This window comes from Rhea americana, unplaced genomic scaffold (assembly GCF_003343005.1).
Source record: "Rhea americana isolate MKP2758 unplaced genomic scaffold, rheAme1 scaffold_92, whole genome shotgun sequence".
Lineage (NCBI taxonomy): Eukaryota > Metazoa > Chordata > Aves > Rheiformes > Rheidae > Rhea > Rhea americana.
Genome location: NW_028187111.1, coordinates 1,011,349 through 1,075,599, shown reverse-complemented (window position 1 = coordinate 1,075,599; position 64,251 = coordinate 1,011,349). Strand labels below are relative to the sequence as shown.

The window sequence follows — 64,251 nt, the reverse complement described above, 5'->3', positions numbered from 1 at the left end:
GGCCCGTCCGTGCCTCGGCGGCCTCCAGCCGGGGCGGCCCCAGCCGCGGCCCGCGGCCCCGCCCCCTGCGGCTCTTACTATCCAGGTAGTGCTCCAGGTACATCCCGGCCGCCATCTTGGGCCCCGCGCACGCAGGCTCTTCCGGGGGCGGGGCGGAGGGGGTGGACACCTCCTGCCCGCCCCGGAAGAAGCCCTTCCCCCGTCGCGGAGTCCGCTTCCGCCCTTCTTTGTAGGCGCTTCCGCCTGGCTCTGGCCGCCATTTTGAGTGYTGCGAGGCGGCCTGTGTTCCGCGGCGTGGGGAGGAACCCGACGGTGAGGCCGCCGCTTCGTCGCAGGACGGCAGCCCGGCGGCGGCGACAGGCGTCTGCTGGGGCCCAGCGGTGCCGCCCTGGCGGCTGTAACGGAAGACGGGGGCCGGCCCACTGCGCTCTGGGGAGGGCAAGGGAGGGGATGAGGGRTTTAAATGCAGCCTGTTCTGTTCCTCTGCTCTGAAAGGGTAAATACCTGCTCCTTCAGCTCGCTGTTAGACGAAACAGGCCCTGTCTTTTGAAAGTGACAGAAATCTTCTAGCTTGGAATAATTTTCGAGAGCCTGACAGGACACTTCTGCTGGATAATCTGCGTGGAGAAGTTTGTTTCAGCACTGTATTTTTCCATTTACCTTATAATATGCCAGCTATCATCATCAGCTGCTGCTGCATTATAAACAGAGGCTGTCGTTGTAAAATGATTATGGTACAAATTTTAAAGTACCTTAACAACCAAAAAAACAAAAGTAACGTGAGCATGCCATTCTTTCTGCATCTTGCCATTACAACTTACATGACCATATACAAGGCACTCATAGATCAGTGATCTTAACTTCAGAAGTGCTTTCCCAAGTTGTCTTTTGTTAGTGGTTGCACATGTATGGAATAGTATTGTGTTACATAAAGAGAGGTCATTAACTGCAGTTACAAAAGAACTGAGATAACTTTTATCTTAATTCTTTTGGCCTTTAGGRGCTATAATGTTCAGGATTGTCACATGATGAGATTAAGGCTAGTTTAGCATGCTGAATGTATATGAGGCATTGAATTTACTTTTGGTCAATGTGAAATTTCATCTGCCATTCTCCTGTCCACTTGCCACCTGTGCTCTGTTTTTTTCTGAGTCTCCTGCTAGACTGTAAGAGTCATTGTACAGGGTACTCTGCTGCTAGACTCTGGCCATGTGGAAAACTGACCAGGCTTGTTTCTGCTCTTTTCTCCCAAAGATCTCCCCATGTGCCAGACCTTGTCTTGTGTAGACATACTGGGATTAAGCCTTTTAGCAGCCTGCAATGCCAGACTTGAAGAAACTATTAATTCAAACAGTTCAAGTTCATTTTTTCTACCATTTTGCTCTTTGGTTAATTAAGAGGTCCACTGTTTTAAAGATGCAATGTTCTTCAGGCCTATTCGTATGTCATTTAGGTTATTTATGATCTATTTTTAATTACTTAAAACACTTATTCCTGATTCTTTCCAGTTCCCTTATGAAGCAGTTGGTTTCAATTAAGCTGAACTTTATTATTAAGCCTCACTACACATTTTTTCTTAGGGTACTGCAAATTTTTTTAATAAATTGCCTTAAACTTATAATTAAGGGGAAGGATGTGGCTCTTGCATGACACCATCTGCTTCTTATACCCCTCCACAATACTAAACCAAAAACGCCCAGATGTATCCTGCTTGGAACTACCAGGTTAGATGAAGCTGATGTTAAGAACTAGGCATTCCTAGACACCACCTGTTTGGTTAAGAGACTACCTGGCGCTCCCATCTTAATGCTCTGAGCTACAGCTAGCTAGAGGGCAAAACAAGACTACTGAACTGGAATGAATAACTCCATCTGGTCTATAGCAAACTGTAGAAAAATGAACAAATATATCTTTAACCTCATTAACTGCCACTCTGAAACTGGAAACAAAAGGGGAGAGCGAGTTTAGCATACTGGCATGGTCTGGCAGCCAGTACAAATGCTACCAGTCCAGTAAAAACTAGTTTCTAAACTCTAAATCTGGAAAAGTTTGCTGTTTGTCTTTTAAAAAGCTGAAGCACTGATGTTCATGGAGAGGTACATCTCTCAGGATGCAAAAAGCATCTTGATCTGCAGCTGAAATGTTACTGCTGTACTTGAGGGGTGTGATTTTTTTTTTAGTGGAAATAGTTTTATGAGCTAGTTTTACTAGTATGGATACATGATTTCACAGGAGGATGTTACCCAAACTGGAATACGCTGTACAGCCATATGAGGCCAGTGCTATAGTATTAATACCTGGGTAACTATTTTAGTAGCAAAGCCATATACATTAACTCCAATGGTTATTACTCTTTTTTCACCCCGTAAGTGTATTGGGTTTTGCTACTTCAATTTTATCCTATAGTTAGAGCAGCAAACACCCCTGAGTTTGGATGAAGGCTTGATTGATGAGTGGGTGTGCTACTCAGTAGGCCTATGCATCTCAGGCAGGGAAACTAAACGGCCTACTAAAGTAATCTAGAAATGTGTTTCTCAGCCTTTATGGATCTACTGATGCATGTGTATTTTGCATGGAAATCTAAACATCCTTTTAACAAACTTAAGCCTCTAGCTTTTCATTTACCTTTCACAGACCTAAAGTAGTCCAAGGATTACAAGTGAAGGCCGCTACTTTAGAGGGATCTTTATGCATACCACAAAAAGAGGCCTACAAGGCAATAGCCTCTCCTTTGGTTCCCTTTTTGCTGTAGAGGTAGATATTCAATCCTTCTCACACTTTAACATTCTCAGTTCAGAGGTCCCTGCTCTGTAATTCTCTCTCTGCTGGAAAGACTAGTGTACCCACACTTCTTTCTGATAAACACAATTCATCTRGAGCATTTGCCCCAAGTTGGTTAATCAATTTTACATATGAAAAAGGACACAAATGGCCCCATATTGTAGCTGTGTCCAGACATTCCAAAAATATACCCTAATTCAGTAGCAAAACTAGGCAGAGACTCTAGTTCTTTGGAATCATCATTTCTTTTCTTCCAGTTCTTTTTTTTTTCTTTTTCATTCATTACATAGACACTCCATGAAATCAAAATGTTTGTTGGACAAGTCACTACATCTCTCTAATATTTGTAATGCAGGGGATGCTCTACTACACAGAAACAAGAAACCATGCATATAAATTTAGTCTGTGGTACCCAAAAAGCAGACTGAACAGGTACCTATCTTGTAGATAAGAAAATGTAGAACTAAGCAATTTCCTGCTGTGTTCTAAAAATGTACTAGTAAACTTGAGCAGCTCTCAGGTATATTATCTGCAAAATATTAGCTAGAAGAAAATCCTAGACATGACATATATCCTTTACTAGATGCAAAGATGATAAAATATTAGTAACAATGCAGAAAAGAGGCAGTAGCTCATAATTATATTCTGTATTAGGAAAGAAGTTGGATGCCATAGACAAATCTGAGAGAGAAGTAATGAAACATTATCTGTTGCCAATGAGACTGAGGAGAATGTTTAGTTCTACCTGTTAAATATAATATCCTAAAACTTGCATAGCTAGAAACTCACAACCAAGAATCTTAAAATTGTCTGGCAAGCAAATGGAAGCAATGGGCTTTCTTTTCAAAACAACTTTGGAGTTCTGAAAGTGTTCCAGAAAATCAGCAAATACTTTTATTTAAAAAGTATTTTAAAGGGAAATGGGATCATCCGGGTGGCTCTGAGCCAGTTAATTTAGCTCTGATTTGGCAAAATCACAGTGTAAGTGATACAGGATGCACTCTACTAAGAAAAAAATCCCATAATACTATTTAATTTAAAGTAGAAGATCTTATTAAAAGAACTACATATCCTTTTATGGCAATGTAAGTTCAGTGCTAAGAGATAACTGTTGGCCTAATATAGCATGACTTCTGTCTGAATAATATACAGCCTAGTCATTCATAAAGAAAAAAAGAAAGGCAACAGATAAGTACTACATGACAGAGTCGAACGTTATTGTGAGGCACCTAAAACAGCTCGATTTAACTTTGCTGTTTGGGAAGATGAATGGAGTGACTTGATCATGGTCTGTAAGTCATAAAAGAGAAAGATTTCTGATAGCAAAAGACTTTAATATATTGAACAAAGGCATAACAAGACCCTATGGATTAAAAATCAAAATAAAATAGAATGGCATTTTTAATGGCAATGATAACCAACCGAAAACCTTTAATAAGGGACATAGTTGAATAACCGTAAGGCTTTAAATTATTTAAGCCTTAAATCTTTCCTGAAGATTAATTGAATTATAGATCAACCTTACTATCATTAGTTATAGTTGAGATTCATTTACTGTTTTGTGGATGACTTTTCTAAATGACCTCAAACTTACATGGCGACTGTTTCCTTTAAAAGCAATGATCATTTCAAAATCCGGCTAAGAACAGACAACAGATTCAATAAAGGAGAAGTGCTACTGCCTTTCAGCAAGGATACAAGACTAATCTAAGACAGGACCTGAGTCACTGTCAAGGACATCGTGGGCACAGATTTACAAGAACAAATGGACTGGCATCTTGAAGAAAATACAAGGTTTAAGAATGCAGGTTGCTGAAGAGGAAAGTCCGTGTCATCTTCTTAGAGAGTATCCCAGTCTTGTGAGTGAAAGTTAAATAACTGAACTGGACAGTACAAAGCAAAACAACTGCAGACTGTGAAATTTTAGGCTTCATCCCAATAGGGAAGAGTTTTGTTTAGATGTTATATATTGCATCCTGCAGGTAGAAACTATTCTTTTTAAGTCACCTGAAGTGTTTTGAAGGTATTAAATTGAGCACAGGAATGCAAAGAAGAAAGCCTAATACAAACTCAAAATAAATAAATGACAGAAATAATGAAAGTAATATACTATTATTATACTAATAACAGGAGTCTGGGTAAAGAGAGAAGTAAATTACAACTGATGAGGAAAAAGATGTCCTGGAATAAAGTGGCATTTCTGAAACTTGGTAGGAAAGTCCCATTAATTACTATTGATGAGGAAAAAAATGTCCTGGAATAAAGTGGAATTTCTGAAACTTGGTGGGAAAGTCCCATTGTAAAAAAGTCATTAGTTTCTTCTTAGACAGTAAAAGCTATAGGAGGTGCAAACTGCACAAACACAGGCAGTAGCATCTGAAATTACTGGTAACACAGGGGCTGTGCAGCCTTAAGATACACATGGATCTTTATGCTAGGTCACAGAGTCCAAGAAGGAAAAGGATAGAAGACATTAGAAACCAACGTGTCAAACCAGGGACCAAGAAGGATGATTTCAAGCACCTGTAACACATAAAATGAAAAACCACTGCAAGGAGTTTTAATTTCTGAGATGTTCCCCAAAGTATTCAACCAATCAGCAAGTTTCCAACTTCTAAAATGGTAGTTTTCTTAATACAAGATACTGCACCCAAAACAAGTCAACTTTTTGGACTTCAGTATGATGCATAAAAGATAAGAATCACTTAAGTGGAAACTGGCAATTATGTCCAGCTCATATTGAATATGGACATGCAGGGGAAAGCCACAAGCAGTAATAAAGCTACACAGAGTCTGTGCTTCACATAGCTAATTTCCAAAAGTGAGCAAAACTGTAAACTAAGTTGTCTGTGGGGAAAAAAAAATAGTGAAAACTCTTCTTTAAGAAAAATTTATTGTATGGCCAAAAAAGCCCCAATTCCACAATCAAGAAAGAGGAACTTTGGGTGAAAGCTCATCCTGGGTTCAGTGAGGAAAGTCTGTGAGCAACTAGAAACTTTTTTTTTTTTTTTTTTTTTAAATAGGCCAAAATATAACACATGGAAAAGGATAAAGCTAGACAGCAAGCAATATAAATTAGGCATTATAAAGCAGAGAAAACTTACAAGGAAAGCTCTGTGGCTAGCAAAACTACAGAAAATAGGAAAAGGATTTGGGATCTTTCATTCCTTTTAAGTAAAAATGGAACAAAAGAAACCTTACCAATAGCACAGATCCATACTAGATAAAAACAGTGAAATTGCTAGTGACACGGAACAGGGAAAATCAGTCAACAAATACCTCTATTCCATATCCAGAAAGAAACAGGATGTGGTAGTAGTTTTAAAATAGCAATTTACCTCCATTACCTTTGTATCAAAGTAGGAGATTAGACAATATCTACTAAGGATATATATTTTTAAGTCAGCAAACAACGAGGAGTCCTAAAAGAGTTAACTAACAAGCTTTCTAGCCCATTGATTCTGATTTTAATTAATCTTGGGATATTAGAGAAATACCATTAAGACATTCACGACAGTATTCCCAAAAGGCAAATGAAATGACTCAATGTCATAAATTTGACAGTAGTCTGAGGCAAAATAATGGAAAAGCCGCTGAGATGAAGAATTAATGAATGAAAAATACAACCTATAATCCAAACTATCAACTTGGTTTTATGAAATAGAGATTTTGTTTAAAAAAAAAAAAAAAAAARMCAAACCCTAATTTCATTCTTTGATGACATTATCATACATTTGGTTCGACAAAGTGGACTGCATAGGTGCAACATACGTAAATTTTTGTAAGGCATTGACCTAGCACCATAAGTCAAAAAAATTTACTGTACATAATCAACAGAGCACATATTAAAAGGATTAAGAAATGCCTAGCCTGCAAGTCTCAAAAGAGGATAATAAAAGGTTGCACTGAATGATGCTTTTCAAGTTTGTCTAGGTCAGATGCAACACAGCATTTTCAACCTGGATCTGAAAGTAAAAAATAACAGTGACAAAACCGGCAAAGTAGTGAGCAATCTGGACCATCAGCGAGCTGGGTCGATTCAAACAAAACGATCTTCAGTACAGTCAAATGTAAGGTTTAAGTATCTAGGAAATAAGAACTCAGRTCACACCTGTAGAAAGGGGAAAACACTATCATGGAGAGCTGAGACTACAGATGATCTAGGAGTCACAGCAGACAAGCAGCTAACATGAGCTCCCAGATAATGCTGTGAGAAAGGGGCAAATGCAATCCTCTGCGAACTTAAGGCAAAGGGCAGGGGGACTTTGTCCATGGCACTGGGGCTTGAACACTGGGTTCCAAAATCAACTTTCACAAGATACTGAAAAATGCAACAAGATGTAGAGAGACATAAAAATAATTCATGGACTGGAGGAAATCCCTTACAGTGAAAGATTTAAGGAGCTCTATCTATTTAGCTTGTAAAAAGGAGACTGAGAAGTGACACTACAATGTTTAAATACCTAGCCAGGGGATAAACACCCACTGTGCTCTAAGGCTCTCTGAATCAATGGGATGGATACATCCAGAACTAGTAGCTGGAAGCTAAAGCCAAACAAATTCAGAGGAGGAGAAATCAGGTCCAACATTTAAACAGCGAGAACACTAAGCCCTTGAAACAGGCTACTAATGGAAGGGATAGATTCTCTGTATCCCAGTGCCTCCAAATCAAGCCAATGCATTTCACTAATACGTACCTCGAATACACATTAGTTACTGGGGCTCAATACAGGAGAAGTGAGTTGAAATGTCACCTGTGAAATGCAGGAAGTCAAATCAGACAGCTTCTTCTAGCCTAAACTATAAATCTACGAAACACTTCAACCATTTGCAGCCAAGCCTGGTGACTAAGCGCACAGAAACAGTTCTCTGCCACAGGCTACACGTGTGCAGAGTGCAAAGAGCAGAGTTCCTAGATTCCCTTGTCAGATCTACTAGGCTGCCCCAAGGCAGGGGTGCGCTATTCTTGCATTCACACAGCCGCTCAGGACTCACAGCAACAAGATGCTCATGCAGTGTTCTGGTGCATGGGGAAGGAACACACATCACAGTGGCAGAGTGCTCAAAGCAGCACCTCCACAAAGCCTTTTACACCAATTTATTTCTATACAAGGTGGTAAAAAAAAAAAAAAAAAAGCCCCTATTGGTTGCTCATACAGAAGTTTGAGATTCTGTACGCTTTGGGTGGATGATTGTTTTTAAATCCCAACAACACGTGCTTTTTCCCTTGTCTTYTCATTCTCTTCTGAGTCAGCCTCCATGATCCAAATAAACTAACAAGTGACACAAGACCAGTAGTCATGTGGACCAAAAAAAAAGGAAGGAGAATTGAAGACGAAGAGAGAGGGAAAAACAAACAAAGATTGAAAATAAAAATTCGCCAGGATTATGCGTTTTATAAACACAGAGATAGAAACAGTTACAGCAAGGACAGAGCGGGCTGGGCTGGGGAATAGATATTTATATATATATATATATATAAATTCAAGGAGCCTTCAGTTTATTCTTGTTGGCTCCCCCTTCTCATTAGATTGGTCTCTCTGTGGGGACTTCATCCCCTTCTCTCCACTGTCCACCTTTTGGGGATTCTCTCCCATGATCAGGGTCCAGAAGAGGCCACCACTGCCATGAGTCCAGCCCGTCTTGGCAAGAGGGAACCTGGGAGAGCATTCTGATGGGAGGTGAGCAGGAGAAGCTAGCCTTTCCCTGTCTCCTGCTGACTCCTTGAAAAGATTGGTCTATTCCTCCTCCTCCTTCCCTTTGGGAAACTGGGGGCAGGACAGGTGTGCCACAGTAAGAACTGCTGTTCTGCCTTTCAGGGAAGGGAGTAGAGAGAAGGGTGATGATTATTTTGGCAGTCTTTTACCCTCTCTCCAGTTGCTTTTTGGTTTGTTGTTGATGCTTGCAGGCTCTTTTGAGGAGGTGGGGGGAAGAAAAGAGGGAGAGGAAGAGGAGTACAGGCTGCTAGTACATCATCCACACTGGGCAGGAAGAGCAATGAGCAGGAACCCACACTCCCTACAGAGCCTTGGCCATCATGCTGCTCAGACAGCTGGGAGAGAGGAAGCAGCCAATTCAGAGAGACTCCTCTCTACTGCTCTCCATGAGGGGAGGAGAAAGAGTGCAATACTCCACACCCCTCAGACAGTTTAGGCACCTGTCAGATCCAAAGACACACCTTACGTCTCCCGCCCCCGTCTCACCTTCCACTGGGGAGAAGGAGGTTTCTCCCATCCAGTCCTCAGGGCAGGACAAGTGACCTCTCCTACCTTTCACAAGCAGGAGGGACAGGAATGGATATTTCTCTCTTAGACACTCAAGGAAATCCTCAAAAAACCCCATCCAGCTGTGAACTCTGCCACATTCTTCTATGGCCTGCAAAAAACATGTGTCCAAGCCCCTGTACATACAAGGACCCTCTCTCCATCCCATCCACCATGCATGCCTCAACAGGCACCCCCCCCCCTTCATACACATCCTACAGTGAGAGAAGGCAAAACAGGGGCCTTTCATTTGGGTTTGAAAGGAGGGGCTCTTGCATGAGGAAGTGATCCCAGCACAGGAAAGGGGCTCTTGCACAAGGAAGCATCCTCCTACCAGGCAGTCTGTTGCACAGAAGGAGCACCCCCTTGAGATAGGCTGTTCTTCAAGGGGCTGCCATGAACAGGGTTACACGGCCAGAAGAGGCTGTTGCAGTAGGAGAGGCCAGAGACTGTTGCACAAGGAGGGCTGCTGCACAAGCAGTGCCCCTGGGCACAGGCTATGCACAAGAGGCTTTCTGCTCCCTGGGTTGAGGTCTCTCTAGGAGCTGGAGAGGTGCTCCACTTGGATGGCGCTGGTGCTGACAGTGAGGCAGATGTCCTTGTGATGCTCTGAAGTCTTGTAAGGAGTCAGGTCAAAGGAACACTGAGGGGGAGCGTTGGGTTGGTTAGTGTCTCCAGAAGGACCCCCTGCTGCCCCACCCCCCTGGGGCTGGAAGTGCTGCTGCTGCTGCGAGGCTTGGGCTTGGGCCTGAACCACTTGCTGCTGCGGGTCGGGGATGTTGTGTTTCCGCATGTGCTTCATCAGGTATGTCTCCTGCAATGGGAAGAACAGCATGAGAGGAGTGGATGACTTTTACAAAGCCTACAGGGAGGCATGTGACAGCTCATGGGGCTGCTCCCATTGGACCTAGAGGATCTACTCCTTCCACCTGTGCTCTCCCACCCCACATAGTGCAAACACTCACCGAGGTGTAGGCCCGGCTGCAGATGGAGCAGGTATAGACCTTGGCATGTTTCACCGTGTGCGTAGCCAGGTGTACCTCCAACGAGGCAGCATCTGTGTACGCGCGGTGGCAGTTGTGGCACTTGAAAGGTTTGTCTTTGTTGTGCTGCCGTCTGTGGGACTGGGGTGACGGCAGCAGGGCAGGGGAAAGAGAAAGAAAAAGCAGCAAAGGAAGTGAACATTAATACTATAGGTAGGCTTTACTTCTCTCTCTCACAGCCCCTTCCAGAAGGCTCCAAGTTCCCTAGACGCCAGTATGCTGAATGATAAGACACCTGGCTCCTGGTGTAGGACACAGAGCTCTTGTCTCCAGCCCAAATCTTCTCCACAGATGCCATTTTTTCCTTGGGCATACTAGATGTTTGAAGAAGGGAGTATCCTGACTGTCCACAACCTCCCTCTTCACAGTCTTCACCCAACTCTCATTCTTTTCCTTCTTTTTCTCCTCTTCTACCTCACTCCACATTTACTCCTCATATCTGTCACTGCCCTTAAGGACAGAATCTGTTTTAAGTGTTTATGGGCATTTACAGCTCTGCCATTTGGCATCTCCTGCAGTTGCCTTCCTTCAGGATACTGTAACAGAGCACAACACCTGTTTCTCTAAATCCTTATTCTCACACCCCCTCATTTCATTGTAAAACAAAATACTATCAAATAGGAATAAAACCCCTCATGTTTTGCTCCACATTTCACATTTAGCAAAAGTCTTGTCCCAGCTGAGTCAGAGAACTCCACAGAACAGATTAGAGGGAGAGGAATCCAGCTTTACCAAAGTCTTGGCACTTTCAAGTCAAGCTTACGATTCTGCAGAACAGAACTCATTTTGTGACTTCTCGGGATCACCACCACCACAAGAGCCATGAATCATTCCCCCCAGTGCATCAACAGCTTTTCAGCACTTTTTTGCTTTCCTTTCAGTTGCCCCAATTCCTCCATCTCTTACATAATAGGGCAGAAGTTTCTCCTCCCGCCCCTGCTGGTGAAAAGGGGAAGCCCAGCTCCTTACCTGCAGGTTAGAAAGCTGGGTGAAAGCCTTTTCACACCCAGGGTGAGCGCATTTGTAGGGCCGGTCCCCAGTGTGGATACTGTCGAGGAGGAAGAGCACAAATGGGAGGGAGTGAGCAGCCAGACAGGGAAGACTGCCAGGCTTGATGCTGTGATAAAAATTTCAGAGCCACTCAGGAAAGCAGGGTAAGGGAAGATGTTGAATCCAGATGCTGTTCTAGCTGAACAAAGAGAGCTCTGCCTAGCCCCTGTGTCCAGCTAGATGTTAAAGATATGCAGTCAAGCAGAGTTCAGAGAATGGCAAGGAATGAGAAGCAAGAACTCATGAATGTGTGGCCAGCTTGGCACGTGAGCCACCTGAAAGTATGCTGGGAAGGGGTCTGGAGGCCCAGGCTCCTTGCTCCCAGTTCAGGTGTCCCATATGACCAAGGAAAATCTCTGCTCTAATTTCCCAAAAGGCCTTGAAAACAACTCTGTTCCTTCTCAGAATACACACTCAAATCACTTTCCTTCTCACATTATCAGGCTGAAATCTGCTACAGCATGTGTCTGTCCCTCCTGTCCCCCTGCAATACCAGGGGCTTCCACACACTCAGTCACAGAGCTCAACCCTCATGGTGCTGGGCTGGGTTCCCCTATGGCCAATGCCTCTCTCTCTATCGCTCTCTCTCTGTGCCCGCCACGGTGCAAGACCAAGGATCCCCAGGGCTAGCATGTGCCCACCTCTGCCCTGACGTGGTCAGTGTCTCCTGCGCAGCCTCCACTCCGTCCACTCTGGTGGGCCACCTCCTTCTGGGGGTGCAGCTGGCCGCATTCCCCGCCCGCCCCCCGCATGCTTGGCGCGCGTTCTCCACAGGTGCATGCCGGCAGCGCGGGGGGGCCAGGGCCAGGCCCCCAGCCTCCTCTGGCCCTTACCGTGTGTGCTGCTGCAGGTGGGAGAGCTGGCGGAAGGCCTTCTGGCAGTAGCGGCAGGTGTAGGGCTTGGCCCCCGAGTGGATGCGGAGGTGCTGGGCCAGGTAGGATGTGTTGGCGAAGCTCTTGGAGCAGTGAGGACACTTGTGTGGCTTGACAATCGCCGTGTGGAGCTTGGAGTGGATCCTGCCGAAGAGGAGGAGGAGCAGCAGCAGTTGGACACGACCACCATCTGGCTAGTGCTGATGGAATCAGGGCACAAAGGGGGTGGGACAGCACCAGGCTATCTGGCTACATGGAAGAACTTCAAACTGGGAACGAGCRTGTTTCGTGTCAAACCGTGCTCCCCTTGGATTCAAGAAACCATGGTCTGTCTGCACCGGGGGAGGATCCAGAGAGAGGAACAATAGAGTTTGGACTGAGGGGCATTGGCAAATCTGTGTGTGGGAAGCCTATGGCTGGAACCGCAGGGGGCTGCAAGTCTGGACTGAGGTGTCTGGCAGAACTACAGTGGGGTGAAAGGGAGCAGTCTTTCTATATCCACTCTACCCTGACATAAGAAGTCCTACCTTCTGTCAGAAATACCACTCCACTACAGACATCCATTAGAGTAAAACAGCACTAACCTCTGTACACACCCAGCCCCTCACAGCAAGCAAAAAGTCATGTGTAAGATACCACTACTGCCAATTTGTTGTGTATGAGAAGTGACCAGCCTGTGAAAAACAGCAAGGTCTCCCCAGGTAGTTGCCCACTGAGGGTGCTCACAGCATGCTGGGATGACAGCAACATGCAGTGTGGATGGCCCTCAGCCTCCTCTGGCCCTTACCGTGTGTGCTGCTGCAGGTGGGAGAGCTGGCGGAAGGCCTTCTGGCAGTAGCTGCACGTGTAGGGCTTGGCCCCTGAGTGGATTCGAATGTGCTGGGCCAGGTAGGAGCTGTTGGCGAAGCTCTTGGAGCAGTGAGGACACTTGTGTGGCTTTGTCTCCGTATGGGACTTGGAGTGGATCTGCATCTCCGACTTGGAGTAGAAGGTCAGCGAACACATCCGGCACCTGGGACCGGGGTGAGGGGAAGAGACAGTGTCACACGGGGGCAAGCCCCAATATGTATCAATTCTAAGTGGATGGGGTCTTCCATATTGGGTGAAGAAGGGATAGTTTCTTGCTATGTGGTTCTGGGGAGGTTTCACCTTGGATACTGTGCTTARCTGCGAGTCCTCCAGTCCCAGAGGGGCAAACTTAAGCTAGGAACTGGCAGAGGAGTCCAAATTACACCTTGCAGCAAGAAAAGTACAGGTCTTAGAGTTAAAGAGGTTAATTTATTAGGCTTAGAAGGGGAAGACGATGCAGCACTTCAGAAATTTTCCAATAGGAAAATGAAGAGGGCTAGAATAATAATTCCCAGACAAAAAAAAAAAAAAAAAAAAAAAAAAAAAAAAAAAAAAAAAAAAAAAAAAAAAAAAAAAAAAAAAAAAAAAAAAAAAAAAAAAAAAAAGGATTTATTTCAGTCAAAAAAGCTGGAAAGCCTAGAAATCCCAAGTTAAGGTTCAACTTCATGATAAAAGTTAATTCCATGTACTGCAACATCTGCAAAAGCAGTTATGACCAAAACCACTTAATTCTGCTCCTGTTTTTGGAGAAGACACTTGAGTAGTTGGAAGGCAATATCAAAAAACAAGAACAGTGCTGTTCTCCTAGTGAGTGGAAATCAAATGTGGTATTTCATTGGTCTCATGAACTTTCATCACTGATGTGATGCCTAACACCTTGTCTAGGAGTTCGGACTCCTTTGTTTCCACAATGAGGAGAAACATATTTGGTCACACACAGACTCTCTGAACAGAAAGAAGCAGTTGGTATTTATCTGCTATGGATACTGCTTTTAAAAACTGTTCCCCCCTCACAACAKAAGGCTGTTAAAAGAAGCTTGAATTGTTACACAGTTTAAGACAGTAAAAGATTTTGTGGTTGATAACGTGATAGAGAGATAGAAGCTGCATCCAAGGGACCTGACTTCTCTTTTTTCTTTTCTGCCCCTCTCTCTTTAATTGTGTGCCAATTGAGGGGCAAAGCTTTCTCCGAATTTACTTTTCACTTGCAGACTTGTTGATTAAAAAAGACAAAATGGAACCTGCACTTGAAACTTCCAGGTCACATCAGAGAGAAAAAGAARTATCACCCAGAAGAGGTCTGGCAAACATGACTTCAACCTTCATAGCAGGTTGATTATGTTTTTGTCTGGGAATTTCCTCATGTTTTACAAGTGTAAAGTGACAAGAGTCTGTGCAGGTGCTACAAGCCACAGAGTTGATCCTGCTCTTCCCCACGTTCATTTATTTGTTCTCCTCCCAGGATAATGCTTCACTACATCTATTATTGTGACTATTTGTTTTGGAGTCAGAAGCCTTTATGAAATGTTTAGTCTGATCAATGTATGTAATGTAGGCAATATTTACCCAGCACCTACCTTAACTTCCACATGCCCTTCCAAGCTACAGCTTGAATTCAAGCCACTTAACAGGAAGTCATGCCTCCCTAGTGAACACACTACTGTACACCTGCCATAACATTTTTTTTTTCTTCCCAATCACTGTTGCTTTACATCCATTATCATCCCTTAACAGTTGTTGCCACATTTCCTATCTTCATCTTTCTCTTATTCCACRTTAACTACAAACCCTAATACAATGCACAAATCAAAATGCATTTATGTATTACACCCATTGGCTAGATGCATCACTATTTCAAGAACATATCCTTATATATCCTCTCTCACACAAACACAAATCAATCCTTCCTGGAATCAAACAGAAATAATTTGGCCTGTTTATGCCTAGGTCCGTTAAAAATATGAGGAGTTGAAATGAACATCAGTCATCTTTTCTTTTCTTTTTTTTCCTAAAAAAGTAGTTTTTAGTTTATAAACCSAAGTATCTCCAAACATTTGTTCAATTTGCACCAAACTTTCAGAAACTGCTGAAGACTTGAGAGTATATGCACACTGGAGTTATCAAGTCATACTTACAAGATGAGCACTGTATCCTTGAAAGCAGTGAAGCTATAAAGAACTTCCAGTTGAACACTAAATTCAGAAAATCTGAGTAACCAACTCCAGTTCCCATAATTGCAAGYAATTACATCATAATTCCATGCATGAATTTATCTAGCTCCATCAGAGGACATTTATTTCCAGTATTCTCGATTGARGTCTGATCCAGAATCTCACTCCCTGATGAAAGTTGTTCAATTGAAAAATAAGCTCCCAATGCGATGTGCTAATATGGCTAACAGAAACACAAAGAGGAAGAGCAGGTATCACCTTTGTAAACAGGAACGGTATGATTGTTTTTGCAATAGTACGTCTAATTCTGTGGTCTATGTAATCAACAATTATTGAAAAACTTAGGCTAGATCCAATTATTGAAAAACTTAAGCAAGATCAGACAACTTAAAGAATGATGTCATGCATGGAAAAATCTGCCTCCTAGTAGAAATTCATTGAGTCCAGTCTATGTAGGTTTGGAGGAAAAGTTTAAAGATAACTTGGCCAATACCATAAAAATCATAAGAAAGCAGTATCACCCATTAATTCTACAATGCCATAAAGCCATCTATTTTATTGTCTGCTACTTCTGTGCACYTTTCCCTTTACCTACACTTCTGTTGGGTGTCTACCTTCAGCTCAGAAATTCTCTAAAACAAATTTTAATTTACAAAGACTGAATATGCTTTCAAAATTTCCAAATAAATTTATAAAGAAGGTATTTCATAACCTCTCCAGCACTTGCATTAGAATGAAAGATAAACCTGACCATAAGTGGGGGGAAAAGCCCAACAAAGTCCGCCTGAATTTATCAGTGGTAGACATTGTACTGTATTKTTTTTCAAAATCAACATTAAAAAAAAGTTTTGCAACAACTCATTTTCCAATAATCTAATTATCACCAGCCCTGAAAGGGCAAGAATATTATGTAGCATAAAGAAATTTATGACCTTTACGAATTAAAAAAAAAAAAAAAAAAGCCCTAGAATACAGCAGAAAGCTGTACTCCAGACAGTTTCATATTATGTGGTATCAGGTGTTTTCAAAGGAACAAATGATCTCTTTAATTAAGGGCTTCACATTTTGCATCAAACATTATCAAATATTAAAAAGGAGGATGCAATCAGCCCTCTAGTGGGCAAGTACGGATCCAGAATAATGTTAGGTCCGTACGGACAGCGAGATTACCATATCTGACACTTTAGTGGTGTTTATCAGTATTAGATTTCTCTAGAAATTCTCCTTTTTGGAGAAAGGAAAAACCACAAGTGCTGCTTGCTAAGCAAGAACATAATGATGTGTGAAATAGTCTTTTTTCTTTTTCTTTTTTTTTCCTGCTTAATGGCCATTTTTGATCTTTTTTCCTCAAGTTTCAAAGCATTTCACACTATGCCTTTAAAACAGTTACTTCCACTGTATTCTTTCTGAGAGCAAGGAGCAGACATGACTGCACTATTCCCAACACTGTTGATATAACTTCCTATCGACTGCTTGCCATACCATTCTGTACATATTCAGTGTTCTTGTTATGGCACTGGAAATTTAGACAGCCTAAGAGAACGTACTCTTAAAAACGCAAAGGTATATTTCTCCATATAAATAGCTAATTTAGTACCCAGCAATATGCCAAAGATCAAAAGTAATGCCTTCCAATATTTATCATTCTTTCTTTTTATAGAGAATCTATAGAAGTTAAACATTGAGATAATGTTCATGCTGCACAGAAACACCCTCAAAATCATGAAATGCCATTAAAAGCTGGATGTACAATTCTAATTCTGCTCCCAGATGAAATTTATCATGATGAGTCATAAGTGAAATTACACTTATAGCAACTAGACTACAATTCTGTGGCATGCAGTGCTGGATTTGCTCCACTATTCATGGAATGCTCTGCTTCATYCATTGGATGCTGTTATGAGACAAAATAACTGCTGAAAGAGCAATTCATAGCAAAATTTGCCTAACTGTCCAGTGCTTAATTAATTGATATCATAGTTGTAAACTCTGTAAGCTTTTACATCACTTTGAGAATTCAAACTCCTAATATCTGAGTTTGGTCTTAGTTGTTAATTAAGCCCTTGCTCCTTCTGTTGTACTACAAACACATTAATGGAATGAAATGTCTGAAGTCAGACTAGGTAATAAGTTTAGGCTGTCAAAGTCAGCAGTTCAATTAGCAAGGTGAATTTACTCCTTTTGTAATGCACAATTAATGAAATAACTAATGCAAACATGGCATAGTTCATGATGAATGCCAATTTAACCCCCTCTCCCCAATCTTTTAAAGCTGAAGTTAAACAGTTCCTTGCTAATATTTGTAAGACGTAAGGGAAAGGAGATAGTGTAACTATTTAATATAGAGAGTTAAAAAACTCAAATAAGACCTAAATAAAGCCAGAGAATATAAAATTGCCAAATGAAAGCATTTGATTACTGTAGCTCTGGCTTACCCATTTCCACACCCAGCATCATTTTGTCCCATTTTGTCCCAAGGAGGCAATGGGCAAAAATTGAAGCACAGGAAGTTCTGCCTGAACGCAAGGGGGAGTTTCTTCACTGTGAGAGTGACAGAGCACTGGCACAGGTTGCCCAGAGAGGTTGTGAAGTCTCCTTCTTGGGAGATCTTCAAGGCCTGCCTGGATGCAACCCTGTCTAACATGCTCTAGGTAACCCTGCCGAGCAGGGAGGCTGGACTAGATGATCTCCAGAGGTCCCTTCCAACCTTACTGATTCTATGATCATCCACGCCTATTCAAAAGTTAACATTATGCTTGCATTTACTAGTTGACACTATTGACATGCATACTATGAAAACTGCATCAGCTATACTCCAAGACTTTAGTTGACTTATTTCCAGTCCTTCAGTCACTTGGTAGCTTCATAAGCTGTGGTCATGAGGCCACAGAAAATAACATGCACCACTCTCCTGGCAAGGCAGTGAGTTTTTTAAATGCTCTCACTACGTATCACTTATCCAGTTCTTAGATTTCTGAGGACATTCCAGATTTTGTCCATTTTTCCAAGCCATCTTTTCAAAATATCAAGCCCAGACCTTTATGTGGTATTTCAGCATGCTTCACCAGTTATATCTCTTATTTTAATCACTCCAGCAATTACATTTACCTCCTCCTTCCTCAGCCTCGCACTGGGAGCTTACAAAATATCATTTTATTCCTAAAARTCTTCTTCATAGTCATTGCTTTCTAGGATACTGTTTCCCTGCCTATATTCCTTATTTTTAGATCAGACATATTCAGTGGTAGCCAATAGTACATTTCTATCCAGGCCCAGATGATTTTGTTTGCTTTACAATATGTTAAAGCATCTAAGCCTCAGTCGCTGACTCTGTTGGGGAAGTCATACAGTATTACCCAGTAAACTGAGCCTTCTCTTTGGTTATAATAAAAATATATTTTTCTTGAATAATCCCAGTTTAACAAYCACATACAGCTTCCCTATCATTTTTAGCTATCCATCAGTATTGGTTCCATCTGTAAACTGTGAGTCATGATTTTAYGCTGACCTCAAGATCAGTGAATATCGGACCTAGGACCTTGTCTACCAATTTCAGACATCAGCCACCATTAAAGAGCGGCAAAACAATAAAATACAATAAGACATTTCCCAATACAGTGATAAGATGCAAAAGCTWAGATTAAAAGAATATAAAACCCCATGAGAAAGCACTAACAAATTTGGAAATGCCAGAATTAAGGTCATCTATGTCACCATAATTTGGCTCCACAATGCAAACACATTCTGATACACCCTCATTTACTGTTTCAATTGAACTGCATCCTTATTTTGTTACAGAGATAAATACCTAACAAGCAAGCGTTTAGCTTTTTGTTTCATCATCGTTCTGTGCACGGCCTCAAGCCTTGTCGACCACATGCAAATCCAATTTCATAAAGCAGAATCACTCATCTGTGGTACCCATCACTGAAGTATCAGTGCTCCATAAGCACTCATTTATCCCCACAATATTCTTGTTTCATCACTGCCTCCCCCTTAGCAAAAATAAAAATCAGACAGAGAAGTGAAACAGTAACTAATTAAGACACATCCACTAATTCTGATTGGCCAACCTCATATTTAGGACTTCCCCAAGCCCTCTCCAAAGGAAAATGTATACTATATATGTGTGTGTATGTGTATATGTATATATATATATACACACACACACACACACATATATAAAAATACACTCATATATTCCTGTTCTGCAGCTGAGAGTCAATGACCCTGCAAAGCTAATCTGGGTCTGATATGTAAGAGAGGAATATTCAGCAATACTCGAGATCAAGGTTTGGGAACACTTGAGCCACCAAACRTTAATTATTTTACAATAGTTATCTGTAGTCACTTCTAGCCTGCAAGAAATGCAAATCTACTAAAGGCTACAGCTTACTCATATTTGCACATGTTCCACAGTAGGCTTACTTGCGCAGGTCTGAACCACATGCAGCTATAGAATACCATAGCAAATTTATCGCAGAGGCAAAGAAAGCCTCCAGTTCTTCAAACTAGCAATAAACTGCCTTTGCCAAATTACCCTTCTTGTTTATGCAATATATATATATATATATATATATATATATATATATATATATTTAAAAAAAAAAACCCACTCCTTGCAGATTCCCCAAGTAAACATGCAGGAGTCTGACAGGCAAGAGAGTCTAGTCATTGTATACACAATACTTGTAATCACATAATAAAGGATGGTATCAAAATGCATTGACTCAATAAGGCCAAATTAACAGGATGGTCAAGTAAATAGTTCAGTGATAGAATAGCTTCAAAGTTCTCTCTCCTCMGTTGAAACACAGTAACTAGCCCCCTGCACAGACTCATTCCATTGACATGCAAGGTAAAATGTGCTAATGCTACAGCTCACAACTGTAGAGTGTTTACTGTTAAATCCTTTTGTTTTACACTATGAACTAAGAGTGCGCTCTCTCTCTCTCTCTCTCACTCACAGACAAACACACACACAGCGCTACCATATCTCATCAGAAGAGAGAGAACTTGCCACAGCACAAACTTTTGCCTTACTATGTCCTGAAGCATACGGTCAGTCTTAATTCTGACATTTTCTAACTTCAAGCACAGCACTTGYATACAAAGTTTAAGTGTACAAACTCTATGTGTACACACAGATCTGCATGTGCACCTGTCCACCTTAAAGTTTTGAAATAATCAGCCAATTTCAAATGAAYCTGATTAAGGGGTAAAGATCTTAACAACAGAGTCACTACAAGTCTCATAAAATATGCAGCTGGGAAAAGAAGAGAGAACCTATTAGAGCCCACTGCTGAGGGAAAGGCTAATAAGCTCACCCTTGATTAGACATCAGAGAATCCACACAGGAGAGAGCCGCTGGAAACCAGGCTTCATTAGTTCCGCTGCTCACGGAACTACTTGTTAAAAAAAGCAAACAGAAATTCCAACATGTGGCATCATACTGACACCCACATTGGTCATCAGCAATCTTTAGATCCACTGCACAAACCTCTGTCATTGCAGCTAAGAGGATAAATGATGGCAACAGTAACTTGACATCTTTTTCAGCATAGCATTAGAGGGGGACGAGACTCTTTGCCAGAGGATGTCACATACTTGTGCTCATTGCAGATATGGCAAAACTTAAGAAAATGGCTTTAATTCTTCCAGGCTTTGGAGGGAATGTGGTCAAACTTTCTGCCTGATACTTCCAAACTTAATCCCCCTTTGCCCCTACCCTTCCAATCTGCTGCAATCCTCTGTCTCAAACACCAGCTTCTTAGCCCCATCCCAGCCTCTTTATCCACATGTCYCATCCTCCCTATCCTCTACTTTAGTTGCTCTTCCCCATTTCCTTCTACCAATTCCTCAACATTTCTTTCTTCTACCCGTTTTTGTCTGTCCACCTCCTATGTTCTTGTCTGCACCTGTTCTGCTAATTATACACATCTCATTTTCCCACCTCAGCTTATCTGTCTCATTCCTCCTCCTCTCAGGTTTGGCTCCTCATAGCTTATTTCTGTGCCATCTTTCCCTTTGCAAATGCATTCCCCATTGCAACCTCTGCTGCATTCCCTAGTTTCTAGGCTTCTTACACAAACATTCCTAATCTTTATTCTCTTCTCCTTTCCCACTCTCATTGCATCTCTACTCAAATCTCCAGACTTCCAAGACACCATCAGCTCCAGTCCCTATTTATATCACATGGTTGTCCCCACTGCATTTTAACCAAGCAGTGTCTTCATCACCCTGCCTCTGTGGCCACTAGGAGGTGGTTACGGTCAACGCTGGGCATAGAGAATCCCTTCTGAAGCAGAATGAGCACTATGTATGCCTAAAGGCATCCTTGGCCCTTCAGCCCTGCYCTTGGGAAGATGCTTATTATCGCAGAGAGAGCACACATAGTCCAGTCTCATATAGAAACTGAGAGAGGGTATAGTGTATTTAGTTGTTCTGGGGAGATGGACAATCTGGTCAGTGCCTGGAGTGATGCTAGCCTCAAGTAACATCAGAGAGAATACAATCTTCACATATTTCAACTACTGAACTATAAAGCATCTCTGAGCATGCTTAACATCTTTCCAAAGCTAACAAATTAGCCAAATTTGGCGATATTTTCACAGATATATGTGGCTTACAAGAGCCAGACTCACCAGTTTTTGAATCTATTCTAAACCATGGGAAGTTCAACAAACAGCAATGCTAAATCCCACACAAGGCTGAAAAAAAAGGCTTCAAATGAGAAATGTCTGAGAACGTGCCTTTCTGTTCTTCCACTGCCTCCTCTTGCCTCCGTAATTCCCCAATTAAAGGGGGCCTCCACTCAGTTTCTTCCTTTACTAGAGCTCAACTCTAGTTATTGCCAAGCCATTTGGCTTATTTGCCTTGTTTCTCCCTAGATTTATTTCAGAAGCTTCCTACACCCCTTAGCTGCTCATGTTTCCCAAACTGAAACTCCCTTTTATTTCCATAGCCTAGTGAAAGTAAGGAAACTCAGAACTGGATATGGGAAACAGAGCTCATTGGTTACAGTATGATGGCAAGGCCCTTCTCAAYCCAACCATTTTTCTGTTTATGTCCTAGGTTCAAAAGGACAACTTGCAAAACCATCCCAGACAATGACTTTACAAGCTAAATAGTGGAACCAAGCAATACCTGTAAAAAGCTATCAATCCCTTGTAAAATATCAACTTATTGGAGAACTGTTTGTCAGAGAACTGATCTGGCCTTGTTCTGAACCTGAAACACCTCATCAGCCCTGTCAGCTGATCATATCACACCACAAACTTCAAGAAGTGCACAGATACAGGCAGAAGCCATAGCATGCAAAAATACTACTATCTCCAGGATCTATGCTACTTCTCTCTTCCCTAGCACTGTTTCCTAGCTCTGATGAGAAGCCATGTACTTCATACTGCCAGCATCTTTCTAGAAACACCTCTGATGTKTATTTCATTTTCCACAGAAAAAGTGAATTCTACAAAGATGTCAGGGAAGATTAATAAACACTTGACATTGAGTCCAGACAAGACTAAAATGACACTACGTATGAGTAAAATGAGGAAAAAAATATCTTCCTTATATGGAAAATGCTTCACAGAACTGGTTTAGATGCCATCCCCTGTAGGTGTAAGCATTCATCTAATGACGCAAAGCCAAGTATAAGGACTCTGCTAGACTAATCCTAAAGCTAGATGGTCAAGATTCGCAAGCAACACCATCATTAGCAAAAGCTTCACACCTTTTCTGACAAAGAAAAATCTAGTCACAAGCATTCTTATATCACTTATAGAGGAGGCTACAGGTTTACTTCTAGAGCTGATAGGACAGCAGGAGAGCTACACTGTTCTGGACCTGGAATCTCCTCGTTCAGCAGGCTGATATGCAATATGMAAATCCTCTTTGTGCTCCAGTCCCACCAGAGCTCTCTGCCTGCAGTGCTGCCCATTCAAGGCCTTCCTGTATTTCCAATAGTACACCAGGAGTCAGATATAAGCAAATACTTGCTCAGATACTTGGGACAAAGCTCAGAGTCAAAAGAGAAACATAAAACCAAACGGTAATTCAATTTGACAAAAGACATTAGAAATTCACTATTAAAAAACCTAAAAAACACACAATCAAGATGATCAACATAGTCCAACTCTTTCCAGGCAACTGACTAGATTGTCCTCAGCATATCACCACCAGAATCAGTGAAATTATACAAACACGTACCATAAGCAACTCCTTCCCCAGCCTGAGAAGGAACAAAAGAAACATCTCATTCTACAATCCTAATTTAGTTAAGATATGCCTGCATATTGTAGTAACAGGAATTACCAAAATTGTCTTTTTTTTTTTTTTTCTTTTTTTTCCAGAAAACAGAAAGGGGCTAGGAATCCTCAAAGTTTTAACTTGCGAGTCTATTCGCATGCATATTACGGAGAAATAATTTTACTGTATTTTACAAAGGTCACCTCTCCAACAGCTTCAAGAGGAGACAGCATTTTCCTTTGGTTTTCAACAATTATTTTTAGCTCTGAACTTCCACATGAAAAGCAYCAGCCAAAAGGAAGGCATCCACCAATGAAGGCAGAAGTACAGAAGTACTACTTGGTGATCTTCAGTAAATCTCAGTTTAGCTATCTTCCACCTTAACACTGCTCAGAGGAAGATCTGCTTGGGACAGGGGCTAAAGGAAGAGGCAGAGGCACCACATTCAGACTAAATGTGAACACAGGAAATTTTCCTGATCATATGTTCCTACATATAAATTCGTTTGCCTTTTTTTGTTAAGACTTTTTCATGAGCTGTTACATAGACTAYTGGTGTTCATGAAGTTTCTGCTGAGTCACTACACCTGGTCATGGGTATTTTTTTTCCAAATTTGCAAGTAAACAAGGAGCTATAATTAAGCCTTCGTTCAGCTTTAATTCTAGTGTTCACTGCCAATTGTGTCCCCTGTAAATAAATATTTAACAACCTAATTAGCAACCCAGACTGTAAGCAGCTTGACTAGTGCGGAATTGTGGCTAGGGCCCAAAATAAATGGTGGGATTACACATAGCAAGCTACCTAACACTCCCACCCCTCTTCACCATACGCTGATTATATTTTCAAAGTGGAAAAACTGGGACACTGGTAAGGGAACAAAAAGGCTGATCCAAAGTCTGGCTTTGTACCCATTTAACTGTRTTGATTTAAAAATGTAAACCTTTTTGAAATGTTATAGCTAAAAATAATACAAACCCTGCAATGGATGCACTGATTCTGTATAAATACCTCCATATTGTTCGGACTTAATCTGAGAAACATAATTAAATCTGGGGGAAAAAAAAGTCCAGGTTGGCAAAAGGGAAACTTTCAGAAGGAATAATGGGCACACAGTAGGAAAGTGAGAAGAACTGGGGACAATCTCCTATTTCTGTTTCAATCTGCCTACGTGCAAAGGGCAGAACAGGAGAAACTTTATTGTTGTGCTACTCCCTTGTCTCTTCTTGATCTTCATTAGCCCTCTGAAATACCCATCACTAAATCACCCATACATGCTCCCACTTCCCAACCAACACGGTCCATCACATTTCTTTCCTAGCATTCCTCTGCTCTGTCCAGTTCCCACCTTCTCAAAAACACCCATACTCATTATCCTCCAGTACTTCTCCTTAACTAACCTCTTTGCTACCACTCACTTACAAACTCGGGCCACATCCCTCCAAGGTCAGAAAGCCAACCTCAGGGCTCAGAACTCTTCCCCCCTCTTATTTGATACCCTGAAGGCTCAGAARTGCCTTTATATCTAATTCAGAAATATACTTTTTTTCTGTTTTGGGGGGAATGCYGAAACAGGAGAGCACAAGCGGCAATGCATATGGGAGCAGACACACCACCACAGTTCACTCCCTGCTCTGTGCCTCCAGTTTGTAGCACTTGCATTGCACAGTCTGGAGCTCTAGCTCAGGGGCAGCAAGGCACACTAGGGCTCCCACCTATATCTGAAGTGCTCCAGTTACACCCAACAGTACTGTGTTTTGCAGTACACTAGCCAGAGCACCTGGCTGTGATATTAAGGATATGGCTCAACCCCTGTAAGATCTTGGTCATTAACTGACTTAGTAGCATTAATATCTGTATATTTAGGAAAYTGAGATTGTCCACTAAAAAGGAGATTCCTCATTTGGGGACAACCCACAGGCTTGCAAATATTTCCAATTAGAAAGAAAACTAAACTCCTTGTGCAGCAGAAAGTTTCTATACTCAGGGACGAGGTACAGATCTTTTCTTCCCCATACAACCCTCCGAAGGGTGAAATACACCCCCATCCCCATGCAATGTTACATCCATGGTTGAACCCTGCTCCCCACCTGTACGTCTTGCCATCCTTGTGCTGGTCCTCATCATCCTCGTTTGACAGCACAAAGGGATCACTCATCTCTGGCAGCCCCGACTCCTGCAATCGTTTCTTCTTCCGGCCCCGGGGTGGTTTGGGGGCAACTCCCCCACCCCCACCACCCCCAGCACCTTCAGAGAGGGTGGTTGTCCCTTTCTTGGACAGATCTGGTACCACCTGGAGGGCTGCCTGGGAGCCAGGGGGTAGTGCRGAGACAATCATGGGGGCTGAGATGGGAAAGGTTTGGGCAGAGGATGCTGTGGTCACCAGAGAACCTGATGGGGAGGTTATCACCAGACCAGGACCTGCAAACAGAGAAAGATGGAAAAAGTCAGGTATTATATCTCTTACTATTTCAAACCTCTTCAACTCAAAGAAGTAAACTTTATGCATCTACTTTYGATCACAATGCAAATGAACAGAGTAGCTTGCCCTTCCTCCAAATATCCCCAGGTTACACTGCTGGAAGTCAACATCCATGTGTCAAGAATGTCTAAAGAGTCACAGTGAATCCATGCCTAGGGCCAAGACAGTCCACACCATCAATAAGGCTAGGATTAATCTAATGTCCCCCAAGGATTCTCCAGGACTCCCCATCCCCTTCCCATCCTGGAGTCTCCTTCATATTGTCCCACAGCTCTTTGGAACCCCCTACCTGCTGTCATGAGCCCAGCAGACTGCACTGGTACCACAGTGATGTTCTGAGTCACAGGGGCTTGGCTGTGTGGTGTCAGCTGCTCTGGCTTGGTGTCCGAGTCCATGGAGATACCAGTGGGTAGAGCCACAGAGGTGGGTACTGTCAGCAAGGCAGGGTAGTGGGGGGGAGCCAGGCTGCAGCCCTTCTCTGTGGGCAATAGCTGCTCCTTCATCTTGTTAATAAACATGGTGTTCTCAATCTAAACAGGTGGGAAGAACGGCTTTTAGAATACTKCGGTGCAGCCTCTTCCCAGCAGTTGGCTGAGCAAGAAACATGACAGAAACACTTATCACACATGAACTTCTAACAGGAAGCAAGACCAGCATAATAGGTTGGAAGACAAAGATCTTACCTGTCCCGAGACGGTGGGCACCGCTGGCCAGAAGTACGGGGAGGAGTTGAAATGAGATTCTTCCATCCTAGCTGGGCGCAGGGGGGAAGAGAAGGGGGGAAGGGAAGAGGAATGGAGGAGAATGAAGACAAGACAGACAGACAGACACACACACACAAAAGGAACATTAAACCCAAAGAGACTCCAATAGGGAACCGGCTTAGTCTAATGCCGTGACAGTTCCTTTATCCCCTCCACCCTTTCTTACTTGAACAACTTCTCCCCAATTTCAAGCTGTCTGCCCAATTCCTGTATTTTCCAAGGGAAAAAASTCATGTCTGCCATTTCCAGAGGCTCAGGTCCCTCTCAAATGCCTCTTGCCCACAGACTTCCATGCAAAATAGTGCCTGATTACATCTGCCCCGAAACACCTCAAAAATTTTGATTACCATCAGCCCAAGTGCAAGTACATTAATGAAGAAGTCTGTGCATTTGCAGCCAGGCAAACACAGCTGAAAATCATTTTTCACTGACACARACAGTCTGATCCCACAAGTGGTGAGAAGTCTGGACCCTGCCTGCCCTTCCACCCCAGCTCAATGCTAAGGACCCGGAGGCAGCAAGGGGACATTGGCATTATGTTACACAGAAAGAAAGACAGAAAGAAAGAGGRAAGCAAACTTGCCTGAGATACAGACAGCCACAGCAGATTAAGAAGTAAAAAACATAAGGCTCCTAACTTTCTATTGCCCACTGCTCTAACCACTCTAACCCCCCCCCCCAAAAAAAACAGGAAATGCCACTCAAGATTCCTGACAGACAGTATCCTCTTCACTCCCATCCAACAAAACTATACAGTGGGAAAGCAACCTGACTACTCTGTGCCCAAGACACCCTATTTCCAAGTGAGATAAAGCCATGGCTTTGTATTGCCCATTTCATCCCTGTCTTTGGCATAAGACTCTGTAAGATTCTTTCCTCAGTCAGATGCCCACTGCTTCATCTCAACTCTGTGCAGTCAGAGGACTGGTTAGACACTGAAAAACATCTCTCTGAAGACAGAAGTGTAATATTTTCAAGAATATCCAGCTGAAGAAGAAACCTAATATTTCACTCTTTTCCATTCCAATCTGACCATTCATTTGTGCAGTATTACTAGCTAGCAAAGCCTACAACACTTACGCAAATGTCAGTCATAAATTAAAGAAATTCAGAAAAGAATATTTTCTAGAGCAGAAGATGCACCCATCCCTGAACAAATATGGCAAAATCGGTAGATAAAATAGAGAACATTATGACTAGCAGAGTAAGCTACTTAATGAAATCAAGCACTGTAGGTTTCTCATGCAGCTATCTGCAAATTGTTCCACTTCTACTTCAGTTATCATATAGTAGTAGTCTAATTAACAAATACTGTTTCTGAAGGGCCTCAGTCATCAGATAAACCRTGGAGAATGCCCTGAGTAACATGAAATAGTTACTTTCTGGAAGCATATTCAAATAGAATAAATGCATGTGAAACTGTTGCCTGTGTGACAAAATGGAAAGATAATTTTCCTCTATGCAGAGGACCAGTATTTAAGTGAACCAAATCACCTGTTAATTTTATTTTTATGAATTGCTCATGGAACAACAGAGCTAAGTATGCCTGCCTCATCAAACCAACCAACAAATATGCTTAAGGATGAATTATTTGCTTATACTAGTGGCATATGGTCACACTGCCAGCTGATTGACTGAATTACTCTGGATTTACACTGCTGTGATTCAGGCCGAATCAGATGGGGCAAAAATCTTACCTTCCTTCATTTACTTTCTTCACTGAGCCAAATACATTCTATACTTTGCCTACAGCAAGGTCCTGTGTATGTAATACTCTTAATTGTAGGGCTTGTTCTTCCACAGGATGGACATAAATGAAGAGATAAGACATTCCTTGACAGTTGAGCAYCTCCTAAACCAAGCGTTTTTTGCTTGGAATGTCAAGGAATTTTTGTTGTTGTTCTTGTTCTTTGCTTTTTTAGCAARTAAATCTCTATCTGCTCAGCTTCCACATTAAAAAAGTGAAACTGATTCTATAGAAAAATGTCTCATATAATAATCATATGCATATTCAAATTTTTTTTTAATTCTTCCTGATTTCCTTTAATTCCTRAAGTTTCCCATTCAATCAAACAGAAAGATGCCAATTTAAATAAAAATCTCACAACAATCCTCTCATTTGAAGAGYACAAGATACGAAAGGCAAATCCATTTTCAGATTCTAAGATCTAAACCAACATAGGCTAGGACACCATTTGCTTCCTGTCTTTGTCTAGTTTCCTACTAGAACTTCACCAAGCACCTAACTTCTGTTTGCTTAGTTTACAAAACACATATGTTAAGAAAGCCTTGTACTGATTCTCGGAAAATGACTACGCTGTTCTCATTAAACTCTCTTAGAATCCATTTCCCCATCCAAAAAATCTTCATTCTTGAGCAGATACCAGACCTCAATAATCAGTTTGAAAGATTTAAGTCCAATGAAGTTAAAGGAATRGGAAGAGAAAAGAGAAATGGTGTAAGAATTGAAGTTTTCATGCAATCTCATTATTATGCCAATCTTCCAAAGGGAGAAAACAAAGATAAGATTCCTCCACCAAGCTACTGTCTTAATACCCACAGCCACCCCTTCCCTTTCCCAGTCTCAGTTATAGGATATTTTATAAACATGCACCCCTATTCACAGCCCCAACTTTAATACAGCTCACACTTACTTTACCAGAACCCTGAAAGTAACCCTTCCAATTGCTATACCTATCATATATGGGCTGGAGCTTCAACCCTGTATCACAGCATGTTCCCACTGCAGTGCCTTCATCATCCCAGCTTCCATAAACAGGCCAGAGATGAGACCTTCTTCCCATTCACCAGTCTAGTATCAGATAGATGTCAACGTACCCTCCTGATATAAACCAGAAACACCTTCTATGTATACACTACAAATTTACATACACCAAATAAACAACCAAGTGAACTAGAGAACTCACAAGGGAAAAGGAATCTGAAGTTTAGCTCTCAGAGTACTTCACAGAATCACATATTTAACGTGCAGGACTTATACTTCTTTGCAGGTCATCACTTTAATCATAAACACACAGATAAAAGCATATGCAAGTATACAGCAAGGTAGAGGCTGTGTTTCTGGAAGGTATAATTAAAGATGGATATGCAGGTATTTAAAGATTTACTTTTAATATGTTTTCCTTATTCTCCACATACCCAGCTTATATTTTCCATTCAGTATAGACTTTTTAGTTGAGAAAAAGCCCTGAATATGACACTCAAGAATGATTTAAAATGTTGCTTTGTATCTGCCTAGATCTTTGTTCAATAACAAAGAGTTTTTAGGCTTAATTGCTGAAAAATACTATTGATGCTGAAGGCCATACRAGATACTAGATCAAATGCAAAAGTGTCTCCACTAAGCTCATAAGCAACAGAAAAGCCAAGTACTACTACATCTTTAGGGGAGAAAGAAAAAACCACACGAGGCATACCTCAAATGCAAAGTCTCAAGCCCACACGCAAGGGCTGGAACAATCTCAGTGTTTTTCMTTGACACATGCACAGCCACCACCCCAGCTACTTGAGCCGCCGTGGAAACAGATGCCTGGCAGGGTACGTACTCCACACACCTTACAGTTGAATTCCTTCCAGACAGTCAGTCCCTTCTCCCACGCCCTGAAGCCCATGTGACTTCAAGTCCCAAACGCTGTGACCTGCAGCCCACTCCCCCAACTCGATGCATGCGCTGGGGCAGCCTGAGCACCKGGGGCAAAGGCAGGGGGTTAGGGGTCACTCACACAGCTCCGGGAGCTCCTTACCCCTCTCACTCTCCCTCCTCTTGCATTTCTCCTCCTTCCGGGGCAGTCTCTGCAAACAAACCGCCAGGGTTACAGGGGCACTTGGGAGCCTGCATGACAGCGGGCGGCGCAGGGCAGGGCCCCCGCATCCGCCGGCCACATCCAACCCTCGGGGGAGCGGCCATAGCGGGGGGAAGGCGCTCTCCCACGGACCCGGCCGAGACCGGAGGGGGGGCCTGAACCCACCTCCCCCCGCGGGGCCTCGCGCGCACACGGCGGCGGTGGCCGAGGACGGGAGCTCGCCGCTCCGCTCGGCCCCCAGGGGCGCGATGCAGAGGCCGCGGCGAGGCGTGGGGCCGGCCCGGAGCGCGCCTCGGCCGCGCTCTGCACCAGACACCGGGACGGCCGAACAGACAGCCCAACACCCCCCTCCGTTTCCGCTTCCGGATCCCTGCGGCCCCGGAAGTGCCCCTTCCCCGGCTCTCCCCTCTCCCCCACCCRCCACCCAGCACATTACCGCGCACCACCCCCCGGCGGCGACCCCAACCCCGACTTCAGCGGCGGCAGCGGCCTTCTCACCGGAAAGAGGAGCGCCGAGTCGCTTCCGGGTCAAGAGGCGGGGCGTGCCTCAGCTCTTCCGGGGCGCGGAGCGGAACGGAACGGCGTCATCGGCGGCTTTGCTTGAAAAAGAGGCGGAGCGGCAGCAGCCGCCGGCCTGCGGCACGTTTCCCGTCGGCGGGAGCGCGGCAGAGCGGCGGCTGCGCCGCGAGCGGCCGCGCCGGGGCCGGAAGTGCGAGGGCCGGGGGGCGACGTGGGCGCGCGCTTACCGGAAGTACGAGGCGCCGGCGCGCGGGGAGCTCGGGCTGGAGGAAGGGCGGAAGTTGCTGTGCCGACAGGGGAGGGCGCGCGGGGTTCCCAAGGCCGGCCGCGAGGCCACTTCCGGCCGAGGGTGACTCCCCGGCGTGACGTGTGCGGTGTGGGAGAGCCGCAGCGTGAATATTCATGAGCGCTCGTGAATATTCATGAGCAGCCGCTGGTGAATGGCCGCGGGCGCGGCCCCGGGCGGTGCCCGGCCTCGCGGCAGAGCCTGGCGGTCCCCAGCAGGGAAGGGAGAGCGGGCGCCGCCGCCGGCCGCAGGTGTAGCGCTGGCCTGCCCCCAAGGCCGTTTGCAGTTCCTGGGCAGGCGTGAAGGCTCCCAGGCGGTGGTCGCAGCCTGGCTGCCCTGGCCTGCCGGCCGAGGCCTTGGGGGGCCGCCCGCTGCCGTTGCCGCCCGCTGCCGTTGCCGCCCGCTGCCGTTGCCGCCCGCTGCCGTTGCCGCCCGCGCGTTGCTGCGCGCTCCCTGCGGGCGGCCTCGGGGATGTTTGAGCCCGCCGGACGGGCGAAGAGCGCTCCCTTCGGGTTGGGTGGGTTTTCTGCTAGCTGTGCGTGTGTCGTGATGGCTTAGCGAAGAGCCCAGCGCAAGGGAAGGGGCAGGAGGGCAGGAATGAGTGGCTGGATGGCCTGGTGGCACTGAGCTGCGCAGTGACTGGCTTGTTGCTGCCACTGCGTGAGGCCGTTCCTCCAGACCCTTCTCTGGTGCTGGCTCTGCCACTTCCCTGCCTAGGTGCCAAACAAGTTTGTCTCACTGGCCYAGCAGAAAGGACTTCTGGCAAGCAGGTGTTATGTCGGAGGTGAAGTGGGCATCTCTGTCAGAGGAGCGTTGTAGGAAAGGGGGGAGCAGGGCCGTGAAGTTGCATGCCATAGCTGCAAGGCATTAGATCAGTATAACCACAYGCAAATACCACTTTTCTCCTTTGTAATCATTCACAGCTTATTCTGAATCCTGACATGACCACAGAGGGGCCTGTAGCCCCAATCTGAGAATGTAGTTTAACAGATAAAACTCACCTACGTTTGGGTTGAAAGTCTCCTGCTGATCTTTTTCATGGCACTACCATTCACATTACTGTGCAGCACAAGTTACTGTGCTGGAAGCAGCAGTGGGTCTCTTGAGCCTTGGCAATGGCACAGGAGAGGCCTGAGGCTGTTCTTGGGGAAGAGGGCGCAGATAAAAATTAGAGCCACCTCACAAGACTGTTAAGCCAACCTGGCTGTTGCAGTTTTGCCCTGCCTGAGTCTCATGTAATAGTTCAGGTGGAAAGCGACCTTTAGATGTCATTTACTGCTTTCCACTACTCATAGCAGGGTTAACTTCAGCATTTGATCCAACTTCCAAGTTAGGCTAGGTTGCATTCCTCACCTGTGTCGTTGCTCACTGGGCATTTAGCTGAGCCATTTCAGTACTTTGACCTAGGAAAAAACTCATTTTTTTTTCTTTTAATTGCTAAATGAGTTTTCTGCCAGTTTGGCATGCTGGAACAGCTCTTCAGAGTCAGCATGAGTAAGAGGGTGGGACCAGGGAGAGCACAACTATAGCAGCCAGCGGTTAGATTGGCTCAGGCGATCATGAAACCACAAAATCCGGAGCACTGGGCAATGGGAAATCTCCTGGTGGCTGAAAAGCAGGCTGCTTGATTAGCAGTGCCTGTTTGATTTCAAAAGGTGCTGGGGTCATCCTAGACAACGCAAAAATTCCTCCTGGGAGGAGTCAGGATTAGCTCTGCATTCTTCAGCAGAAGTCACATGAAGGCAATTGTTGATTTATTTAAATAAAAGGAGTTGGCAGTCTAATCAGTTTGGTAATTGATTTCCTYGTTAATTTTGGATTTTTGACTTGCTCATGAATATTCACAAATCCCCATTTTTTTTTCTTTATGTAATTATTTTTGTTTGTCAGATCACCTCTGAAGGTAACCTTTCTCTCCTTATTCTGCAACACAGCAAATGAATTCAATGTCACGCCTTGGAAAAGGAAATCTGGTCTCCTTTGCCTCTTCTTTGTCCCAGTGTCCTCKGTAGCCTTTCAGCTCTCCTCTTTCCTCTCTACGTGCTGCCTAGAAAGAAATAAGACAAAGTCTGCTCAAAAAGGAAGGCTGGCTTAGACTTGGCAACTGAGAGAGCTTGTCAAAACATTCTATGCCAGATAAGCTAAAGTCCTAATTGCCAGCTGAGGATTGGGATAAAGTGGTTGATTTTTTTTTTTTTTTACTATGCCTAGAGCTTTATGCTCCTTCCCCACCCCCAATGTCAAGCACCCTTCAGTAGCACATGAGGCAGTGTGACTAACATCTGTCACAGATATTTGATTTCTCTTATCTCCTTTCCCTAGAGGGAGACAAAATAAAAGAAACACAGGTGTGTTTCTCTGGAGAGTACAGCTGATCTATTCACCTTTTTTGCTAACTCTCTGTTGTCCCATCCTGCCTGTCCTTGTGCCTTCTCCTCAATAGTAAAGTGCATCTTGGCCTCCATTGCACATTTCTCCCAGGTGAGGTGTGCCTGTGTCCTTCACATGCATTCTTAGAGCTTTTGGCATTTCATAACATCTGTCAGCTGAGCCAGACTATTTTACTATGAGGGTGACTGATCACTGGAACAGGTTGCCCRGAGAGGCTATGGAGTCTCTATGCTCGGAGAGATATTCAGAAGCCATCTGGACAAGATCCTAGGCAACCTGCTCTAGGTGACCCTGCTTGAGCTGTGAGGTTGGACTAGACAATCTCTAAGGGTCCCTTCCAGCCTCAACTGTTCTGTGATTCTGTGGCAGATTGAGGACTATGGTGATAAAAATCCAGGTATCCTCAGTTATAATGGCTCCTTTTGGGGATAGGAGGATCAGGGTTGGCAGAAATGACATGAAAGCTCTGCTTGCCAGCCAGCCAGAGCCAGACCCCTAAAAAAGCAAGTCCCCCAGGGTCAAGGGCTGCTTCCAGACTGCTTCATTTCTTTAGATAACTTATGTTTGATGGAGTCTCCAGTCTGTACAATTTCTTATCGTTCAGAGAGCATACCATCTCAGGGCTTGATGCAGTGTGAGGAGAGATGGCAGTGCTGCACCAGCTCCGGAGTTCAGCCAAGGGCTATGTGTGCCAAAGGTGCGGGCAGACCAGCCTAAGCTGCCAGTTGGAAAAGGGATGGCAGAGAGGTTTAAAATTGTGTGACAAGAAAATCATCTAGCAGCAATATAAAAACAGCTGCATGAGGTAAATGAGCTCTGGAGGGGAAGGTAGCTGGAGGCTAGCAGGACCTCCCTSCAGGAAGCAGAGCCGTGCAAGAAGCATAGCTGAGTACCTACCTGCCTCTGAGGGTACCAGCTGATGGCAAGCTCAGAAAAGGAAATGTGTAGAGAAAGCCAGCTGAGACAACAGCTATGACAGCAGTTGTCTCTCTTGCAACTTTTGTGACAAGCTCTTCTACATGGTTTTGACCCAGGAGGGCTACAAGCACACACCTCCACACTGGCTGGCTGTTCCATCTCCCATCCTTGTTACCTCCTCTGCGGTCACATCTGGCCTTCATGGACCCACTAAGCTCTTCCCCTCTTTTTCTGCCCACTTGATTTCTTCATCTCTTTCCTTCTTGGACACCTTAACACAGGACGCCCATCCCTAGACCTTCAGTAATGGCTATAGACCACCTGCTTGTAGCACCACTGTATGCTGTGTCCTCAGACACCTTTTGTCTGTTGTCCATGTATAAACTGTGCTGTTCGTGGTGGCTGCCCCATTGATATAGGTGTTGTTTTGTATCATGGGATCCTGCTGGGCTGGCTTCTAGGGCTAGTAGACCTGGCCTGACGTGTTCAGTAAGTTGCCTCTATTGGTACCTGAATTAGCCAGAGGTAGTTAACAGTAGGCAGAGAGGAAAAGATGTGTTTGGAAAGTGTGATGAGATAGTGACACCCATTTTAAGGATGGAGGCTGTTCGTTCTTGCCCAAATTTTCATCTGCTTGTGGAACAATACTAGGTTTATCCTGAAGCTGGTATTTTAATCCATAATGTGAGTACATTTCTCAACAAGGCATATTGTCCTCACTCTGTCAGGGAACTGACATCTCTTTGGCAATCGCCTGATTAAATCCCCTGGCAGCACGCAGCAGAGAGCATTTCAGCATGTCATTTCTATTTTTTTTTCCATTGCGTGGAAATAGAGTGCATCTTTCTCTGTTTGGTAGCTTCCCTGGTTGGCGTTGTTTAAGGTTTCAGAAATATATGGTAACTGAGAGTTACAGTCTCCATTATCCTTCATATGCTGGCCTGCCTGAATCATTGCATTTATAGTGGGATCCACACTCTTAAGGGCAAAGAGCAGGAACTAAATACCTAGGATACACTTTGGAATTTGAAGCAGAGGTAACAATGTTCCATGCTTGTTTGCTGAAAGAAGTAGATTGTTCTAGACCTGGGGACATCACAGTCCCTGTTGGGCAGGAACTTGATAACTCAAGAGTGTTGTGGGATTGATCAATCTTAGCTACGGGCTGAGTTTAGTCTGCTGCTGAAGTAAGCACAGTCAGTTACTGAACTTTCTGGCCAGCACCATGAATACAAGGCCCATAATTTGGAAGGAGGATAAAAAATCACTGAATGTATCAGGAAACAAGCCAGAGGGACTGTGCCTGAATGCATTCGGCACAGGACGAAAGTCACAATCCCATCAAAAGTGCCTGAAGGGGATCTCCATTGCATGGGCAGAGCCAAAAGCATATCATATGTGCACAGGCAGAAACTGTTCCAGTGGGATGATAGCTTCTCTGTGGCAATAACCCCAAAAGGCTTAAATCAAAATGGATTGTAACAGATCACTACAAAACTCTCAAGAAGCATTTGGAACATGAGTCAACAGTGAACCCTTAAAGCAATAAAAGCTCCTTGTAAACTGGGCTGTGTTAGCAAAAGTGTGGCTGGCAGATCAAGGGAAAAGGTTACTTGAAAGGGGCAAGGCCACATCTGGAAGATTGTGTCCAAGGCTGGGCTCCCCAGTACAAAATGGATGTTGACAAAATGAAGCAAATACAGCAAAAGGACCCAAGAGTGGAGGGCTGAAGTACATGATGTTCAGGGAAAAGGCTGGAGGAACTGGGTTTGTTCAGCCTGCAGAAATGAAGGCCGAGGAGGCATCCAACTGCTGACAGCCTTTATATATATAGGGAAGTTACAGAGAAGATGGAGCCAGACTTTGAGAAGGGAACGGAGAGAAAGGACAGGAGACAGTGGGCACAACTGCAAYAAGTGAAACTGACTATAAAGGAGAAGACTTCTTCCCTTTGAGAGGAGTTCAGCAATGGAACAGGAGCCCAGAGAGGCTGGGGAATCTCCACCCTCGGAGATGTTGAGAAGTTCCATGGACAAGGCCCTGAGCTACTTCATCTAGTTTGGGAATTACCCTGCTGCAAGCAGGGRATTGGGCTAGAGACTTCTAGAAGTCCCTTCCCACTTAAATCTTTCTGTGAGTCAGTGATCTTGGTTTGTGCCATTGTGAACAAATGCTCAGTATGTTCATAAAACTGGAAGCCAAAAAGGTAGCATGCCYGTTTCATTTTGTGAAAACGCAGCTACGATGACAGCAATGTTAGCCTCTGTAAAGTCCTTGCACAAGAACAAATTTTCTGCGGTTGACTTGCCACATTCTATCCTTCTCAGTCCATCCTATTTGTGGTCCAAGGACAGGAAGATCCATTTGCTTTGTGGGGGACCCCTAAGCTGTGACATGCAAATTCTTCTGAACTGCAGCAGCCACAGAAATGCTACTTAACTTAATGAGAAGAGTCTTCCCCCACTTCCGCACCTTAATGTCTTCAAAAGCAGAGAAACTTTAACAACTCCTTTGCATTCTTGGCTTAGGTGTGTTTGTTTGCAGTCAGAATATATAATAATGCMTTTCAGGGGATCTTTATTTCATCCAGAAGTTCTACAGTCACTTCACAGGTTCCTGCTTCTTAAGAATTGTCCCTAACCACTTARTCCATTAGCCTAAACTGTAACATTTAATACACAATTAGATCACAGTGGTGGATGCTTGGCTGACGTGCTCCTCATGCCACCTTCAGCGCTCTCCAGAGTGTTGTGGAAGTATCTCTCTGGATCTTGATAGCTGCTTCGTATCATTTCTCGATAAAAGGGAAGATGATGAAAAAGGAGAGAGAAAAAGATAGAAGAGAGGGTAGAGTAAAGCAAGTTATCCTATCAGAGTACAAATAAAAATTAAGAAGCTGTAACATATCAAAACTGGAGCTCACTAGCTCACCTCTATATTTGTTTTTCAAAATTGACCAGGGAAACTGCAGTTTTGGGAGCAAAAATTTGCAGCTGATCCATCAARTTCAAGGGAAGAACTCCAAGACTGGAAAAAAAAGGGAGCTATATTTCAGGAAGAGAAAAAACAAAGTACACTGGGCAGCTGCAAAAGCATTAGTTTAGTCTCAATAGAGTGTAAGGTTAGGAACAAATTACAGAGGAAAACAAAATTAAAGCCACAGCAGTAAGTGAAAATTGGAATCACAGAATGGGCTTATCAACAAAAGCAATATGTGCTTGATCCTTTTCTTTACCTCCTTTTCCTTACCCAGATGAAAAMAAAACAAAACAAAACAAAAAACAGTTGACCTAGTCTGGCTGGATTTTGGTAGAGCATTTGATACAGGCAGCTAGATAAACTGAAGCAAAAGGAATTAGTAAGAGAACTGTAAAGTGGGGAAAATACTGGGGACAGGGAGATGATGAGTTGAGTCAAAAGGGAACTGTCACAGTGGAGGAATGTCACTGGCCTTGGGAGTAATTCTGTTCACAGTAATGGCTCCAGCTCAGCAAAAAAAAAAGCAGCATGAAAAGGAAGTTTGCTGATTAAATGCATTTAGAAGAATTACTCACAGACTGGAACAGATRAATGTGAGATCCTGTTCTTCACTGCTGTTACCAGGAATTTCTGCTCTACACAGAGATTGAATGGTTAGAAATGACAGAAGAGAAGACAGATCTGGGTGCATTTATCATTCACAGGATGCATATGAAGCACCAATGTGACATGATCACAAAGACAACAGTCTTAAAGAGATCATTACGTTAATCTCATTTAGGATGCTCTACACAATTTGTCACCCATATTTGGAAGTGGRCTTAAGACTAGCAGTGGCACATAGGAGCCATAATAACAGTGTCTGTCTGTATGCCTCTCTTCGGCTCCTAGTGTGAGTGGACATGGACAAAAGTTTGCTTCTTTAGCTTAGCAAAAGGCTGAAATAGGTGGGGATGTTCCCTGTGAAATGAGCTCTTGTAGAAGAGAAGCAACTTAGCCATAATTGAGCTGGGGAGGCCCTTTCTTTTTCTGAGTTTGATTAAAAAAAAAAAAAAATCCCTGAAAGTCCAGGTGTTTATTTACCTCTCCCTGAAATTGGTGCACCTCCTTGGAAAGCAAAGCAGGTTAGCATGACAAGCAGCATGGCGTTATGAGAAAAGAGGTGCTGAACGCAAGCCCACATTTTCCTACTACATCCCCCAGCAATTTTTTTTCTTATATGATAAGATATCAAGCCAAACTCTTGTGTTCTCTATGTTGGGAATTGCTTGGTGTTTCTCCCATGTAACACCCAGCTCTTGTAAGCCCTTTGAGGAAGCAAAATTAAAAAACAATGTCCTGAAAAAAATTTGGGTCTCTGGAGAGCTGCAGAAAAGCCCTCTGAACTAAATGGACTATGTGTACTTTCGTGGACAGCAGAGCTGAAAGGATTCATCCTGCTAGTTTTCAGCAGTCAGGGGGACAGGTAATGAGTCCTGAACTGGTTTCTACCCAGCAGAGTTAGCTGTAGTCTAACATCTGACTGGGCGGAGGGGAAGCACTGAACAGAGCTTGCTGCGGTTTGCTTCTGCCAATGATTTCTGAGGTTTGTTTAGTTTAATTGAGGGAAATGAAATTGGGACGAGACCTCAGGCAATCATCTAATTCATCTTTCTGACCCGGAGACAWGATTAAGTAAACACAGATCATCCCTGACAGATATTTGTTGAACCTGTTTTCAACAGCCTCCAGTGACAGGAATCCCTAGGCCAATTGAGTCCAGTGTTTTATTACTGGATAGTTAAATAGCTTTTCCTACCATTCAGCTTAAACTTTCGCTGATGAAAATGAATCTGTTGATTCCTGCAGCCCCACTGGAAATGTCTTTCTGCTCTGAGAGCGTAGTCTTCCCAAACCAGTTGTGTACACTTTTTGGCCATGATATGCACCTTCTGGCGATTTCATCTCGATTGTGTTTGTTTCCCGGTTTGTTTGTGAGAACTTCTTGCTTTTCAGTGTACCAAAAGCCTTAAAGTCAAGACATATCACATCCACTACTTCTCCCCCCAAGCCATTAGGCCAGTTATCCTGTCAGAGAGTGAAGTTACATCAGCCTAACATGATCTTCCCAACGAATTGATCTTAGAGGGTTTTTTTTTCCTGTAGGACATATTTATTGGAGAGGAAGCTTGTTCGTATGTGCAASTGCTACCTGAAAGGGATGGGAAAAGAAATGAGAGGAGAGGGGCTTGGGGCTGTGGTAGGCTGAAGGGGAAGAAGGCAGAAAGGGTCAGGATAAGTGCAGTGCTACAAAAGCAGTCTGTGGTCAGTATCCTGGGCTAAGAGGGGCTGCCAGGAATGCCTTGAATAAATGCCAAAAGCTTGGARGGAAGGTCTGCTACAATGGCAGCAGTCTGTAATGTCAGATATACACCAAACCTGTATCTTATGAATACCTCAGGGATTCACTGCAGACTCTGACAAATTAAGAGGCTTTCARAGTTACATGCTTTGGCTGTGTCACTCTGGGCACCCTTTCAGGTTTCAGCTGCTCTTGCAGTCCCTTTCTTTACTGTATCCCAAAGCTTTACTAGTATCTGGAACAGATACCTCTAGGTAGGGTGCCCAAGTTTCAGATAAATGTAATATTCAGGGAAGTAATTYTTCAGATGTGTTCACAGCATCATCAGGGAATATTTCTTCTGATTTCCCCAAATCACCCCATAGTCCTCTTCCTGGTCTAGTTAGCAAAGAGCCCAGCAACAGTAGTGTTACCTGGTCACAGCACATCTTGCAAGCTTTCCACTGCTTCTCAATCTATATCATCTCTCTGCACTCTGCTGTTTCCTCAACAGGGAAGGTCCAGGCAGCTGGGTAATCATGTGGCAGGAGGTGACAGTTCCTGATGAGCAAGTCACAGACAGCTTCTCTGTCACCATGTCCTTCTTCCTTGTGCCAAACTGGTCCTTCCCTCATTCCACCTCCACCTGGGATGGGGAAGACATCTTACCCTTGTTGCAATAGGGCACAGCTGAGATCCAGCCTACCATCTCCTATGTTGGTCTCCCCAAAGCTGTGGCTATATYCGTACTAAGTAAACAGGCCCAGGACATAGGACTGGATCGTGATGTGCGATCACCCATTCTGTCAAACAACCAGTGCAGTTTTAGCCCAGTCTAACTGCTGCTGTGCGAGACATTGCCCAGGTGAGGCTGGTAAGGTGGCACGYACCAGGGGCCATTCCCAGGAAGTGGATTTCATATTTCTGTTTTCGAGATAAGCAGGTTCAACTGCCTCTGTCTATGAACATGATATGTCCATTTGATGGAGCACTGTATTTTGTTCGTTTTATAGACCCAGTCTTTGTTTTCCTGGTGYTTTACAGTGCAATATGGTTTCCGGGTAGTTTTCCCCTATTCAGGATGAGCAGARTAGTTATGAACTCATTCCTGGGACCTCTTGGTAGACCCAGAAGCTGTGCTCTAGTATTACTACCACTTTTTTTTCCATGTAGGAGCACCTCTGACTTTGAATATTGATTTGGGGATCCAGAAGTGGCCAGGTTTCTGCCCTGAGGAATGTGAGACTCTGAAACATGTTTCCTGCCTGAGTTGTCAGCTGAGCAGTGAGTATTTTGCAGATTTAAGTTCCTGTTGTTCCTAATTCTGGCTGGGCTTCTCCTCYGAGGCAAGCTAGTGTTATGAACTCCATGTCCTTAGGGCTGTTATCAGTCTCATCTAGATGCTCAAGATTTCCTARAAAATCTTCTGTGTCATCGCCAGGCCTCATTTTAGCAAGGATTCCTGTGTTTTCTAGGAATGTCTTCAGCACTGTAATCACCTGGGGTTTTGTTTCCTCCAGCCTCACAGACAGAGTGAGCATCTGTCTGTCACAGAAGCTTTGGCTCTGCCTGGGGAGCAGCTGCCTCCTGAAAAATTGCTCTGTGCTTGGTCCCTCTCTCCTTTTTCTGGAGTGGAGCCTTTCAGGCCTGCAGCTGACAGTTAATTCCAGCTTGCCCYAGACTAGGTCCTTTAATCTGCATCTATTTGTCACGGTAAGCATGATGAACTGCCCTTCTGGATCTGCAAAGTGCCCATTCTAGGAAGAGCGAAGGTCTTGCAGACTGTCCACATGTAAAAAACTCCAGAAAGTAGGCAACATATTTAAAGAATGCTACTCAATACCCCAAAACTGCTGGACATCAAGAGCCCAACACAAAGCCTGGTGGCAGAGAAGGGTGCTGAACAGCCTGTCTAGGGCAGGACCTGATCTGTGGCTGCGTTCCATGCTAACCCTCCTGTAAGGCACTGCCTAGGATAGATGCACCCAGCAGCAATGACTATAAGAAATGACTTTCTACACAATAGGAGTTTTTAAAGCATTAATGGTTTAATGCAGTGAGAGAAAGATAAGCTGGAAATGGCAACAGCATAGAGAGTCAGGGAGGGAGATGAAGTGAGAGCCACTCTGACCACTCTTCTCTTCTATGCTTGAAGCTACTGCAATCACCATGTATTAAAACTGCCAAAATTTTGGGCCCTGGCCCTTGTCTGTTGTGCATCTTTGTGACCCTGCTGGCAATCCTGGCCCTAATTCCRTGTTCATAATACGGAGAGTGCAAGATGAGAGTGAAGCTCATGGCAACCAGCTGGTATCCTTCACTGCAGACACAACAGCCTCCATGGCAAAGCAACATGACTACAGCTGCATAAAAGGGCAAACAGCTTGCTGCTGCCAGGAAGCATGTGAGCCCTCCACAACTACAGCAGAGCCAAATCTGCTGCACTAGCTACATTTGCAACAGCAAATAGAAAATGCCTCTCACCTGCCTCAGTGACATTGCACTGAAACGGATTAGGGAGTGCCCTCAGTGAACACTGTTGTTCTTCCCAGATGACTGGTGCCATGTGGTTGCACTTTTATAAGCTGACTCCTACAAGAAACCTTTTCTTTCAGTGTTATTGCAGAGAGGAGGATGCCTGCTGAAATTGTTACCCCAGGATGTCCTAATTGCGTATCATTTCCYTAGGTCTTTGAACACGCTGCATTGAAGTTGCCTGGATATCCYGTAGACAGAAACACCTTGCTTTTCATCACAGAGGTTGGACTCAGGCAGCCCCTCAACCTACCCCTAAAGGACTTGCTATCCCCTCCCCTGCTCACTTCCTACTACACTCAGCATTCTTTAGTGTGTCTCCAGTAATGCTCCCCTTCACTCATTGCCGAATGCTTTATACCTGATGCAGTGAATGCAGATGGAGAGCTGGCAAGCCCCCGACAGCTGCCAGCTCCAGAGGATGGGAGGTAAGGTTGTCTGGGCATGYACCTTAATTTTAAATGTCCTGTTTTTCTAGAAATTGGAGTTTTGATGAACTCAATATTCTGGGAAGGAATGTGCTATCATCAAGCAACATTAACTCTGTGTTATCAAAGGGCTTTGTYACTGAGTTTAAACTTAAGGCACAAGAATAAGTTATCACAGGCTGGGCCATGAATACACTGARGCTGGAAATTAGAAGAAACTTCTTACCCAACAGTGTGAGGATCTGGAACACCCTTTGAATAGCAGCAATGAGGAAAGRAGATTGAGTCTGGTTTGAGACTGCAGTCAGGAAGTCTCTGAGTAGGAGTATGCGATGGGGCTACCTGTCATGATCTGGGAAATGGCTGTCAGTCCTCTCTTCTTATGTAATTGCAGGACATTTTCGTAACATCTTTGCTCTTAATGCAGCACAAGCCAAGAAGGATGCCTGGAGCTTGCCTGGGAATGATGCTAGCTGTTTGGGTCTATGGGAAGGGTGCCCAAGGGAAGCTGCAGAGTGCTACAGGGCTGTAATTATCCAGGGAGCACAAATGTATCCCAGAGGCAGTACTGCCGCCTTCTGCGAGCAGAGAGCTAGTGCAGGAATTGGAGTCAACCATATGTGACAGGCAGGCCCATGCCCGTGCACCTGAGGTGACAGCTAGGCTTCTTGTAGATATTACAGGATTTCTGATGCACAGAAGAGGGCTCCTTCATATTGTAATCCAGGAAAGCCGTTGTGAGCTAGGCACTTTTGGGCTCTGAGGCAGTCCTGTTTCCCCAGATCCAGGCCCAACCCCAAGCAGCCATGACCTCTGGCTCTGCTGGGGGCCAACCAGCCCATGAGCCACTTGCTGAAATCTCCTGAGAGCCAAGAGCCATAAGACACGAACCTGGGGTGCTGAGACAAGGAACTGGAGCCAAGGAGAAAGATGACTGTAGTTCTTCTGGTGCAGCCTCAGGCTGGACATGCAGCTGCATCCTGGAGTGAATCAGCAACATCTCTCCTAGCAGCACCTCCTGCCTTRCTCTCTCCCATGGCCAGAGGTGGAGTCTAGCCTAGCATCCGCAGCCCTGTGAAACAGCATGCGGCTTCTGGTCACCCCAGACTATGCTGTCACTAGGTACCAGCCAGTGCTCAGTTGTCCAAAGCAGAAATCCTTTTGTGAAATATTCCAGGTTTCAGTGGGTAAGCTGGGGATAAAATGGGAGTTATAGCAAATTCTGTGACTGACTGTTCCTTTTCTCTCTTTTTTTTTATAGAAGATTAAGGCATTGCTGGAGTGACGTCTACATCTTCCTCAATGATGAAGGTTAGGGGTTTCAAGCCTAGCTCATAACCAAGAAGAAGAAAAAAGGGAAAATTAGCATTAGGAATGTTGCTGAAATGGCTTGTATCTGTTTAGTGATTAATCTAGGTAGTGTATTGCTGTCTGTGGCTGGTGTTTTTCCTAGGCGTTTTTAATGGAATCTAATCTTTTAAGAACATGGGGCACCTGTATGTAGAGCCTGTATCTGCAGATCCCATGCCAGAAAAGGCAGATCTTTAAGAAAAACTTTTCCAGAAAGCAAGTTTAATTCTTGACATTGCAATACCAGTGTTTTTTTCTGAACCTAGATGCCTTAGGACATTTTACTGAGCCTCTGGATGGCAGATCACTGGTCAAAGTGTAGCCTGGCTCTGTGGGGATTAAAAATCACTCCTAGTGGGTGTATGTCTGCAGGCCCTCCTAGGACATGCATTTGGTGGGACCATGTCCCATCTTCCGTGTTAAATACTTCTTCCCTGACTACACTAACTGGTAAACTCAGCAGAATGGCCTGGAAGGTGACCTTGAGCTAAGCTATGTCACTTCCAGCGGATGTCGCCTGTGGATCAAGGATGAGGCAAGCAGGGGAGGCTCAGGCTGCTGCTCCTGAGATAACTGGAAGGATCAGAGAAGCTGGGTGACTGATCAGTCTAAGCAATGGCTTCAGAGCCAGAGCTGTGATCGTACTCAAATTAATTTCAAACAGGCACAGTAACATAAGAAGCAATTTGCATAAGACATCACATGGATTCACATAAAAGTTTGAATATTTAAAAAAAAGCAATAATGCACAGCTCGGGTGGGTACATGAAATCATTTGTGCAGCGAGCTGTGCAGAGAAACAATGTGCAATTACCAGAGAAGAAGAAAACAAATGACAGCAACCATTCAGGCAGCTCAGAAGTCAGGAAACACCGGTCCATTCTTTCATCCACCCCCTGGACAAATACTTGGATTTATGCTATCATTTCACAAATGTGCACTACTTTTCCGTCAGGCAGTTGCCTCTCTGGTACAGAGAAAGGATGATGCTCACTGTATCATGCTACTACTCACTCCTTCACATCTGCATCTTTGGCTTCATCTTTCTGTGGCTGTGGAACACCTGATAGGTCATTTTTTGTGGGCTTTCTACTGCATTCGTCACTGAGTCTGAGGGATTCATCTCTCAGCATATGTCACTCCAAGTGGTACTGCTCTTCCCCCTTGGGTGCAAAGACTAGAGGCCTAAATACTAACTCTGGAAGCCCAAGCGCAGACTCTGACAGCCTGATCTTTGGTGGTCCTAGCGCTGTGCATGTTCTTTGTGCTTCTGTGGATAAGATCACACAGTTCTCAGCTCCTGGAAAATGATAACCAGAACAACTAACATTAAAAAAGGAAGCTGACAAGAAAAGGCAAACACATCCATTAAGTGGGAATCGTCTTTCCCAGGGAACATCAGGAGGTCTGAAACCTTTCAACCTGCAGAATGCACTCTGACCACTTGACCTACATTTCAGAGCAATCCTGCATTTCTGATGAATGGATGGATCTCARTTTCTGTCCTCACTGAAGCAGTGATTCTGAACTGCAAGGGATRAGCCATGAGCACATACAATAGCATCTTCATCCCCCTCCCTCCTCACCATGCTGTGGGAGCAGCACCTGGGTACCTTGGAGCTCCCAGCCCCCACCTCACCTGCCTTCTGTCTTCATTTACCCATTTCTTTTTAAGGCCTCTAGCTCTAAATATCCACCTTGATCCCTTCTGACCCTGTGTCCCCTTTCTGCCCAGTCTCTTAATCCTGGTCACAATTTCTGGTTCTGCTCACTCACTCTTCACCCTGCCTTTTCCTGTCTTCGCTCTTATTCTTCCCCCCTCATCGCTTCAGCAACTCATAGTTAGGCTTTTTTTTTTTTTTTTCCCTCCGCTGTCACCAAAAGCCTGGAAGAGGCAGGATTACTCTCATTTCTGTTATTTCATCCCAACCCTCCTCCTTAACAGGGAAAAATCTCTCTCTCCCTTTACATTTGCTGCATTCACAATTATTGCACCATATCTTTTATCCACAAACAAGCTGGCCAACCCAAGTGGCTGTAAGTAACCCACATTTGCCCAGGACAGTCTTTTCGATCCTCCATTTTGCACCTAGGCCCTGACGCCCAGTAGAAGAGGAACCTCATTATAGAGGAGCAAATAATGCCTCTGTACCTCTTACAGTTTTTGCTGTGTGTCTAGCAAACATGGGGTAATGCTAAGCTGAGTTTCTGACCTCATTTGCGCAGTTTATTCACATGCAATATGGCACACAAGAAAGGAACTAGCAAAGCAGAAAAAGGCATTGGAAGGAAAACATTTCAGGCTTAAATAACTCATCCTGGTGTGGCCAAATGGGTCCAAATCAATCTAATGACAGTGGCAAAATCTTCCACTCTTGGTGTGTCTGACTGTTGCACTGATGTTTTGGTTAATGAATGCATTCAACTAAACCAGTTTGTGTTTACAGTGCACTAACCTGGCTAGGCTGAGTACTCTGCTACTAACAGAGGACACAGTTCACAGATTGTCCCTTAGGTTAGGAAGGGCTTAGAAAGTTCCTACCTTCTGGGTCACTTTACCAAGGCTCAGATGATGAATGAGAGGATCAGAGCGCTTGTCCTGGCATCCTCCCTTAGGCAACCTAACTGGGAAATCAACCATCTCTTCAGCCAGGGCAGGCCATAATGCAGTCTTGACCAGTGCATGCTGTAGACATTAAATAAAGTCCCTCTGACATTCAGAAAATGAGTCACCCTGGGCTTATTTGCTTGCTTGTTTGTTGAACTCTCACAGATTCTTCAGCCGTCAAAGGACTTTGGACCTCAAACTAGACTGGCTACCCTATAGCATCTTCTTTGCTGTCACTGGAGCTCTAACCAGGAGCCACAGAGATGCAGAGCAGATCCCCAGAGCAGAGAATGGCATTTGTTCCCCTGCCAGATCCCTTGTGAGGATTGATCTGAAGCTGAARATGGTTTTGCTTGTATTCTGATCACTCCTTGAGCATGCTGCGCTTTGGATCAATGTGGAATGCATCACTGAATGGTCTGTTATTCACTGAGCATGATATGCTCTTGGAGACGCAGCAGCCCTCAATAGAGGCTCAATTCTGCTTCTTGGGATCAAAGCAGGCATGAACCAAGCAAACAGCTCTACTCCATTACATGACAGCAAAATGAGTGGTTGCTTGTTTCAGGGTTATTCTACATGGCAATTTCCAGTTGTACATTGCTGCTAATTAAACTGCCACCTGCAAAGTCACATCCCTTTAGCAGGATGCAGGAGGCATCTCTAACTTAAGCTGACTCGTCCCCTTGCACCTAGGCTTACACTTGAATAAGCACAGCTCACCCACTGCTGCCMTGCCCAATCTACACTGTGAGCCCATGGAGCCCAGTGAAGCCCCGCAGCTCCACTAGTGCTCTCCCACCACCGCTGTGGTGCCCACATCCTTGGGCCAGTTCTCTCACAGAGCATATTGCAAAGGCACACAAAATGGCAATAACCAGCAAGGGCAGGCCCACAAAGGAGTGCAGAGCCAGAGGGCATGGAGCCCTAATTCCCAGCTCAGGGGTGCCAACCCTGGAGAACTTCCTTGTTCTTCTAGGGAAGATAAGGAAATGCTCTAACTCACTGCCAAACATCTGTATTGACAGRCACTTCCAGTAGGCAGTTGCCTCATTTTTTATAATGAGACAATTTATTGCAGGTTAGAGAAAGCACTTAGCTGGGGGGATCCCAGCTTTGGGAGCCACTTTGATTATGTCTTTCTGAAGTGCTGTCCTTCCCAGGAAATCACAGAGTCAGCAATAACTTCTGCTTGTTTTCCAGCCCCTTGCTGGGTGATTTCTATATGTTTTGATGTGGTTGTATAGTTTTTATTTGTTCTTCTTTAATTTAATTGTTCCCATCAATTCCTTCCATCTCCTGCCCCTTGTTCAATGTGCTGCTCTGCTCTAGTGCCTCATCAGAGAGTGAGAAGGAAAGGGGATGCTGGGGAAAGAGGCAGGGCTGGGAGAAGGCTGGAAGGATGGAAACTCAGCATGAGCAGGTGGACAAGACAGACAGATCAAGGATTGGTGATAGGAAGGGACTGTGCCAGCCTCTCAATGTGTCAGAAAGCCAGAAGAAAAAAGAGCAACTCATGGAGCTTCTGTGAGGCAGGGAGCAAGTCCTGGTAGAAAAAAGGGAATATTTCACTGAGTGCCTGCAGGCTCTGCCTCTGCTAAGAAGACACTAGAGAAAAATCATCTGATGACAGAGAAGCTAGCAGCAAGCTCTGTCTGGAAGCAGATGAGGTTCATATAAGACTTTTTGCTGTACTGATGAATTTATGAGTCTTTAATTTCAGCACCATAAGAAGTCTTCTTTGCCTGCCCAACCCAAGAGCCTCTATGTGTAATTAATTAGAGAGGATCACCCTGGAAGATGAGTCTGACAAGCCATCTATAATAACAGGGATGAAGGGACTTCCTCCTCCCACATTCTGCACAGGAGCAAAACCAGATGTCATTCTGTCTCTCATGAGCATGGGCAAGGGACAGCTGCCACYGGCATATGTCTGCTTGCTGATGGGTCTGGGGCTACCTCCAGCCCGCAGAGGCCCTGTGCAGTGAGTGGGGTGTCGCCTGGAGGGCAGGCAGCCCAGCAGTGATGCTGGATGTGGGCTCTACCTCAAGGGAGCCCGTATTGTCAACAGAGCACCCATTTCCCATTCCCAGTGGGTTACAGCCCCTGCACAGCAGCACAGCTGCCTTCTGCAGTGGGCAGAGACTCAAGGGAAGGACCTAGAGAAGATGGTCCCAGAAGATAAGGAGGAAAAGATGGCCCCAGAAGATCAGGAGGAGGCATCTTGCCCCTGCTTCAGTACACTGCAGTCCCCAGCCATTACCTGGAGGTACAGCTCCCCTCAGCAGCATGGATATGCCCAAGGATGGCAATGACTGGACTTTTGGTTCCTTGAGTGGGCAGAGGCCTGAAGAAAAGAGGCCTGTCCCCTCTAAAAGAAGCACCAGGGAAATATTTGGGGAGGAGGAAAAAGCACAGTGCTATTTCCAGTAAGACATGGCTTAGAGGAGGTGTCAGGCTTGCTTTAGCCCCCTTCCAGCAGGCAAAGACCTCAGGACAGTGTCTGAAGCCAGATCTGGGCTGGAGAGCCTGGTTCCTCCTCCAACACAAGAGCAGCAGAGCAAGGATGTCTCCAGTGCCTAGCAGAATTCTGCCAGTGATTGGGCGGGGGGGGTTAGGGGTCCAGGTGCCATTCCTGGTGCCTGGCAATCCTCGTGCAATTGCCAGGGAACACAGCCCTTAAAATCCACCCCAGTGTCTGCTGCTGGTCTGTAGCATCCCCCTGCTTGCCCACCCCTGTGCTGATAGTTGCCAGAGCTCATGAAGTGGAGGAGTTRTGGGAGACAAGGATGCTTAATTACAGAGCAGCCCTGGAAACCAGCAACRGCAGCAGCACTGTGGCCAGGAGGGGAGGCAGCAGGGCTGTAAATAGAAAATGCGGAGGCAGCCGCGGGAACAGAGCGAGGGAGGTTTCTGCTCCTGCATCTCTCTGCCTCCCTCCCTTCCCTTCAGCTTCTCTTACCTCTCACAGCTATCCTGGCTCCTTGCATGAACCAACTTGTTACAAACAGCCCTTTAACATGGCCTGGCAACAGCAGCTCCAGTACCAAAACAGCCACTCAAGGCTGAGAAGCTGGTGAGAGGGGCCTCAGCAGCCTCCTCAAGCAGGGGACACCTCTTATGGAAACCTGTGAGGAGGCTTGCATGGCCTCGTGAGCCTGTGAGGAGACCAAGGTGAGACAGACTTGTGATCAAATTGTCCTGTCCAATGGTCTGGAACAGGCCACAGGATGCCAAATGTCTGAGCTCAAATCCCTGTACGGTTTCCGCAAGGGGATGTCCTTCTCTCCCACCCTTGACCTCTCCATTACGGCCTCTTCTAAGCAGCAAGAGCTCAGTTTTCAGTATTTTGCAAAGGTTTATTTAAAAATGTTGAAACTAACATCCCACAAGAATTGAATATTTCACCACAAGGAGAAGAGAAATCCTACAAAAATATATATCACAGCGCACAAGGGCAGTGGAGGGAGAAAAGCGAGAACAAGCAGGGACTCAGGGAGCAGAACAGAGGGACAGGATGGGAGCAGTGGCAAAACGAGACTGAATGGCCAAGAGAGAACAAGAAAGGAGTAGGTAGAGCAAAACAGCAGGAGGGGCAGAGATAACAGGGAGTGAGACTGATACAGGACAGGAGGGGGAAGTAGGAAAACAATGGGAATAACAGGAAAAGAGCGCGGAGCTGGCAGACGGTAAAAGAAGCGGGCCCCCCTCTCTTGTCTTGCCAAGACAGGGCCAGGACTACAGTGAGACATCAACTGGGGTGTGATAGGGGAGCTGGAGTTTAGCCCAGGGCTTCTGTGCTGCAGGATTCAGCTCTGAGGCTGTGCCACAGACTTGGTGTTTCCACGTGAAAAGCAAAAACCATGGTTAATTCAGAACAATTTGAAGGTGATAGCATTTCTTCTGGGAACAAACATTCCTTTACAAGCATTTTTCTGTAACAGAAAGGAAATCGKGAATGGAAGGGCCAGATTTACAAGGGCACTTGGGTGCCGTTGAGGAAGAGGTAGATAGCCCTCTCTGAAACCATAGGATGCTTGGATGGATTTAAGTCCCTGGGAACTGAACCAGGGGAGAGGTGCAGAAGCATATGTTGGTGGTCTGCTCCCCTGCCTGGCAATCACAACAATCCAAATGGGAAAACACAGGTAAGATTTGGCCTTGTAGCTGTGTCACTTGGCTGAGCAAACAGAGAGAGAAGTTCAAGTTCCTTCCTTCTCCAAAGCAATAAAGAGCAGAGCAGAGAGATTATTCCCCAAATTTCCCCTCTTTCTCACTATGGTCACAAAGTGACCACTCTCTTGTTCGCATTTGGAGTTCAGCACAGAAACAGTTCATTTCAACTCACCCAGTGCACCTGGATGTTTCATTTTAATTGGCCAGAAATATTTGATAGGCTCAGCCCAAGTTTACAAATATTTTCAGTCATTGCCCCCACCTAGTTTGCTCTCTGTAAAATTTCCCCTGGGAGAATTAACTCAGATCTTTCACAAGTCATCTGGAAGACAAGGCAAGCTGACAGTTTCGGATGGAGAAGGTGCTGGCCTCTTTGCCCTGGCTTTGTATTCTGTGCTGTCAATCAGTCCACATGCAAATCTCGTGGACTATTAGCTTGGACCAAGGAAGAATACTGCAGGCATGCTTGGGGTCCATTTTACATAGGTGAAGGTGGTTTATAAGGCTTCAGGCATGAAGAAAACACATCCAGTGAGATTATTTATTGACTGGAAAAAGCTTGTGTGTCTAACATGTTTTGACTATTTTGCTCCAGTCAGAAAAATTCAGCAATGAAAGTTTGGGCAGGACAGTGAATGTGGTTCTCATATATAACCTGTTTCATGTGAGAGAGTGAAGAGCTGTCATAAAAATATATTTGGTTAGAAAAATTTGGCTTGGAAAAGATTTTCATTATATCCAAGCTTCTGCCACTGTAGGAGCTTTCTCTACTGCATTTCCCAGCTACCCCTTTGCCACAGCATCCCTGAAAGGCATCACTTTCTGGAGATGCTTTTAATTGAAAGAGAGACACATTAAAATAAAACACCAAAATCTGGTTTGTTTGCAGAGTTTACAAAAGCCTGGCCACCAGAGCTCAGTGCTTCACTGCAATAGGTGTTGGAAAATGTTCTTACTGTGCCTCCTACAATGCCTTACCACTTTCTTATAGACCTTCTCTCCATGCAGCATGTAGAAAGGTGGAGAGAGAAAGTCCAAGGACAGCCCTTAAAGGTGGCAGAGTCTAAACTCTGGCCTTTTTTCAACAAGTGATACTGATCAAAGAACAATCTGGTCTGGAAAATTATTTAAACCAGTTCAAGGCATTATATTGTAAACTGCCAGCAATAATCTATGCAGCCTTTGCAGGCTGTATGCAGATGTCTTTTCGAGCTCCAGTTGTGCTAGTGTGAGGGAGAACAACTCCCAGTGTGCCCTCAGCTGAAGGGGGCAGTGATAAGCAGACAATGGGCAAAAAAGCTATCTGCCCCAGGGTTTGTGGAACATCTGTCCATCCCTAGCTTGAATGTTCACCCAAAGCCTCGAGTGGAGCCAAAATAAGGAAAAGGCTCAGTAGTAGATCAACCTATCCTAAAGCAATCATATCCCCTAGAGTAAGCAGGAACTCAAACTGTGCTTAGGCTAGAGATCTCCAGAGTTCTTTTCCATTTACATCTTTCTGACATTCTGTGATTCTAATAAGCCTGTAATTTTATTTGACCTGTCATTTTCTCCAAATCTCCACTGTTTTTCTGTGAAGCTTATTGCAATTTACACTCTCATTTAAATGTCCTTTATGGTGAGTCAGATGGGACCTGAAATCACCTAGGTAAATGGACAGAACCAAACCTCTTGTGCACCTCCCTGTCCTTTGCCCTATAAAGAATATGCTTATATTATGGAAGAATGAAAGCGCCATTTCCTTTTCTCTGAAATGATGGGTAACTTTCAGTCAAAGCCTTTGCATGAGGCATCAGGTCCTTCAAACTGTGGGTGATTCTTCTGTCTCTGGACACATCAGCCCAGCAATTGAAGGTGTGATTGTAGTGGGGGGACAACCCAGCTGAAGTCTGCATCATTTCAGCCCAGTGGCTGTCAACCTGGCATCTGTGAATTACTTTGAAGGTATCTACAAAAGCTAAGGTAGGACAACTACTGGCATCAAGCTGAAATTTGCCATTTCCCAGTGCCTCAGTGATGTCCATGGGTACACATCTAATAGGAGGTTGAGATACATTGATCATGCTCACACAGGTAACAACAGCACTGACGATGTGGCTACCTAGTCTCCACACCGCCACAGCCCCTCAGTTTATACTCAAGCAACTGGTTTGCACCCATACCTGTGCCATTGCTCCTGCTGCCCAGCCAGCCAGGGCAGCATGCTCAGGAAGGCTGCAGCCCCATGTCTGGTTGCATTAAAGATATCCTCTCTTTCAAGCCCTTGGTGAGTTTTGCCTGGTAGGTCTCCAGCCACAAGGCAGATATGAATGTCCCAGCAGTGACCTACCAGCAGTACATAGCAACCCTCCAAATGTTCCCAGAGGTCATCACCAAATTGCTCTTTGTCATCCAAAGTACAGTCATCTCTGCTCCCTGTTGCTTGTTACAGGAGCTTTTCAAAGCACTTCCCTACCCCAGCCCAGCGAAATCGAAGCTCCTAATACCCAGCTACGTCTGCATGTCATACTTCAGCTGCTTTGGCAGTATTCCAATGTACAGGATGCTTGCTAAATGACCTGATGGGCTTCACCTCAGATTTTCTGAAAAACATCACCATATAGTAGAGATAAAAACTTTCTGAAGGAGATTGAGAGGACTGAGGGGGAAAGCAAGGAGGCTTTCAAGAGATCAAAAGGTTTGGAAAGTGAAAGGAACTGTTTCCCAAGCTTAACTGGCAAGAGAAGTGGGAGGAGGAAAATGAGGGGGATAAAAGGAACAAAAACAAAAAAATGGTGATTGAGAGATGAAGGAAGGTACAGGCTGAGGAGAGAAAACAGAATAGTGTTAGGCAGAAAAAAACAAATATATGAATAATAAAGGCAGGGGGCATGTTTCCCTCAAGGAAATGGGTTGATGAGGAGGGTCAGGTGCTGTGTAAGCCTCTTCTGCCCATATTTACCCACTCTTGGGACCCTCCAGAAGGTCAAGGCCTTGGAAAGAGAAGAACCTGCCATCACCTGGATCCCTGCTCAGGAGATACTAAGCCCCAGCAGGGAGTTCTGCAGCCACTGAACTCCGGATGTTCACTTCAAAGCACACGACATGGAAAGGGGCACACAGAGGGGTTTGGGCCCATGGGGACAGGAGCACACCTTTCCACCTCCCCTATCCCCAATGTCAGGCATGCACTTGTGGGAGAGTMACAGAGATTGAAGTGTGTATGTTCGTGTGTGCTAGGAGAGGGGCAGGGGAGCTTAAGCTTTCACAACACCATCAGCTATCTCCCTTCCCACCATACCACTCTCTCATCATCCTGTCCTGCATAGAGAGGTCCCCAAACTTCCCCCAGCAGGAGACTAATGAGGCCTAGCTTGTCCATTGCCCAGATACATCCTGGTTTGATTGGTTAGTTAGCGATGGTGGTGGTGGGCCATGGCACAAGGAGATTGTTTTTTTCCTGGGGTAGCAGAGGCGACAGAAGTATGTGCTCCCCAGCTGTAACAGGAGGGTGAGGGGAGCCAGCTCTGCTTCTCCCTTGTGCGTCACAGGTTCACCAGTGGGATTCTAGGGGGAGAACGGAATTGGAAAAGAATTAGAGATGGGAGCTGCTTATACTTACACTGCCCCAGAGCCCCCATTAACCGACGCTGCTTTGTTCATATAGGCACTTTTCAAAGTCACTCCGCCTTGCCCTTCCTTCACCTGCCTTTCCCTAGCTCCCCTACCACTCTCACAGTCCCACTCCCTCCCAGCCCACTGACATCCCTGTCGGCACTCACCGATTGAGCTGGAAGGCAGCGCTCTTTCCATGGCCCCCCAGTTTCTCCATGCCCTCTTGGCCCTGCCTGCATTCCTCTGCCTCCGGTGTGGGGGCCAGTGAGTCACTGTAGGGCCCCAAAATGCTGACAGTGGTGGGGGACAGGTCCGTGAGGGGCTGCTGGCTCTCCTGCTGCCTGCCGCCGCTCTGCTGCCCAGAGTGACGCCGGCGCTTCTGGTTACGATCCCAGCTTTGGAGAAAGAAGAGCAGTGAGATGAGAGTGCCTGTTCAGACATGCCTCAGCCGTTGGTGACAGAGGAGTTCACAGGACTYCAACATGCACAGCATATGGCTCAGTGGAGCCACGCACCAAACCTCCCGAAGGCTTACAGCACCAGATCCACACCCTTAGGTCAAAGGCCTTCCTCTTCCAGCAAAGCATACAGCCCTTCCACCTACTTGCAGATACCAATGATGCTTTCAGAGCCCCATTAAGAAACAATATTCATTGCCCCAAGCCCCACTCACCAGAACTTGAATATGATGCCGGTGGCAACCAGGACAATRATGATGGAGATGGTGATAGTGACATAGAGCTGGGGGTCCACACCTGTGAGTCAGAAAAGGGAAAGTAGGAACATGARAGACATGTAAATCCCTGGAGAACAGCATCATAAGGGAAGCTTCCTGCTGGGGCACTTCTGTTTTTTGCAGAAGGAGCTGCCCCTGCATGGATGGGGGCAAAAGAAGCAAAGAGCAGATTTACCTTCTCCCCGGGGCCCAAACAAGAAGGGCCGCAGCGTGGCTGGAGTCTCGCGCAGGTTGAGTCCCGCGTTGTGCAGGAGTGAATGGGAGTTGGGCTGAGCCGTTGCCATCCCATGTGGTGAAACAAAGGTGTAACCCAGCGGAGGAAAGCCYGGGTTAGCTGAGTTGGCATCTCCTCCATCCTCGTCTGACACTGTGGGGCCCCACACAATGGCCCAGGGGTACTGGGAGGAAGGCATGCCATCCTCAAAACCAGACGGGGTGGCAGGCCGGCCCCCCACAGCCTGGCGCCTCAGCCGCACGACATGCCGCAGCTCTGCCCCCCGCGAGGGCAGGGATCGCTGGCGTGGTAGGATGAAGCGCAGATCTCTCTCTGGCAGTGAGATCCTGTCCCAGATGCAGATGGGCCGAGGGGCAGAGGGACTTCGACGGGCACAGAGAGGCCGAGTGGCCACAGGGCCCCGAGAACGAAGAGACCAAACAGTAGGAAGAGGAAAGGCCGAGAGCAGAAGCAGAAAATGCCACAGCTGCAATGAGTAGATGCAGGAAACCAGTGGAAGCATCATGCTGTGGAGGTAGAAGGAAAAAGAGAATTATCCAAAATGTCCTTCCTGCTGGAAAAGCCAAGCTGCCCCACCACCCTTGCTCCCATCTTGTTCCCACGTTGCTGGTTGATGTGGGAAGCTGTGAACGTACCAGGCACTGGGCTCCATCTTGGATGCAACAATGTCTTCGCTCAGCAAGGATCCGCTCTCATGGTCTTCACTGGGAGGCAAAAGAGAGAGATATAACTGCATCTTTTGCAATAACTGTATAGCCACCTTGAATACTTGACCTCAGCTGGCAGAGTGGTGCAGAGCCCTCACACGCAYGCATCTGCCCTCCTTAGCCTGCTGTGCCCATGTGCTCTCCCATTCGGAGACGCATCTCTCCCAAATGCCACACAGAAACACACATATTAGCGTATGCACATGAGAGCAACGAGCAGTCTCTCGAGCACACATGCTGGGATGCAGGCACAGGCTCCCGGGAGACCCTCCTGTCTGAGGACCAAGAGGGGAATTCAGTATCTTTGCTTATCGCTAGAACAAGTTGGGATCTTAATTCCTATGTTTATTTATAGTGTAGAGCGTGTAATCCATTTATTAAGAAAGATCCTTTTCATTGTGTGTCAGAGTGAGGGAGAGGGGGGAAATACAAGAGTGATAAACAAAGAAGATTGTGAAAGAGAGAGTGAATCAGCGAGAAAAGTCCAGCCTTACTAAAGAATTTAAGGCCAAAAATATGCTTATCAAATATTTATTATTTACATTTCTCTTGGCAAACATGGAATTACCTTTCCACACTCCTTGTCTTAGCGTCCTCTCTGCTGTTCCACCTCTCTCTTTCTCCCCTATTTCTCCCAATTCTCTCCCACCTCCCATCACTGAGTAGTGCTAAGCAGCACAGGTAACACAGAATAAGGGCTGGTTCCCCAGGCTGGATTTCTGTGCTGGCCACACACCATCCTCTGGCATCGCAGTTTGGCTACAGCCTGGCTGCCTTTCATGCTGTCTGCCCCTTTCCTTTGGCAGGGCACAGCACAACCTCAGCCTTGGCCCTTCCCTGATGAGCTATTATGTGCCTGACCCAGGATTCTCAYCACAACAAAGACCTCACACACATACACAAAAATCATTCGTGATATTCAGCTTRTTCCTTCATTGTGAAAAGGAAAGCATGAATGCCAGCAACCTACATTCCTGCCCTTCTGTGGCTTCTGGGATAGAGAAAAAGGGATACTTGGCCAGGGGAGTTTAGGTGGGAGTCAACACAAAGACCAAACACCMTGCCAACGCTAGGCCTGCGACAACTGTGTTCTGCCTTGAAGCATTCACAGCTCCCAAGGAGTTATAACCATCCTCTCCTGCTTAACCCAAGTGATTAACTAAAGGGAAATGAACCCTGCAGCACCTTCTAAGGGAAGAGCCTGGTGCTTGCTGTGGGTAGAGGAACACACATCCCATAATGTGCACCTGAGCAGATGGGTCAGGAGGAAGAACACCAAGAGAAGTGCGCAGCTGTCTAGTTCCTGCCGCATTAACTGTGGATATTTTTAGTTTCTTTCTGTTAAATATTTAAACAAAGTTCACAGGAAAAAAGGAATCGTCGGCTAATGTGCCCTGCCCTTCCCTCCAGGGCAAGATCAGTCTCGGGAGAGATCTTGATATGAAGATGAGGAGAAAACAGCAGCTATTCTCAGCAGTTCTTTGTACTTTGCTCCTGAACCTCTAAGCCTTAGAGGGGACTTAGCTTTAAAATGCATCTGTACAGAGAGGCAGCAGCAGGAGAAAGTTTCTTTCAAAGCCAGAGGCTCCCCTGTGATGGTAAGATCTCGGCCACCTAGATTATGATCACACTACTATGGAGGATCATRTCTGGCAATGGAAATCTGTGACAGAACTTCTTTTGGACTTTGGAAAAGGAGTGAATTCTAAGTGTCAGGGATCTCACCATGTGAATCCCTTGGCTCAGGGGCACACAAATCACTGTGTGTGATTGCAAGTTGGTCTGGAGTGCCCATGGCCATGTCTGGAACTCCATACTAGACGTTAGTTCCTCAAGACAAAGAGCCTGCTGTGCTTGCGGTGTGGCATTATCAGTTACAACTCTGATCTTTGGAGATGTGGACTTTTTRTGCAGGAGCATGTGAATCTTGACAGTACCATTTCTGAAATGGAAATCCTCCCCTGGTGCAGGTACACCTCAATGCTAATCCCTTGGGGGAGTGTGGTATGTTGGGAGCATGCAAGTGCTAGCATTCCTCCTTGCATAGATGATAGTGAGAGAGACATGCCTGGAGGTAGGTACACAATGCTGGTCTGCAAAACACAATATTGATGAGCTAGAGCACCCAGCTCCCTGTATTCTTGCTTGTTGGTATGAATTGCCTCACTAGGATCTTGCAACAGAGACCTTGCTATGCTTCTGGGCTGAGATTATGAACTCCAGCAACAGCACCCTGGGTCAAGGATTCCCAGGATTTAAAGACTGAGAATAAGAATCTCTACGGAGCCAAATTATACATATAGTGCCTTCACATCTGCTGTTCTGAATTTCAGTCCTAGACGCATGTTATGCCTATAACCCCTGTCACTGGTGTCCTCTTGTACATATAACATTATTATAATGTCAGCCTGAAAACTAAGTGTAAATCTCAGGAATAAGACACTTTTTTGACTAGATCCTGGTGCAGATGGTGAAGGAAAGGTGGTTCCCACTGCTTATACCTGAAAGCTGTCTCCAGATGAGTGCAGAATTGAGATATGTAAGCATCAATCATCATATTACGGTTTATGGTTTGTTGATCATATTGTGACTGGAGATTGAGAATGTGTCCTGGTATTAACAAACCCAAATGTGTTTTGCACAGGAGTTAGGAGAAGCACAGAGGTGTCTCCCACAGCAGAAATAGTAGGATGCCAAAGAGGAGGAATYTGGACTCTGATATATCACAGTGAGGGTTGGACTCCGCTGTACATGGAGGACTAACGTGCAAAACAGAGTGTGGATATCCCTGTAGTTTGCCAGCAAAGCAGTAGATAAAACGTGTCTGGGGCATCCTGCAGTTAGACTCTGGCATGGAATGGTGTCTTGGGCACAAATCCTGCTGCATTTGAGGGCAAGTATAACAAATACCTTTGATTTAGCCCTGTGCAAAGATACTGATACAAAACAGCAGATTTTTGGAGAAGATGAGGGGACTCAAACGCTCTTTTGGCCTGAAGGTATAAATTTCAATATCCTTGCACCTGCATTTCAGAGGCCTTTTTGTGCAGGAGCAGAAAGTAGATTTCTGCACCAGTGCCACTCTGGCATAGCTCTGGCTTTCAGATCTGTTTCCCCGGTCTAGTTGCAATAAGAATGGACAGGGTTGCTCCCAGTGTCCAAACACAGATCTGTGTATTTTCACTCTAGATATGGGGCCTTCACCACAGTGTTCTGGTGACCTGTTATGCACAGATGATAGAGTGTGAATGACAAAGCTATTTCTCCAGGGCACTTCACTGAGCTCCGTTTGTGAATCTTGGTGCTTGGAAGCTGGGAGTAGGAATTCCACTGCTCTTTGCTAATGCATATGGACCCCACTACAGATCCAGACTAAAGATCCCTGGGGCTAATCTATTAGGAACTGCTCTCACTGCATTTGCAGGATAGAAGCACAAATCCTATTGCTGTTCCCCAATGGCAGCGATCCAGCTGTGCTCCCTCCCTCTTTTTAAGTCTCCTGCAGCCCAGAACCACTGCTGCTGGGACTTGAGAGAGCAGATCTTGGTAGCTATGCCCCAAAACATGTATCCTGGTGCACCAAGGGGGCTGAGGATTGACATCCTAACTAAAACATAGGAGCAAAGCCTGCTGCTTTCCCAGTCTGAGCAGAGAGCATAGACTAACCCATGAACGTGACACCTGGAGCTCCAGAGTTCAGAATCTACCGCACTCTGGTGATGCCCTAAGATCCACTGTGGACAACTCCTTCTCCATGTCCAGGACTCCTATATACAGTGGTCCTAAAGATCAAATGTATTCAGAATGAAAGCTATCACGAGAATAAAAGAGCTGAGCTGCCAGCCGTGCGCAGGTGATACCAGCTCTGTAGCTCCCTCACATCAAATGCAGTCTGTAACCTTCTGTTACAAAATGCTGAAGTTTGACAAATTCAAATGAGGAACAATCCTATTAATAAAGAGGGTCACACACTAGACCAATTTACCTAGGGAGGTGGTGTATTCCCCACTGCCTGAAGCTTTTATATGGCTGCATTTCTAAAAGATACACAATAGTTCAATCAGAAGTTATGAGCTTGACGCAGGAAATGAAACTGGTGAAATTCTCTGGCCTGTGTTATGCTGTAGGTCAGACTAGATGATCAAAATGGTCCCTCTGGCCTTAAAATCTGAGAATCTCACAGCTTCCTTAATGCCTAGCGGAGATCAGCCTCTGACTGAGGAGCAATTGGATGAAGCCGAACATACACATGATGTGTTAGTGAGAAGCGGATAGTCTCCTTCCATCTGGGAATGAGAAGCGAGTTGTACCCGATTCTGTCTGACTCGGCTCGCAGATGATGATCTATCTGTATTTTCCTAACATCTCAGGCTTGACTGCTGTGATACCGTGCCTCTAGGAATGAAGCCGTCTGCTTTCAGAGTGCTCCAGCTAGTCCTGAATGCAGCAGTCTGTTTGCTCAGCGACTCAATCTGCCGGGAATGCATCACGGTGCTTCTCTGCACCCCACCTTGGCTCTCCTTTGAAGACGGAGTCCAGTTCAAGGTCTCCAGCCTAGTATTCAAAGCCCAGCATGGGACAGGCCCCAGTGACCTAAGCAATCAATCACCTTTCCTTATGCAGTGATGACCTCACATGACAGATACGTTCCAGTGGAACAGTGAAATTGCCAACCAGTTTGGGGAGAGGGGGAAGGGATGAAAGAAGGGGAAAAAGCCTTATGACCTGAGGAACAGAACATTCACCGGAGCTGGGCCAAGATTACGAAACTTACTGCCAGCTGAAATAATGTTCACCATTAGCAACCCCGCAGCACTGAGCTTCATGCAAATCCTTTCTTTGCCTAGCTCCCCCACAGCAATGATCCCACTTGAAATAGTAATAAAAAAATCAAAACAAACCAGAGGAGGATGCACCCTTCCTCACAGAGAGAGTGCATTAGGTTGGCTGTCATTTTTAACTCCCAGCCAGCATTAGGGTCTATGGTGACAGCCATCGACATGAGACTGTAATCTGGGACCATGAAACCTAGCAGTTATCTCCAAATACTGAGTGGACCAAGCTCAGACACTGGCAGTGGGACCCCACACGCACTGCCTGGTATCCCAGGGCATTACCCCATGCTTATCTTTTTCTTGGTTGACCAGGACGTCCTGAGTTCATGGCCCAAGATGCAGAGATGCTGTCATTCCTGGTTTCGTAGCAGGGAGCATGAATCTCAGCACTGGTGGAAAGGGGTCATACATCTTGCTGTACTGGGGACAGGAGGGAAGGGGAGAATCCCAGAGCAGCTGCCCCTGGGAGGCAAGGCTACTGCACTCAGGTGAGGTTTCACAGCTGGGCATGTGAATCCAAATGCTGACATTCTAGGGTGGGAGATGTCAAGCCCATCTGGGAAATGAGTTCCCACTGGTGTGGGGYTTGGGGACACAGCTGGGAAAGCTTGCTGAATTCGGGGGCTGGATTTGGCAGTTTGAATGGTGGCTCGCATCAGGCTGTGAAGGCTGGTGGCAACACCCAGGGSGATCAGTCAGGACCACTGAGGGACTAACAGTGCTCACCAAGTACTAGTCCAAGGGGCTGCAGATCTTGCAGTGTTCACTGACCACCAACAGGAATTCCTGTGTCAGGGCACCAGGGCAAGTGCTTATAAGGTGGGTATAGAAATCCTAGACTAGGGCCCTGGGGCATGATGCAAGGCTGGAAGGATGACAGTATCCACAGATCTGGACATTTCAGTGTCTAGGGAATGGGCGTGTGAACCCTGCCAGTGCTGCTCTGAGAGTAAGTCTCCCTGCACTGGGGAACTGTGAGTGTGGCCCCCTTCCAACCAGCCTTGTGGGGTGCCAGTCCCCTGCCATCTAGTGTCTGCCTGCAATATATGTCATGAGTCTGCCAATCGTCTGTCTCCCAGTTTTCTACTTCTGGGAGCATCCAAGTGCTTCAGGTGCTGAATTTTCACATCTGAATTGCTCTCCATTGCACGCTGCACCCTTCAGCAGGCATGAGAAGGGATTGACCCCTCTGTTTCCTTTCTCCAGCTGCGCCAATTCAGCTGAAGTCGCCTTGCTCAGTGCAGGCTCCAGTGCTCCAGCACAACAGGTCTGTGATGGAGCTGGGAGCTGGAGGGCAAAAGGCAGCAGCAATGCCTGGGATGTGCCTCCCATCCAGCCCCCCGGAGATGCCCTGCCCCAGAGTGAAAGAGGTGGAGAGCACAAGGAGGAAAGGAGAYAGCCTTCTAGAGGGAGAGGCAGGGTGACCAGATGGGGCCAGATGGGGAAAGGGAAAGAAAAAGGGGGAGAAAGGACACAGGGAAGGAGACGGGAAGAGATGACTTGTAGATAGGCGCATGTCTTTCCCTGCCCCTCACCCCTGCAGTCCCATCCCTGCACCGTCCCCCAAGCCCGGGATGAGAGGATGAACTTACCTTGCAGGGAGACGAGTGGGGGACAGCCGGGCTGGCAGAGCACAGGGCTGGGGGAGCAGAGCTGCTGCTGCCGATGCCTCTCATGGCCAGGACGAAGGAAGGAGAGGAGGAGGAGGAGGAGGAGGAAGGCTTGATGAGGCTGAGCTCTGGCTGAGGGAGAGAGAGATGCCTTGAAATAAACAGCTGCCGAGGACTGGTCCAGCCCCTCTTTCTCTCTCTCTGTCTCTGTCTCTCTCGCTCGCTGCCTCCCGTTAACCCCATGGCTGCTGGCGCGGACCGGCTCCGTCGCTCCCGAGCCTGGTGCAGCCCGAGGGGCGCAATGGGAGGGGAGGGGGCGCCAGGGGCGGCAGCCCCGCGGGGGCTTCGCCTCCCTCCGCCCGGGACCCCGCTGGCCCCGGCGCCGCCGAGCCGGCGCGATGCCCGGTGCCCTTCCCACCCCCGCGCCGCGCTGCGCCGCGCCGCGCTGCGCTGCCCGCAGCCCCCGTGCCGGGCCGCCCGCTGGACCTGCCCCCCCGGCTCTCGCCGTCTCCCTCGGTGTCGGCTGTCTGCTCCTTTCCCTCTCTCCCGTCTTGCCGGTTATTTCGGGATCTTCACAGGAAGCGATTAGGTTGCTATGGAGAGAGGTGTCTCCAAGGGACCCGTCGCTCGAGCTCTCCAGTGAATGCCTCCCCCAGACGGGCCTGTCCGCGGGGGCGGAGGCCCCCCGGGATCCCCCCTCCCACTGGCCGTCCCCCAGGCTCCTCCGCCGCCGCCCCCGGCCCCGCTGCGCCCCCGCCGGGGGCAGACGCCCGGAGCCGCTCCCGGGCTCGCCGCCCCTCGCGGGCGCTGCTCCGCGGCCCCCCGCGCCGCTCACCCTGCCCKCATCCCCGGCCCCCGGACTCGGGTCCTCCGGGCCTGCCAGGGCGGCGGGGGCCGGGGGCGGGCGGCGGCGACGAGGTCCGGGCTGCGGGACCGGCCGAGCCTCACCGGCGCGGCGGGGCTGCCCACGCGTGACGTGGGACACGCAGGTGCCGTGGGAGCAAAGTGGGAGCTGCCTGGGGGGGCGGGGGGTCTCCCTGTCAGAAGATCCCCCCCTCTGTCCTACCCCCACCCACTGCCCACGATCCTTTGAACACAGCTTCACGTGTGCWTCTTTCGGGAGTCAATGGACCGTGTCGAGGAATGGTAGGGAGGTGAGGATGAAATTAAAGAAATGAGCGGATGTGTCTTGAGGGAACGGATATTTTACGGGGAGATTCTCCCTCTAGCATCAAGTACTAAACAGAAGGTGCAGTCCAAATCAGAAGGGAGCAGTCAAGCAACCAACAGGAGAGAGAAGAAAGACTAAGATAGAAGAGACACTTTCCACGCCAGGGTCTGAAATATGAGAGAGTCAGAAAGTAATTTCCTCAGATCCTCAGAAACAATCAAACTTTTCATCATAAAGTGATGAGGAAAAACTGTGCCTGACCCTGAGAAAAGAGAAAGAAATAGTAGAGACAGTGCTGAGCTATAAAGCAACCTGTCACTGCATCAAGAGTGGACACAGATGACAAATGGACATACAGTACCAAACCCATGCACAGCTTGATGCCTGGAACAGRTTGTGCCAACTTTTGACAGCCACCTGAGGGGTCCAAGTCTATTGTTCTTTGTCGGGCCATGAGTTCCCACACCAGTAAAACAAACTGAATTGAGCTCTCATGTGTCAGGATGTTTG

The 64,251-nt window shown here is 45.9% G+C and overlaps 3 protein-coding genes and 1 long non-coding RNA gene across 22 annotated transcripts in view; 1 reads left to right on the top strand and 3 right to left on the bottom strand.

Moving 5' to 3' along the window:
- Nucleotides 1-179, bottom strand: part of ING4 (inhibitor of growth family member 4) — a 15,647-nt gene extending 15,468 nt beyond the window's left edge. For 2 of the 5 annotated variants that reach the window (XM_085324582.1, XM_085324584.1), the window contains exon 1: nucleotides 79-118. Coding sequence is in view for 1 of the 5 variants with exons in the window: in XM_085324585.1 (XP_085180711.1) it covers nucleotides 79-115 (37 nt within the window). In the remaining 4 variants the exon portion in view is untranslated. Of the gene's footprint in view, nucleotides 1-78 lie in introns of all 5 variants that reach the window. The other 3 variants (XM_085324585.1, XM_085324583.1, XM_085324581.1) reach the window with 3 other exon arrangements.
- A 7,685-nt stretch (nucleotides 180-7,864) lies between these two features.
- On the bottom strand, nucleotides 7,865-31,147 carry ZNF384 (zinc finger protein 384). 15 transcript variants are annotated; one of them, XM_085324556.1, is made up of 13 exons: nucleotides 31,090-31,147; nucleotides 30,842-30,977; nucleotides 30,284-30,332; nucleotides 29,214-29,361; nucleotides 26,439-26,509; nucleotides 26,045-26,285; nucleotides 25,364-25,694; nucleotides 20,357-20,434; nucleotides 12,797-13,021; nucleotides 11,971-12,153; nucleotides 11,057-11,135; nucleotides 10,010-10,168; nucleotides 7,865-9,858 (listed from the first exon to the last, which is right to left on the bottom strand). In XM_085324556.1, the coding sequence occupies exons 4-13, from the start codon at nucleotides 29,218-29,220 to the stop codon at nucleotides 9,583-9,585; spliced, it is 1,650 nt and encodes a 549-aa protein (XP_085180682.1). In that variant the 5' UTR covers nucleotides 29,221-29,361; nucleotides 30,284-30,332; nucleotides 30,842-30,977; nucleotides 31,090-31,147; the 3' UTR covers nucleotides 7,865-9,582. The 15 variants fall into 15 exon arrangements, with proteins under 15 accessions (XP_085180682.1, XP_085180677.1, XP_085180681.1 ...); XM_085324551.1 differs by having other exon boundaries at nucleotides 26,439-26,505; XM_085324555.1 differs by lacking the exon at nucleotides 20,357-20,434 and having other exon boundaries at nucleotides 26,439-26,505.
- Nucleotides 30,916-46,794, top strand: LOC146584518 (uncharacterized). Its single transcript, XR_014898184.1, has 4 exons — nucleotides 30,916-31,094; nucleotides 40,930-41,040; nucleotides 42,445-42,719; nucleotides 43,981-46,794. It is a non-coding gene; the product is annotated as an uncharacterized LOC146584518 (long non-coding RNA).
- A 7,406-nt stretch (nucleotides 46,795-54,200) lies between these two features.
- PIANP (PILR alpha associated neural protein) lies at nucleotides 54,201-56,109 on the bottom strand. Its single transcript, XM_085324649.1, has 5 exons — nucleotides 56,054-56,109; nucleotides 55,359-55,924; nucleotides 55,121-55,202; nucleotides 54,615-54,842; nucleotides 54,201-54,399 (listed from the first exon to the last, which is right to left on the bottom strand). Exons 1-5 carry the CDS (start codon nucleotides 56,068-56,070, stop codon nucleotides 54,378-54,380), a joined length of 915 nt encoding a protein of 304 aa, XP_085180775.1. The 5' UTR covers nucleotides 56,071-56,109; the 3' UTR covers nucleotides 54,201-54,377.
- Between the last annotated feature and the right edge of the window lie 8,142 nt (nucleotides 56,110-64,251).